This window comes from Argentina anserina, chromosome 2 (genome assembly GCF_933775445.1).
Source record: "Argentina anserina chromosome 2, drPotAnse1.1, whole genome shotgun sequence".
NCBI lineage: Eukaryota > Viridiplantae > Streptophyta > Magnoliopsida > Rosales > Rosaceae > Argentina > Argentina anserina.
The window spans coordinates 8551761-8612708 of NC_065873.1; the positions used below are offsets into that span (position 1 = coordinate 8551761).

The window sequence follows — 60948 nt, forward strand, 5'->3', positions numbered from 1 at the left end:
CTCTCCTTTCCAATCTCTATCGGAACTATGCTAGTACATTCCCTCTCTTCTAGCGACTCGGTAATACCAATATAGCTTTCGGTTCATCCCTTCTCTTCTGGTTCTCCCGGTTCATCCCCTCTCTTCCGGTTCTCCCGGTTCAATCCCTCTCTTCTGATACCCTCGGTTAATCCCCTCTCTTATGGTACTCCTAGTTCATCCCCTCTATTCTGGTACTCCCAGTTCAACCTCTCTCTTTTGGTACCCTCGATTCATCCCCTCTCTTATGGTACCCCCGGTTCATCCCCTCTCTTCCGGTACTCCCGGTTCAACCCCTCTCTTTTGGTACCCTTGGTTCACCCCCTCTCTTCTGGGACCCCCGGTTCATCCCCTCTCTTCTGGTACCCCTCGAGTCCCACTCGTAAATGCCAATGCTAATCAATCCGACTAACAGAGATAACCGAAACAATAACTCGAACGTATACCTAACACTCGGCGTTTAACCGCATACCTTTACCTGGCAAAAATCCCACGGTCCTAACCCAAATTCCGATAGAAGTAATTAACGTCATACAATCATCTAACAATATGATCATATCGCAACCATCTTTAAATAACAACAATTCTTAAAGCATCGGCACATCTAGCAACGCGAATCTATCCTAGAATATTTGTGGCTGCACCCAAACCTCGGTTTGGTTACCTACATACCCTACAACAAGGATCAAGCCATTCGTAGTTCATTTATTCACCACAACACGCAACCTCATAACCATTCATAGTTATATATGACACACATCATCACAACCGACACACATAATCATCATCATAACTATCATCCATCAAACATACAACAACATAATCGTTATCAATCAACACAATCAACAGTGCCACAAACGGACTTTTTTGAATTTTTTTTCATTTTCTGATTTTCACCCCTATTTATACTAATTTCCAAAAATGCCTAACACACTTCTTGATTCATAACTTTTTCATACGAACTCCGATTTAAGCGTGCCACGTGTCCACAAATTCGTATCGACACGCCCTACAACTTTCATGAAGGAAGTTTTCCCGAAAATATTACGCATCAAAAAGTCAACTTTTATAGTCATCACACTTGGTAATACTCTCGTTATGAGAAAAAGAAAAATCTATAATCGCAGCGAATTGTAAAATATTCGGGTCGTATCAGTTACATTTTGGTTATATTTTGGGAGAGAGGTCGAGAGGTTGTTTTTGGTTAAATTGAAGGGTGGTTGTTGTGAGTGAGAAAGTTCAAGGTCAAGTCATCTTGATTAGTTGTTGTGGTCAAGGGGTGTTGGAAGTGGTTTAGAGTGAGAGAGAGAGAGAGAGAGAGAGAGAGAGAGAGAGAGAGAGAGAGAGAGAGAGAGAGAGAGAGAGAGAGAGAGAGAGTGAGTGAGAGCATCAAGCTCATGGTGGGTGTCCTTAGTATTTGTTTTTGGGTTGTCGTGGCCTTATTTACTAAGTGATATTTTCTTATCAGTTAGGTGCTTATTGTTGTGGAACCAAATGAGTGAATCTCACTTTACATGGCAAGTTACTAGCGGGAGAAAAAAGTGTGAGTAAACCTCACGTAACTAGCATATACCCTTGGCGGTAACTGGACACATTTAATTATAATGTCATCAATTATATTAATGTGAGATTTTTATATACTCATATATATATTTGGAGATTTAAATGTGCATATCTAAATGGTAATGTAAAATTTCCAAAATACACCCTGAACTTGGCTCAAATCGTCAATTTACACCTGAACTTGTAAATGCAAAAATTTGTCTTCTCAGCTTGGCAAAAACTGCCGGTTTGCACCTTCACCGTTAAATTTAACATTTTTCATCCAATTTGTGGTCACATGCCATTCACATGATGAACTTTTTTGTCATTTAATATTTATTTTATTTTTAATGATAAAAATGTAAAAGGAATTTAAGTTTTGTACAATTATATTTGTTCACTCATTCACTTCACGATATTTATCTTTCTTGATAATTTTTTTCTTCCAAAATAACGATACATAATTATGACCATAAGTGAAGAACTAAAACTAATTAATTATGTATATAGTCTCTAAAAATCGTCAAGTTTACTTCCAAAGTTTTGTTGTTTCAGAAGTTTGAGTTTTGTCTTATGTTCTCACTTAATTAGCTGATGATGAATGTTAAGTGTACTAGCGGGGAAAAAGATTAAGAAAAAAAACATGAAGTAAATGAGTGAACAAATATAATTGTACAAATATTAAGTTCCTTGTGTTTTTTGTTATTAAAATGAAATATATATTAAATAACAAAAATGCACATCATGTGCATACATGTGACCACAAATTGGATGAAAAATGTTAAATTTAACGGTGAGAGTGCAAATCGACAGTTTTTAATAAATTGAGGAGGCAAATTTTCGTATTTATAAGTTCGGGGTGTAAATTGACAATTTAAGCCAAGTTCAAGGTGTATTTTAGCAATTTTACCAAATGGTAATGGGATATGCACATATTTATAATGCTAGTATGTGATTAGAATATTTTTATATATATTGTTACATTTTAATTGTGAAAGATATTGTGTATAATTTCGTTGGTTTATAAACTGTGGAGGATGGGACCGAGGGGGAATAAAATGTACCTCTCGGTAAATTGGAGGTTGGATGAAATAACTGTATAGTTGAAGTGTATATATCTATTGTTTAGCCAGAAGAGAAGAAAATGTATATTCCGGCATTATTGTGATTATTGATGATTGTGTTGTGTGGCTGGAAGGAAAGAAAACGTACCTTCCGGTATAATTGTTTGGTGTGACTTGGTGTGGTGTTGTTTTGCCTTTGTGGCGGCCAGTTTGGCGTAGGCAAATGTCTGAACCACACATTAGCCGGATGTGGGAATGATTATCTAGAGCTCTAGTTTTTATTGTCAGTTTTCTTATGAGTGCGATTCGAGAGTCGCTTTAACCCAAAACTATCATGCATGTGTTGGGTTATTGTTATGAGTTGTGCTGTTCTGCAAGTGTTGCGTGGTTATGGTGGTTTATACTTTCGTTGCGAATTATTTTTATTATTTATTTTTTTGTTGCATTGATGTTGTTAGGTTGAGTATTTATATTAAGTTTACTCAGATTAGCTGTGAAGCTGACCAGATTTGTGTTTACAACCTTAGTGTACCATTATTGATGCAAGGGTAGTACAATAGGTACTATGCAAAAGCTGAGACGGAGGGATAGAGCAGCTGATAACATAGTGCTGTTTTTTCCTTCTATTCATATTTCCTTTTTTTAATAAGGCTTGTGAGAGATGAAAACAGTACATCTTTACATTTGTGTAATTATGTTTATGTTTACAGTTTGTAATTCAACTAGTTTGATAAACTAGGTAAAGATATTTAGCTGTTATAACATAATTTCATTTATTAAAGTTATATCAAAGTGTTAGCATCCTTAAAATTTGAAATTTTATTGTTCAAAATTTAGGGATGTTACATTGTCAAAATGTAAATTAGTTTAGATACCTCTCATAGTAGTGTGATTTATTAGTAAACTATACTAGAAATTTGTTTAAAAGACGACAATATATCCCTATATATATTAGACAAATTAATCTAATAACAAGATATGTACCTTATGATAAAAAAAAATACAAAATCACGTTCGTGGCATGTTTTGTCTTATTCAAAACATTTCCTCAAGTCCTCAACTATCACTCAGAAAAATGGCGAAAAGTACCATATACATAGTGAGTCTCATTATTTCTTTAAAACATATATCTCCGTCTTCATATCAAATCTCTGAATCTTACAATATTGGAAGGAATATACCTACTAAATAGATTAAGAACTACAAACGGTTGTTACAAATGAAATAGTTTTGTGATGAGTATGTATATATATATATATATGCTTAAGTCATACGCGCCCTCACTGTGGCAGCGCGTGGGGCCCACGCGCCGACACCAATTAAGGCGCGTATGACGCCACCGCCGCCTCAAATCTCTCCCTTTCCTTCCCCTCTCCTCCCTACGGCCTCACGCCGCCTCCTACTCCCTCCACGCGCCTACAGGCGCCGCCTAAGGCGGCGGTACCCTCTCCTTCCTCCTTCCTCCTCCCCCCCGATCTCCACCAAATCAAACCAAAACAATCAAAAATCCACAACCAATCCATCAATTACATCGATTCATACCTTAATCGAAGCTAAGAACTCCGATTTGGCGTGGAAGAGCTCGGATTGTCGGTGGAGCTTCGATTCCTCGGGGAGGACTTGAATCGCGTGATTTTTGCCCCTAAGTCGATAGCAGAGGGCTCCAAGGGCGAGGACCGGCGTCGTGATGCTCTCCTCCGTGCCCTCGTGTCGCCGATGGTGCTCGACGGTGGTGATGAAGCTTGCAGCCTCAGGTTGGAGCGTGGAGGCTCACGACGTCTCGAGGAGATGCGTCAACCTCGGGGTTTGTAGAGAAGTGCCGTGCGGTGCTCCTGTGCTAGGCGGTGAAGACCACGGCACCCTGGATGCCGAGATCGCCAGTGGAGACTTCGTTCGGAGGGAGAGAGCTCAAGGGAAGAGAGAGAGACGAGAGGGAGCGCGGTTTGGGGAGAGAGAAGAGAGAGTGAGGGGTTTCCAATTTTGGAAACCCTAAACTGATAAGTTTTCCTTTTATACCCCTTTCTAAATCGGAAACTATCTTCAATTGTTAATAACTTTTACGTACAACGTCCGATTAAAACGCATCACTTATCCACGAACTCGTATCGACGAGCCCTACAACTTTCGTGAAGGAAGTTTTCACAACCGATCGACGGAATAAAAGTCGATATATTCGTTCGGAAACGTAACGTTTTTTCTAATTAAACGTTCCGAGCACGTTTCGGTTTCCGTTTCGGAAAGTCGCAAACAATCAAATTCATTTTAATTGAATTTCACAACTTTATAGAATTCGAATCAAACCAAATATTATTTTGAAAAATAGGGTTATTACAATCTACCTCCCTTAAAGGAATTTCGTCCCGAAATTCAAGCTCACTCAACAAACAACTGTGGATATCTGGTTATCATGTCTGACTCTAGCTCCCAAGATGCATCACCTTCATCATGGTGACTCCACAATACCTTGACTAGCTCAACTTCTTTCCTCTGAAGCTTCTTTGTGGATCTATCCAAAATACGAACCGGCTCAACAACAAATGTGGCATTTTCCTTCACTTCAATGGTGCTATGATCGATCACATGTGACTCATCTGGTACATACTTCCTCAACATGGAAATGTGGAAGACGTTGTGAACGCCCGACATTCTAGTAGGCAAGGCTAGTCGATATGCTAGTTCGCCCACCTTCTCAAGTATCTCAAAGGGCCCAACGTACCTCGGAGCCAACTTTCCCTTCTTGCCAAATCTCACCACACCCCTCATAGGTGAAACTTTCAAGAACACATGATCGCCGATCTCAAATTCCACATGTCTCCTCTTCAAGTCCGCATAGCTCTTTTGTCTGCTCTGAGCGGTCCGGATTCTATCCCGAATAATCGAGATCTTCTCCGTGGTTTCCTGAACCACCTCTGGACCCATCAGTGCCTCATCACCAACTTCAGCCCAACAGATCGGTGATCGACATGGTCTACCATAAAGAGCCTCATAAGGTGCCATGCCAATGCTAGAATGGTAGCTGTTGTTGTAGGCAAACTCAATCAATCTCAAATGATCTTCCCAGCTACCCTTGAAATCCAGCACACATGCTCTCAGCATGTCTTCCATCACCTGATTCACCCTTTCCGTCTGTCCATCCGTCTGAGGGTGAAAAGCTGTTCTCATATCCAAGGTAGTGCCCATCGCCTTCTGCATGCAACCCCAGAACTTCGAAGTGAAACGTGGATCTCGATCGGAAACAATAGAAACTGGAGTGCCATGAAGTCTCACTACCTCATCCACATATAGTTTCCCTAGTACGTCCACTGAGTACTTCATCGAAATTGGAAGAAAATGGGCCGACTTCGTCAACCGATCGACAATCACCCATATAACATCGTGACCTTTCTTCGATCTAGGCAATCCAGTCACAAAATCCATAGATATCTGCTCCCACTTCTAAAGAGTAATAGTCAATGATTTCAACATGCCAGCTGGTCGTTGATGTTCTGCTTTCACTTGCTGACACGTAAGGCACTTCGATACAAACTCTACTACATCTTTCTTCATACCGTTCCACCAGAATTGCCTGCATAGGTCCTTGTACATCTTGGTGTTCCCTGGATGAACGGTATAACGTGATCGATGTGCCATACGAAGGACCTCCTCCTTGAGCTCATCACAATCTGGGACACACAATCTTGCCCCAAACCTCAACCCTCCATCGGGTCCAACTCTCCCCTCGGAAGGGCACTCATCAAGCGTATCCACTACAATATCTGCCAACTTAGCTTGTGAGAATCTATCTCGCGCCTGACCCTGTATGATCCTCGTGATCAATGTGGGTTGCACTGTGACGCTACCAAGAAAGACTCTTGGTTCTCCTCCCGATGGTACCAAATCAAACTCTGATGCAGTTTCGAGCATGAACCATTCTTGGACCATAAGTGAAGCCACCACACCTCTCGGTTTCCTGCTCAATGCATCGGCCACCACATTTGCCTTCCCCGGGTGGTACTTCAATGTGAAGTCATAGTCCTTGAGGAGTTCCATCCATCTCCTCTGCCTCATATTCAACTCCTTCTGTAAGAACAAGTACTTCAAACTCTTATGATCTGAAAAGAGTTGAAATTTCTCACCATACAAGTAATGTCTCCAAATCTTCAGGGCAAACACTACTGCCGTAAGCTCAAGGTCATGTGTGGGGTAGTTCTTCTCATGAATCTTTAACTGTCTAGAGCCATATGCAACAACTCCTCCATGCTGCATCAACACACAACCCAAACCTTGAAGTGAAGCATCACTGTAAATGACAAAACCACCACCACTTGAATGAATTGTCAACACTGGAGCTGTGGTCAGACTGGTCTTTAGTTTGTTGAATGCTTCCTCACATGCATCTGTCCACATGAACGGAGTATCTTTCTTGGTCAACTTGGTCAATGAAGATGCAATACTAGAAAACCCCTCGATAAACCTCCTGTAGTAACCTGCCAAACCGAGGAAACTACGAATCTCTGTAGGGTTCTTTGGACGACTCCAATTCTTTACTGCCTCTACCTTTAACGGGTCCACCAGTACTCCATCTTTTGAGACAACATGACCAAGGAATTTGACCTCTTCTTTCCAGAACTCACACTTCTCTAGCTTGGCATACAATCTTGCCTCCTTCAAGGTCTGCAACAATGTTCTCAGATGCACCACATGTTCTTCTTGTGTTTTGGAGTGTATCAGAATGTCATCCACAAACACTAGCACAAACTCATCCAAGTACGGGCTAAATACTTGGTTCATAAAACTCATAAAGACAGCTGGTGCATTCGTTAGACCAAATGGCATGACAACAAACTCATAATGTCCATACCGGGTCCTGAAGGCTGTCTTCGATATATCTTCTTCCTTCACCCTGAGCTGATGATAACCGGATCTCAAATCAATCTTAGAGAACACCGTAGCACCTTTGAGCTGATCGAACAAGTCATCAATCCTAGGTAAGGGGTACCTATTCTTGATGGTCACCTTGTTCAGTTCCCTGTAGTCCACACACAACCGCAGAGAACCATCTTTCTTTTTCACGAACAAAACCGGTGCTCCCCAAGGTGAAACACTAAGTCGAATGAACCCTTGCTCCAATAGCTCATCAATCTGCACCTTCAACTCCTTAAGTTCGTTTTGCCCCATTCTATAGGGCGCCTTTGACACAGGTGCCGTACCAGGTACTACATCAATGCAGAAATCAACTACCATTCGAGGAGGTAGCCCTGGTATCTCTTGGAACACCTCACTAAACTCGGACACTACCACAATGTCTGCAGTAGTTACTTCCTGATCCAATGATTCCACATGTGCCAAAACTCCTGATCTCATGGCATTATCTGACTTGAGGCAACGATAACGAAACACTGGCTCCCCGGGTCTATGAAAAGACACCACCATGTCAAAACAATCAATCACCGCATGCTGCGGCCTCAGCCAATCAATCCCCAAGATCACATCATAAGTGTGGTCCGGAATTACAATCAATGAAGCAGAGAACTCTCTACTTCCAATCACAATCGGACAAGCTTTGCAGATTGTCTCTAACTCAAGTGACACTCCAAGGGGCGAAGTGACACATAAGGCGTTCCCAAGAGGTGTAGGAATCAATCCTAGCATCTCTAACCGATCTAGCAATAAATGAATGCGATGCTCCCGTATCAAACAGTACTCTAGCAAGGTAGTCAAAAAATGATAATGTACCTTCCACCCCTGTGTCTCGCTGACCCACTGCGAACACTCTAGCTTGGGCCGCTGGTAGCTGTCTCTGCGGCCATTCCTGTCTTCCCTGAAGAGGTTGGGTACAATCTCTAGCTATGTGTCCCACTTGCCAGCAACGGTGGCAGCCTGCTCTCTTCGGTTTCGGACATGCTGAGGCGTAATGTCCCATCTCATTGCAGCAATAACACCTCACTGATGCCAATGGTCTAACTGGTGCAGCTCTGATAGATAGGGGTGTTGCCCTTGTCGAAACCTGATAGTGGGGTCTTGGCCTCTTCCATGCCCTACCCGTCGGCCCTGAGTGCTCACTGCATGTGCAGATTGCCTTGCATTTTCCCTTCGCATCTCTACTTCCCACATCTCCTGCTCGAGTCTTATCTGCTTGCTCCAAGCTCATGGCACTCTTAAATATCAACTCCTTTGTAGTCAGGCAAAGGACTGATATCATGGTCTTGTACTCCTCTTTCAGTCCGCGTAGATACTTCTGAGCTAAAGAGGTCGCACCCATAGGCCTGACATACCGGTACAGCTGCGAAAATCGAGCATCATGCTCTCTAACTGTCATGTCTCCCTGTACCAGAGCCAGAAACTCAAGCTCTAAGTTCTCCTGTACTGAGGCTGGAAAATACTTCTCTCGGAAAAGGGTAGTGAAACTTCCCCATGTGAATGTAGACACATCCATTGTCTGTCTCATGCTCTTCCACCAGTCTAGAGCATCATCTTTTAGAAAGAATGTAGCTATTTTTCTCTTCTCAATCTCTGTGCACTCTATCATCTCAAACAATCAAATTCATTTTAATTAAATTTCACAACTTTATAGAATTCAAATCAAACCAAATATTGTTTTGAAAAATAGGGTTATTACAGTTTATAAATATATTAAATTTAATTAAAAATTAGCAAAAACGATAAATCTGATATAATCCGATATATCTCGATATATCCTCGTTATATCCTTATTTTACAAAACCGATACGATACCGATAACCGCTATTTAGACCATTGTCTACGGTTCATGGGTAAGTGAAATGTTATTTTAATAAATGATTTTGAAGAGTTTTTTGTGATTATGGACTATAGTGAATGTGAGCAAATCTCACTATGACGAGCCTACCCTTGGTGGTGACTCATGTTTACGTTTTCTTAAAAAGATCGAACTATGACATGTATATAATATAGTGGATTGTGTATGTGTACGAAAATGGTAAATACGAATCATATATATGGGTTGCTATATTATATAATGTTTCGGTTTTATTTCAAATGTGAGATTATAATGTTGTGACTATATTCATATTGTCGTATAAGAGTCACTTGGTTGTAGTACAATAAACTTGTGTTGATTGTTATATTGTATGTGGTTTTAAGATTGAGTCTTGTTAAAATGTAATCTGGTCTTCGGACATTGTTGGCAGTAATCGGACTTAAGCCTTGGTCGGGTGTCAGTTACGATCAGTTAGAGCTCTAGTCTGTCTGCCGGTGTACTGCATGAGGGGTAACATATGAGTGATATTGGGTAACAGATGAGCTACCCAGTGCTTGTCGGTGTACTACATGAGGCGTAACAGATGGGTTGCCCAGTGCTTATCGGTGTACTGCATGAGGGGTAACATATGGGTTTCCTGGGTCTCATGAGTACCCATGTTATTCAGTGATATTGGGTAACATATGAGTTGCCCAGTGTCTGTCGGTGTACTGCATGAGGGGTAACAGATGTGTACCTGGGTCTCACGAGTACCCATGTTTTAAATGATTTTGGGTAACCAGATAGGTTGCCCAGTGCCTGTCGTTGTACTACATGAGGGGTAACAGATAAGTTGCCTGGTTCTCATGAGTACCCATGTTTTTAAATGATTGTTGGTAACAGATGGGTTGCCCAGTGTCACATGAGTACGTTTGTCTTTAAATGTTATCTGTTATATTTCCTTTGTAAGCGATGTATGTTATACTGTTAGTTTATTCATACGGGTTGAAAAGCTTACCGGGTTTGTGTTTACAATCTTGTGCACCAATTCAATGGTGTGAGGGATAGTTTTGCAGGTGAGGATTAACAGAATCAGAGGGCTTACTCTGAAGATTTCTTTCTTCTGTTTGTGGTGTGGATTGAGTGAATTTTACATTACCATTGGTTATAATACTGAGTGGTTATGTATTATTCAAGTCGACTGAGTCGTGCTGTTGACTCAGTTTCGATACACTGTTGTTATAAGATGATTTCAATATAATTGAGATTGTTTTAGAGTTTTCATAGCTTCGAATTTGAATTTTTATCATTTGAATTTCGGGGCTGTGACATATATATATATAATACTTTCGGATTGTATGTATATTTTAGGATAGGTGATGACGTGAATGATTTTTGGTTGATATAAATTTTACGGGTTGTTAAATAAGGAGAAACTCCATTACTGTATATACTTGAACACGTACTCTTGAAATTATTATCGTTTTTCAAATACACTGGCCTTTGGAGAGTAGCGCCCTTCAATGGTGAATTGGTGACACAACAAGGAATGAAATTAGAATAAGGAATGTAATTGGAAATATGATAATCCTTATGTAATCTCCTCTTTTTTGTCCTTAACGTGATTACACAACATCCAAGTAAAATACTAATTTTGAGTATATTATACGATCTTTTGATCTACTTCTACTAAAATTCCTCTCATAATGAATCTAATTGGGTAATTAAAAGACGAGAAAGAACAGTGAGGAGGTTCTTCCAAACAGATGAGAAGAGAGGGCAAGATGTAGATGAGAAGAAATAAAATAAAAAAGCTTAAACATAATATAAATTGCCAGGTTATCGAATCTTGCTTAATTAACCTTCCTTAAATGATGCAGTGCACTATTAATATAAATACGTGTCCACAAAACTTCAAATGCGTAGTGCGCTAATATGACATGAAAGGAATAAAACATATATGATATGAAAGCAATAAAACATTCTTGTTTTACCGAAGCGCGTGGAGTGAATCGCAGTTTCCATATAAGTGCGAGATATGGAAAAAGTTAAAACGCCTCTCTCTCTCTCTGCCCAAATCGCCGGAGCTCGAAACCACCGGCCGGTTAGCATAGAGACACATCTCAATCGTTCTGTTGGTTTTCGATTAGGGTCTTCCTTTGCGTCTCTATCGTGTTTGTTTTCTCGGTGCTGCTCGCTCTCTCAAATATTAGGTGCGAATTTCAATGTCAATTTTTTTCTTTGGGATTCTCAATTCGAATTGGGTCTGAATTCAATTGATGCTCTAGTTGATTTTGTTTTATGAAATTCTGATTCTTGTAGCTGGTTTTCAGTTTGTACGTGACTGTTTCTATTTTTGGAAATTTTAAGTTAGTTTCAGTAATTGAAGTATATAGACGATAATGATTGAATTCCTACTTGGTAGAATCCATGAGTGGAGTAGGATTTGGTTCTGTTTGATGAAATAACATGTTTTGCAGGGACAGGTTATAATTTGTTTCAGTGCCACGTATTAGTTAGGTTTACATGGTAGAACATTGTTGAAACTCTCCTGAGTGCAAGATTCATAATTTCAAAATTATGGACTGTAAGAAATAACAAGTGTGCTTTCATATGGTCTACATGTCTGCTACAGTGAAAAGAAACGAAAATCTAATTAGGCTGCATCAGAAACACAAAGCTAGTACAAATACTTGCGAGATTTTGTATTGGTTAAGCTAGTTTATTATTGGCCTTGTTCATTACATGTTAATTTTAATTTTCTCTAAGCTATGCTTTCATGTCAGTTTGTGTACCGACTTGGATTAATCAATTCTGAAGTATTTGTATTTGAAGACCGCCTCCTGGATTGGATGAATTGAGGAACTCTTTTCTTTTTGGTTTAAAACTGCAAGTTTACTTGCCCTCTATGAATGTTTTGTGTTTTACAGTTGTTCTTGTAAATTAAAATAAAAGCATTCGTTACTACACCCTAGAATTCTTAGGCAGCCTAGTAGTATTCAGAATGATCCCGTCTGCTTTAGGGGACAGACATACTTAATTGATAAGAGTCATAAGTCTATAAACCTCCTAGATCTCATTGGTCTCTTCTACCATGCTCCTACATCAGTTGCTGGATTTCGCCTAACCTATTTTATTGCCTAAGTTTCCGTTTCATACTTGACAGGGTTTTGGGATGAAAGTGAGCAAAATAGAGGTGAACTTGAGGAGGCTGCTTGCAGCTGCTCCTCAGCAACAAAACCAGGCAAAACTTTCGCATTATGTTGCTACTTTACAAGAACAAGTAGAACAACTAGCTGAAGAGAGAACAGAGGAAGGCCTACCTAGAGTTTCAAAGGCTGTTTTGAGTGACTATTCAGAGAAGATCGAAGCCATTGCTTTGAAATTAGCTGCTCCGTCGCCTAATTTGCAAGAACCCCAGGAGTCCCTCGCAAGAATATCAGTCAAAGCAAAGTCACCAGAAATAGGAGACAATCAGAGTCCCCATTCTCCAGGTCTGAGAAGACGAATTGTGCCCAACTTAAACATCCAAGATGGAACTCGTGAGACATTTGCTGCAGATTCTTCGCCACCTGTTAAACTTGATACTGCAGCTCAAGCACAGATTGAAAAACATAGACGACTTCAGGAGGATTTGACTGATGAAATGGTTGGGTTGGCGAGGCAACTCAAAGAGACTAGTCTCGTGATGAGCCAGTCTGTGCAAAACACTGAAAAACTGCTCGACTCTACTGAGGAGGCTGTGGAAAGGAGCCTGGCAAGCACTGGTCATGCAACCGCACGGGCATCTGATATATACACAAAAACTTCAAAGACCTCGTGTTTCATATGGCTTTTAATGTTTCTAATGACATGTATATTCATCATGGTTGTACTTTTAATCCGTGTCACTTAGAGTGTGTATCGTTAGTAAGATTGCGTAGGATCCATGGTTCTCGAATACCCTTTCTTAATTTGTTTGCAAGAACTCCTGGAGACTTTTGTTGACGGAAGAAAGATCTGACCTTTAATCTGTTAACATGGGTAGGAACTTTTCTTTTTAAATAGATAGAAGTTCTTGAGATGGCGAAGAACTTTTTTGGCATGATCACCTGTGCTACCTACAAAGAACAAAAACAAACAGTATACCTCTTGCCAGTAAAGTTGTAACTCAGATACCACAAAGATCTTATCAATGCTAAGTGTGTCATCAACAAAAGTTGGCTTGGCATCAGGACCTGTTCAAGTACATATAGGTGGTAACGTGCTTCTTAATTAATGTACCAAAATCACACGAAAACACTACTGTTGTATACGGACTCTTAATTTCATCACTATATATATCGGTGAAAATCTGAATGTAATGACCCGATTTTTCGGGATCAATATATATTTGAAGTGGTAGAAATTAATAAACTTTGTACGATTAATAAACCACAATGTTGCACCTCGCGACATTGTAAATCGAAAACAGAATCGTTATCGGAAATTTTAATTAGGAAAACGTTACGTTTCCGAGACGCAAGAATCGACTTTTACTCCATCACTCATTTGTGAAAACTTCCTTCACGGAAGTTGTAGACTTCGTCGATATGAGTTCGTGGACACGTCACGCGTTCTAATCGGATGTCGTACGTGAAAGTTATTGACGATGGAAGTTAGTTTCCGCTTTTAGAAATTGGTATAAAATGGAATTAATTTGAGCTAGGGTTTCCATTTTCAAAAACCCTCACCCCGCCTCCCTTCTTCTATCTCTCTCTCCCCGACATCTCCCTCCCTCAGAAAAACCTCACCTCCGATCTCCCTACTCCGGGCGACGTGGCCCTCACCGCCGGCTCCTAGGTCCTCACCAGCTCGACTCCACCCACCTCCGAACAAGGCACGACCTCCCTCACCGCCGAGAAGCCACGCCGACTACCATAGATTCTTGCAGCAACTTGCCGCCGTCCAAGTTCTCCTCCGACAAAGCCAGGGCTCAAGGCAAGCGCTCCTCCACCGCTCTTCACCCTCGGTGCCACCTACAATCGGAGGGGGAAATCGAGATCACGCCGCTCCTCACCACGAATCGAGCACGGTCGGTCCAAGCTCTCTGACGAGCTCCGGTGCTTCCAAGGCGTGAATTAGGTGAGGATTCAATTAAATTGGTTGTTGTGATTCTTGTTTGTGAATTTGTGGTTGAATTGGAGTGATTTGGGGAAGATCGGAGGAGGAATGGATGGAGGAGGTACCGCCGCCTAGGGCGACGCGTGAGGGAAGGTGAGGAGTGCATTGGGCGGCCTTGGGCTGTGGAGGGAAAGAGGAGAGAAAATGGATGGGTTTGGGGGCGGCGGTGGCGAGCTACGCGTCGATTTTAGGAGTGGTGCGTGGTCCCCACGCGCTGCCACAGTAGATGGTGCGTGAACTCCACACGCCGCCACGTGCGGCGGCACGTGAACAGTGATTTTCAAACAGTAATTTTTGTAAAATTATTTTTACGTACGGTGAATGTAAAAAGTAATTTACGTACAGTAAATGTAAATTTATTTTACGTACGGTGAATGTAAAATTATTTTACGTACAATAATTGTAAAAATAATTTCTGAAGGGTAAATCGGTAATTATTATTTACTGAGACAATATTTACGATGCAATAGTACATGGATGTATAGGAATACGTAAATAGTATGTACATGTATAGAAATACGTAAATAGTATGTACTCATACAAGAATACGTTATTAATATGTATTTGTACAGTAATACGTGAATAGTAATTACGTGAACAGTAATTTCGTAAAAACCAAAACTTGCTGAACAGTAAAACATTATTACTGTTTCGGCATTTAAGGTTTTATGTAACGCTTCTAAATTCACTTCTTATCGACACAACAAGTAAAAGATTCACGTTCGGAATCGTGGAAATTACGCTCAGGATTATAAGGTGAGTAAAATCTCACAGTGACGAATCTACCCTTGCGGAGATTCATAATTATGCTTAATTTAAAAGAATGAACTATGATATGTATATGATATAGTAGATTGTGTATGTGTATGATCGGTAAAATAGGTACATATATATGGTTTGCTATATTATATACTGTCGTAAATTCCGTTTGCGAATGAGTTCATTTTGGTGTTGATATTTATTTATTTGAGCATGTCGATATATTTGTACAATATCATGCGATGATTGTTTGTACGTGGTTTTAACTTGAGTTATGTTAAAACGTTTTTGTGGTCTGTGGACCTGTCTTCGGACTTGTTGGCATGTCAGAACCTAGCCTTGGCCGGACGACAGTTACGATAAAGTTAGAGCTCTAGTCTGTCTGCCGGGTACTAACATGAGGGGTAACAGTGGTGTACCAGCGCTTATGTGTACCTATATTTTTTTGGATATTGGGTGGCGAGAGGTTGCCCAATGTCGGGCGGCGTACTAACATGAGGGGTAACAGAGGTGTACCAATGCTCATGAGTACCCGTATTATAAATGCATTTGGGTAAACAGAGGGGTTACCCGATTTCTCATGAGTATATATATTTTCAGTTAATATTGGACAACCAAATGGAACGTCCAATGACTTATGAGTGCATTTATGATTGATGTTTTATGTATTTTCGTATATATGTTCATGCGAGTTATATTGTTGTTTTACTCATACGATCTGCAAAGCTTATCGGGTTTGTGTTTACAATCCCGGTGCACCTATTCGATGGTGTAGGGGATAATTCCGTAAGTGTGGATTAGCGGAATTGACGAACAACACTAAAGACGTTGAAGTTGTTTTATTTTATCTCATGGTGAGGATTGAGATGATTTTTACATTTCCATTTGATATAATGCATGAATTATAAATTTAGTTTGTAATAATCAATTTAACTGAGTTGTACTATGAACTCAGTAATGATCAGCTGTGACTTTAATATGATTTCGATTTATTGAGATTGTTTTAGAGTTTTTCATGACTTCGAAATTTGAGTTTCATACTTGAAATTTTTGAGTCGTGACACTGAAAATGGTTTGTTTCTGAGAACGAGAATGTAACTTCTCTGTATAATATATACCTAATGTGACCTGCTCCTCCCTTATATTGGTTGTCGGTCTTTGAGCATAGAGTTGAATTGCTTCCTCTGCCGATAGCCCACTGCAGACCAGATACGCGCTAACCATGAAGGCTATTCGACATTTGCCTGCCTGAAGCCAAATTAAAGTGAAGAATACATATAATCATATATTGAGTACAATACTACTTAAGTACGTAGTTACTAGTTAGTAGTTTATTCAATTCTGTAATGTTATTGGGTCAAATGAAAAAGACATTGGAGATGAGGAAAAGATACAAGATAACCGGTACTTGAGTTGCCGACTTGCCGACATACTTATCAAGAGGAGGAGAAGCTTGATATTTCATTAAGAAGCAAGCAATCCATTACCAAAACAAGGGGAAACTCCCTGCGTGTGAACTTTTTTAATATGGTGTTATATGATTATTGATGAATTAAGGAATGGTGTTAGAACCAAATCAGTTAACCTATAATTATCGATGATTAATATCACAAACGGATTGATTCCTATTCAATCTAGGAGATGTAATGCTTGGACTATACTTAGACACCAATTCGGGTATGTATATCTATGTCGTTTTGGTTAAGGATTCATTTATTAGATTCTGGTGCAATCTGAATTTCTGATATTTAGTGATACATTAGGATTCTGTTTTGTGTTCTACACAACTAAGGAAACCTTTATGGGATGATTCTTGGTCGTTTTTGATAACTATATATACAGCATGTTGGTCCCTTCTCTATCTACAACAAGACATTCAGCCTTATCCCATAGACGGGAAGAGGAGAAGAACAACGTTGCAGCTCAGGGACTAAGGTCAACCAACCATTCAAGTTCAAGTGCTACTTTTGCAAGAAAGTTGGGCACATGAAGAAAGACTCTGCAGGTTTTAAAGCATGGCTTGTGAAAAAGAAGTTCCTATTGATTTTCTTTCTGTTATGAATCCCCTTTTTCACACGCCATGCTTTAAAACCTGCACAATCCTTCTTCATATGCCCAACTTTATTGCAAAAATAGCACTTAAACTTGAATGGTTCGGTGGCGTTAGTCCCCGAGCTGCTAGCACCACTACCTGCTCCAAATCACATTGTTGTCAATCTAATTACTCGTTTTATGATATTATCATCGTCTGACTCCAAAAAAAATCGTAAGAATAGATCAAGATTTTGAGTTTCGTCAGTTCTTTTTTGGTCTAATTTCTAGGATTGGTTCACAGTAAAATTGAATACATCATCTTTCAATTATTCAATATGCTTAGTGTCACGGGCCGACTTACTACGCAGCGGAATATGACCCGTGTGGCGCCAAAGTTACTCTTAACCAAGGCTAGCCTAACTCAACATCCATTCCTGATGTCAACTTTCTTTTCTTACTTGTGCGCCTCTCGTGTCATTCTGATCTTTCTCTCTTACATTTCTTTCTTGTGTGGTTCCACCAACGAAAGCTACTCACACATGAGTCTCACAACTCACGACCTATCGATCGCTTCCTTGTGTAATGGTACTCCCACGGCAATCGCCCAACCGATAGACTTCCATGCTATCCGCATACCGATCGCTTCCTCGTGTCATGGTACTCCCATGACACTCGCCAAACCGATAGGCTTTCATGCAATCCCAACTAGTGCCAACTCCTTACTGACAAGCGTTCACCTTGCACCTCGTAGTAGGCGGCATGACAGTATGTCGAGACCTTGATGGTCCTCGCTTCCTTTTATCTGACCGTCCCTTGGAAGCCTGCGCACGTTACTTGCCTCATGAGCATCCATCATCATGCTCACTCTGCATATAGGCATCCTTTGTCCACACTTCACCCTTGGGGAATAATCTCATGGGCAACTCGGCCCCAGGGTGTTAACTTGTTGGGCGAGGCTCGCCTCCACGGCTTGCCTCCCACATATCATCCCGACATCGCATCCGACTTGCCAACATACTCTTTCATAGGCCACTTGCCCGCATATGCCCACTATAGGCTTCCTTCCTTCTAGCATGGTGTCGCCCTTCCGTACTTGCTGGCAACTCTTTCTTTTGGGCAAGGTCGAACCCCTAACCTATGCCCACATCGCTTGACTTCGTGGCCATTGCGCACCACGGGGTTCCGACATGTATTCCTTCAGCCCACAAGTTTGCCCATGCCGCTGGCATAAGGATTGCCCACGTACGAACCTCGTCACCCGCATGGACCCGCAATATCGGCCTACTAGCCAATACTATCCATGAGACTTCTTGACTCATGGAAACGCATGCCGCCATTCTTTGGCGACATCCGCCCGGCTCCTAGGTTCCCCAAGGTCCCCCAGGAGTGACTCGCTTAGTGCCCCATAAGGCCGGCACCGAGAGTGGTGGAGAGTCAGACACCAGGTACCCCCCTATAGAGCATATTGGAGAAAACTAGACTTGGCAGGAGGAAACATTAAATATCCGAGGAGGGGCAACTTCCATAATTAATTCATACAAGCTCATAAAAATATGGCATCAAGTGCATTGAACTCTTTTCGACGTCTCGGACATTTTCCGTGTTCAGACTTTTCCCAAATTTCGAGTGTAAGTGCCTCGAACCTAAAAATTCGTCTTAATTATGAAATTGCCACCTGGACATGCGACTGACAGCCAATCCGCCTGCAAACAGCTCGCATGCTTGTCGCTCAACACCCTCTCTTCGGCATAGCGCCTAGGAAGTGTCACGATGGCACAACCACTTGTGCAGCTCGTGACACCCTCCCCCACTTACAATGTCAATGCCCTTCATTGACAGACGCTTACATTAACCTTCAGTGCAGCGCGTGACACTTAGCTTCGCTTGAGCGGGCACCGTTGGCCTTAAATTAACGTGGGTATTGTTTTTCTTTTTTCTTTCAATTTCAGTTAACATGGGTACGGTATTGTTAGCCTCACGTACTCTCGACTTGGATACTGTCAGGCTCAGTCGCTGGACATGTTAGGCTCACTAAACCTAGCCTAAGAATCATTACCCTTGCTTACATACATACATGGGCATGCACTTGGACTTGGGCACCTAGCTTTAGCTTCAGTTGCTATATATGCTGTCTTGTTGAATCCCTGAATTTAGGTCCCATGTGGCTTTGGTTCATATAATCGGATTCTTCGCAGTTCTCTGCTTCACTGGCTTCTCAGCTAAGTTGACTTCAGGAGGTTCATCAACAATCTCCAAATGGAAAGCGAGACATTTTTCCCTGTACCCTTCGTATCGACGTTGGCTTGGCATCCGGACCTGTTCAAGTACATATAGGTGGTAACATGCTTCTTAATTAATGTACCAAAATCGCACGAAAAAACTAGAGTAACTGTTGTATACGTAGAGACTCTTGAAGTTAATCACTACATATATATATAGATATCAGTGAAAATCTGAAACTAGTTTGTTTCTGAGAACGAGAATGCAACTTTTCACTGTATTATATATACCTAATGTGACTTACTCCTTCATTATTGGTGGTCCGTCTTTAAGCGTAGAGTTGAAGTGCTTACCATTAAGCCTATTCGACCTTTGCCTGCCTGAAGCCATTATAGTGAAGAACACATATACAGTATTGATTACAATACTACTTAAGTATAAATGTATTATAAGTACGTAGTTAGTAGTTTATTTAACAGAATAATGTTATTGGGTCAAATGACAAAAATATTGCAGGATAACCGGTACTTGAGTTCCCGACATATATACTTATCAGTTATCAAGAGGAGTAGAAGCCTGTTATTTCATTAAGAAGCAAGCAATCCATTACCAAAACAAGGGGAATTAAGCTCCCTGCATGTGAATTTTTTTGATATGGTGTGATATGAATCGATTATTGATGAATTGGAGAATGGAAATATGGAAATTAGATAATATGACCGTCCGCAATATCTGAAGTTAAATAATAGTTGCGGCTGTTGCCCATTTCGAAATGGGCAAGAACACTAAGGTCCCCTGTACTGCTGCATTTCTCTGCTACCTTATATATTATGATTAATGTGTGACTTCACTCTCACATGCAGCAGTATGTGGTTCCCTAGATCGATCATAACTGAAGATAATAGGCTAGGCCTTTGATCGACGAGTTCTTGGATTTGAAGCAATCACGGGCCACTCATAGAGCCAATGACCTCAACAACATGTGCCGCCATGCATTGCATTCATACATAATCAAGTCACAAAATCCAAACCCAGGTGGTTTTCTTTCTTCCTATCTCTGCAAAACCAGTGGGCGGTCCATCTGTCAGGTTCTGCATGGGGCCTTCCTTCCAAGTTGGTTTAGCGACTTAACGGGGTCTGATAATGGACTACTCACAAGCACAAGTTTCTACATTTCTTTAACTGAATTAAGTTACATGATTTACCTGGTTTTGAAAATGAAGTAACAAAGTTCCTTGTAAAGAGTAGTAAGTAATTAGCAGTTGTAGTTTAAGTATGTTTCTGATCTGGTAAGTTTATGTATAAAACTTTGATGTTTAACTCAACTTAAAACTTTGTTGCTTAAGTTCAAGTTAAAGTTTGTTATCTAAGCTGAATGTAATTTAAACTCCAAACTCTGAAGCACAGATATATTTTCAATAGAAGAATCTTCTACAATCATTTGAGCGCACTCATCTTTTAACCGAAGTTCCGCGTAAACTATTTGTGACATGAACTGCCAAAATTCAATAAATTCAATTATGTAGAGGACACAATACTAGTTGGAAACTCGTGCAACAAATTCCGTGCTACTCTTCCCTATATAAACACACTAGTTTCTTCGAAAAAAAATAAAAACACACACTAGTTAAACAAACCCACTAAACCAAGTGCATCAGGAAAGCTCCCAGTTTCCTCAAATTCTGCATCCAGTAGAAAAATGGGCATTCGTGTGACAGACATGGTCATTCATGCCAGGCAAATTCTCCGGAGACAGAAGGGCAGGTCTCATTCCATCTCATCTTATTCAGAACCAACATCAACAGCTGCATTGGATGTTCCGAAAGGCTGTTTTGCTGTTTATGTCGGAGAGGAAGACGAGGAGAAGAAGCGATTTGTGATTCCAATATCCTATCTAAGAAAGCCATCGTTCCAAGACTTGTTGAGGGAGGCTGGAGAAGAGTTTGGTTTTGATCCTCCAACGGGTAATGGCGGACTTAGAATACCTTGCAGCGAAAGCCACTTTCTTGATCTCACTTTCTGTTTAGCTAGGTAAAATTGTTGACGCTAGGGTTAATGTTGTGGTGGTCTAGTTGATATGTATGCATGATTGGAAATTCCTTACTTCCATTGACACATTTCAGATCAACCCACTTGACCCGATAGTAGTAGAGTTATTCAGTATTTCAGTTCATATACGAAAATAATGTATCGAGTTCAGTTTTGCAGTGCTACGAGTGCTTCGAGTCCATCAGTGCTTTAAGTAAATATGGAAACAGGGTTCCTAAATGTTAAAGATGATCTCCCATATCATTTGTAAGTAGGCTTCACAGGGTTTAACTATAAGGGATGCCCTCAAACAAGCCCTAGTCATAGATATACGTAAACCTAAAACTAGCAATGCCGTCCATCATAAGAAGTACGAACCACACTTGCGCAGCAAGCAATAACAAAGTCAATAGTTAGCGGTGCCAAGATTTGCAATGGATTATCCAGGGAACTAATTTAAGCATTATGAAAGCACATATCTTTTAAATCAAATGCGGTCAGCAAATGTAAGTGGGTCTGTGTGTATTTGAATATTTGATACATGTTCCACAGAAGCACAAAGATAGAAAATCTCATGCAACAATCACCTGGCAGCAGACTTGTGCTCATGCCATGCTCTCACGCTCAAGCCAAGCGGATTCACGACCAAGAGTAGCATGCCAATATTTAAACAAGTTTATGCCAAGCAAAAATCTACACTATACAAGCTAATACGTATAAAGCAAAAATATATACTTACACAAATTTATGGCAAGCAAAAAATATTTTCAAACATTAAGCATACAAGCACCAATCATACCAAGCTCTCTCTAAGGTCGTGTATCCAACAAAAACCTAACAAGCATATAAAGACAATTTCTTTCAATCCTTTTTTATGCAAGATTGTATATCATTGGCAAGTAAGTGAGAACTACGCCAAGCAAATTCTTATACGTTTATACATAGTAATGTAAATCTACTTCTAGTCGGCCATGAATGGCATATGAGGAAGTCAACAAGCTCAAATCATCACAATACATGGCATAAAAGCTAATATTGAAATCCAAACAAGCAAAGCATACATCAGGCAAGATTATTCCCTTACCAAGCCAATTTCCTTACGAGACAACCAATTTAATCAAAAGACATACATGCATGGAAGATCTGGCAAGAAAATTTGAAAAACTGGATTGGTAAACATTGTTGTGAAAACACTACGAGTTGTTGTCTTGTCGTATGATTGGTATCAAGGGTGTTTCCCTTAATATTATGTGACAACCAACTTTTGTTAAGCCAACGTGCTAGCCTAGTTTCGAGTTTATTCCTACCAAATTTTCTCTATACAGACCCACACCATGTTAGCCAGACCAAATTTTGTCTTCTCTTAAGAATTGAACCAAATTTCAATAACCAAATGCACCCCTCACCAAGTAGCAAATGGTTCAAACCATTTAAACAACCATCATTCCACATTAATACCTTAACATCTCATGCATAAAAATTACAATTAAGGGAACCGCGCCAAGCATATCACTTCGATCTCTCTTTGAAACTCATGCATGAATCCATGCCCAAGCAATCATGTCAAACCCAGGAAAAACAACCAAAGCCATCCTTTTTGGAATAATTATGTAGCTGCTAACTCATGCCTCAAAAACCTAATGCTTTAGAACAAGCCCAAACAAAGTCAAGTCAAGTCAAGATATTTCTTACAATATTAAAGAAAAAGCAAGACCAAGCCACATAAGAAAAAGCAACAAGCTAGGCAAGTTATTGATATGAGTGTCAGTAACATGTCAATTCAAGCGTAGTAAAGGAACTAAAATACCACGCCAATCTATAACACGCTATATCAATCCTTATCAAAGCCGAATTTAATTGGTTACAAGCAATCAAATTTCTCATTCATATTCATATACTATCAATCCATAGTTGTAATTATCGGGCAAAACTCAAATCCCAGCAGCAAGCATGGTATGCTTTACAACCAGAAGAAAAGACCAACTCAATGCTTCAATTTGTATTCAAGATCACACCATTAAAGAATCAAAAGAAAGAATTCTTCATGACAAGATTGTTGAATTGATACTGACCTGTAAATCATGATGTACCGGCAACTAATCAATGTTACAGAAATGATATCCAATCACAGCTATAAATTGAAGATGCCGAAAACCAAAATACACTGCAGCACAGCAGGGATGAACCAAGCTATTATCACTGCCAAATTAGAAGAAGATAGTGAGAAAGACAGAGATACAAACGAAAGAGATGCATGTACCGAGCAATAGAGGATTCTTGTGACCAAGCCTATACAATAATCTTCATCTTGTTCCTTTGCTTAGATGCAAAGACTAATCAGACAAGGCTATAGAGTTATTTTACAATAGGCTTCACGTAAATCATAGGAGCAAAAAGTCGAGCTATTCAAGGAAAGACTATTACCAGTGTCAAATAGATGAAGAAACAAGTCCGCTATATATGACCAAGTGATCACGCTTCGTGCTAGTATGCAACACTCATCTAAGTTTAGGCCTAAAATTTTGGTGTTGATTATTTGGCCCATTCTAGTACTTTCATTGCCCATATAATCAAGGGGACTAATGTTGATGCCTAAAAATTCAAATATCAGGCCTAATGCATTCTTCGAGCCCGATTCATATTTCAACATTAAAAATTTGATCATCATGCCATGCATGTGGACCCAAGCCACATTCATGCATTTGGGGCTTACAAGAATTGGTGTGGGGTAGAAGATAACGGACTCGCATAAGGCCCATTATTAGGTTTAGACTCGTCGGTAATTTTGAGTTTGGGATTAAAATTCATACTCGACGATTTAACTCTTAATACGGGTAAAGAAGAAGAGAAAAAGCCCAAAATCCCATCCCTAAACCCTTCATAACCGATCAAAAAGCAAAGCCCACATAAAATCCCTTAAATAAACATATTCCCAACAACACAACAGAAATCCTGCTTAGTTATCTCAATAACAGATTTTTTGCCATGAAATCTACAAAGATGTTTTACAACTTTTAGACAAAACTCTAATAGCCAAGATGCATTACAATATTTGATACATGTTTTTAACGAAGCTATGCCTTTACCCAACAGTCTAAGTATTTAACTAAGATTCATTTAGCTACTGGGACAATATATATACCTAACGATATTAACCAAAGGGAGCATAATAGGGGAAAGCAAGCTCTCTAGCACCTCATGATTCTTCTCCATGCTTCATCTCCTTAGTCCTTTAGAATCACATCCTCCCTAAATTACCTCAGTTCGAAAGGCCTTCTTTCACAAGCCAAAACCTCCCTAGCACCATTGTTGTGATCTCTTCTTCCAAAACTCATGCATTTTCAGCTCTCATGCCACACACTTCTTGTCAAACCCTTTATGAACAATATATAAGTCTTTTTAGTAACTACAATATAAACCATGCTAGGCCATTGCTGTGAACATGGTGTAGAGGAGCTGTCGGGACGGGCACAACAGCAAGCTTTCTAGGATACATTGTCTTTCGAGGCTTGCTGGGCCTAGTCTTCGCTTACTTAGACAAAGGGTGATCAATTTTAGACTCGGCCACGCTAATATCATTGTCGGACAATCCCGTCAAAAAAACCCTCTTACACTCCCTAAACGGTCATATGAATAGATGCAAGAAATATCCTCATAATATAGAAATAATGAAGGCTAAGGGCCGAAAGATTTTATGTTCTAAGAAAGAGACTAGAGAGTTGGATACCTCGGCTTTGAAAAAAGAAAAGCTCACTAGGTTATGTGTGGAAAATCCCTTGTCGAAAAACAGTAGCGAAAAAATGTGCTTCAGTTGTATATGTCGAAGAATGAGAAATTAAAGAATGAATTGAAGGGGACAAGAGTGTGTCTTACAACGGATACATGGACATCAATTCAAAACATTAAGTATATGGTAGTTACTGTGCATTTTATTGATGATGATTGGGTGTTACATGAAAGAGTCATTAACTTTTGCAAAATTTTGGATCATAAGGGAGAGCCATAGCTAAACTTCTTGAGGATTACTTGTTACAGTAGGGCACATAGAAGATTCTTATCATCACCGTTTATAATGCTTCGGCAAATTATGTTGCAATAAGAGAGCTAATCAAAAGGCTAGATGCATGGAATTGTCCTAATATGGTTTTAAATAGAGGAAAAATATGCATGTGCGGTGTGTAACTCATATCCTGAACTTGATGGTGAATAACGATATGAAACAAATGAATTCATGTATCGAAGCTATCATCAATTTGGTAAAATATGTTAGATCCTCTTCAAAAAGACTTGATATCTTTAAAAAATGTGTTAAGAGAGTGAAGATAGAAAGTAAAGGGCTTGTGGTGTTGGATGTCCCTACTAGGTGGAATTCTACATACTTGATGTTGAAATCGGCTTTGAAATTTTAAAAATCTTTTGAGAGATTGTTCTATGTAGATGATACATCTAATATTTATGCATATTCAATTTGGGTGAACCGAATGCAAAGGAAGAGCCACATGCGACAAATGATTGGAAGAATAGTGAAGAGTATATGGAGTTTTGAGACCATTTTATGAAGTTACATTAAGGGTGTGTTGTTCTAACATTCTTATCATTCATCACACTTTTTATAATTTGCTTCATTTATATGGTGTCTTGCAAGAAGAAGATAAGAAACCAAGTGTACCGATGATGAAGGAGATTGTACCTCCAATGATAGGAAAATATACTAAATATTGGGGTGATTATGATGAGTTGAACCAATATGTGTTTCTTATTCTTGTTCTTAATTCACGGCAAAAGTTTGAGAAACTTATTGATTATTTAGAGTTTGTTTTTGGGGATGATAATCAATACCATAGGGTGGAAAGTGTCACAAAGAGCGTGAATGCTCTTTATAAGACATTTATCATGTGTATGAACAGGAAGAAAAAGAGATTAGAGAGGTTGGAGAGTCCTTACCATCTAATGATATGGTTGACATTTCTTTCAAGGGTCTTACCGAGTTTGAGAGGAAGATGAAATAGAAAGACTTTAAGAGGAAGACAAAGAGAGCCGAGACTATTAATAATGATGTTGATAGATACAATTCGGATACTATGGAAGGAGATGATGAAAATTTCAACTTGTTGAATTGGTGGAGAGTAAATGGGGTTTCTAAATACCCCATATTGGCCCGCATTGTAAAGGACATCCTAACTATTCAAGTGTTTACCATATCTTCAGAATCTTCTTTGAGCACTAGTAGAAGGGTCATTAATCCATATCAAAGCTCTCTAAGTCCAAAAGTTGTGGAAGCCCTAATTTTTACACAAAGTTGGCTTAGAGGTGAAATTATTACTTTGCACCATGTGCCGACTAGTGAGGAGACGGAGATATATGAAGAAGCGGTACAAGATAATAGCTTTTTTTAATTCTTGAATAGATATGACTCATTTGAGTAAATTCTTCTTTAATTTATATTATATGCACATGATCCACATATAGTTTTCTTATCTAACTTAAATTTCTATTTTGTTTTTTGTACATGTAGAAGTTTTGGAGATGCCAAACTTGTCATGTAAGGAAGATGATAACAATGTTATGTTGCCTTCCAAAATGAAGCAAACATTATTGCGAGCATGAGATCATGAGATGTAGTTGTAACTCATCGCCACCCTCTTGTTGTCTCATATTTATTTTCAAGTATGTAGTTTGTAATGTCTAAATTTTAAACAATATACTCTCTTTGTAATTTGTGTTTGTGGACTCCTTAAGTTTGTAACTAATAAGTCTAATATGGGCTATGGACTATGGACTACAAGTTTCAAATTTTGTGTCATTGTCACATTTGTGTGAGTATGATTTATTTTATGGACATTAGTTTGAATCTTTTTTATTGCATACTTAAAACTTATTCAATTATTATTTGTTGGACTTTAGTTTGAGTCTTTTTGAAGATAATATGTGTAGATCACTAGTAGATTGTTCAGTGTTGGGTGTAGGTGATGCAGATAAAATTATGTAAAAGTGATGTAGAAAAAATGCAGAAAAATTAGATTTTTTTTTCTTACAAAAAAAACCGAGACTGGACCGAACCGATGGTTTGGTTCGGTTTCCAATTTGGTTTCCGATTTCGGCCAAAAACCAATCAGAATAGAATTGATCCCATCCCTACACATAATCATGAATTTGGTTTGGGTTAAACAAATTTGTTCTTCTCGCCTGTGATTTAAGAATCACATATAAATTCAAAATTAAGTCAAGTCCAATTTTGAGGAGAGAAATATGTAAATTTAATTTTTGTTCTTTCAATTTTTTAGATTTTGTTATCTTGCTTTTCATTCTCATAAGGTATATTTTCATTTTCAGGTATTGATAACTCTAACAAATTTTGACATATCTATGATGACATCATTGCCACCATGTGTGGAGGTGTTTCGGAAATAACAAGTGCTTGGAATGGAAAAGCAGTCGCTTGGTGATAGTACGGTTGGAACGGACCGAGAAAGGGTGAATCGTATTGGAGAGATTGGTCTAATTGTTGGTAACCAAGCCAAGGTAGGCTAAAAGTTGAGATTGAAATATGTCAGAATTTGTATATGAATATTGTTCTAAAAAATAAAAATAAAAGAAAGATTGAACTATGTCACTAATATTTTAATTTTTTATTTTGATTATTCTCTTATCGTATTCTTATATAATCTTTATCTTTTATGCAGGGAACCATATATTTTTATCTTCATGATTTTGTGAATAAGATTATGCGGACACGACACCTTGCATTGCACCAAATTACAATGTGTGCAACAATAGGTTCAAGAACAAAAAGGGCAAAGTCAGTACTTTACCAAGGCTGGAATGCTTATGGTGAAAAAAAAAACGAGTCATGAAACTAGAATATGCATTTTTAATTTATTATTTTTGTGGGCTGTCCTACACAATGAGTCTTCCCGCGGAAAATGTAATTGTAAGTTTCTCTCTTTAAACTATGAAATTGGCTATGATCAAGATTTGTTGTAGTGGTAGAGCTATTACATCATTGTTCTATCCCATATTCATATTTTGAATTGGGTTTTAATGTTTTAGAAATATCACACATAACGTAAATGCTTTCATTGAAATCGATATATGTTTTCTTTAGCAAAAAGTTGATACGTGATGTCTCAAATCTAAGAGGTCATATGATCTTTCATAAATTGCTACGTCTGAATTGAAAAAAAATTTGCATATTCAAAGCCTACATTGAAATGTGTGTACGATCATTTCTCATATATAAGATATTGTTCAATTTTGTCTAAAAAAAGGTTTAGTGCAAGTTTAAAGGAAAAAAGTAAGAGTCTATTAATTCTGATTCGATATGTTCATTATATATATTTCGCTCACAAATATTTTTTAAATGACATAATATAATATTTAAAAACTATATCTCAAACTTTGGACCAGTCATCAATCCTCAATGCAATTAATAAGGAAAGCTAAATCCCAATTAGAATTTGAGATGCTTAACTTCATTATATACTACTTAACTTCTCTGCAAGCTGTTCTATATCAAGGTTGCATCTGAATTATATAAGTGCTTGTACGAATGTGATAAAAGTTAAAAAAAAATCATATGTATTCGGTGATTATTGTTACGGAAGATGGTATTGAAATCGTCTTTACTAGCACAATACTAGAACTGTATATCCAGAACTATAATGAAGTGTTAGATTTTCTGAACCACAAAACAATTCCTTTTAAAGGATTAGAGAGATCTGCAATGTTCTTGTTCTACAAGGCTAATAATTGGGCAGTTTTCAGCTGTGAAAACTAAACTAAGGTATGCATACTCGTAATTCTCATAATTGAATAAAACTTTATTTTTTCCATTATTATTTTTAATTTCAAAGCTTCAACCTTATATGAGCTTATATATTTTTATTTAATTTGTAAGAATCGCAAAGATATTGTAATATTATTGAAGTTGTCCATCCGTTTACTAACTTAGTAAGCGAATGATACATATAAAGAGTAATTTTTGACACGAATGTAGACTGCGTCGGATTTATTGCGGCACACGCTTGTGTTTCTCCATCGAAGCACCTCTGTTTTACTACTTCTCTGAATAATTTCCGGTGGATGAAGATTAAGAACAAGATTGTTTTTATATCTCCACAGTCATTGGAAATTCAGACGTCTCTTAGGATCTCTCTAGATCTTAGGGTTTCCCACTCTCTAGAGTTTATGAGGTCGCTTAGAGAGAGATAGATAATGGTTTTCTAACTGCTAGGCAGTTTTATTGCATTCTACTATGTTCGTAAATAAAATTTTTCAATAGTTGATACATTTTCTTTGGTAAATTGAAGCATCTTGAAATGTTTGAGATGCCGATTCTAAGATATGAAATAGAGACAAACCATATCAAGATCTTGACTATTTTATTGAAGAAGAAGATTTTATTGAAGTTCGTGGTCAACGTTTCTAGAATCTATTTGTGGAGAGGCTTGTTGATAGCTAACTTCAATAATTATTATAACCAAAAGTACTGATCTTTTGTCATTTAATTTGGTGCACAATGATCCTATGATTTATTCTTGTTCAATCTTGTTTTTGGCCAAGCTACTATTGTGTTGAGTTTACTATTAATTAAGGTTTGATTTTTCTCTATTTGCTGCATTTGGGTTATATTATACATATATATAAATTTTATATTTGTATAAATTAAATGTACTTTCTTTTTATTATGTCTATATATGTTTAATTTTTTACGAATATTTTATGATGGTGCTTTTTAAATCAAAGAAATTGACACTTGAGTTTACTTATTTGAAGGGGATAATCATAGTATAATGATATATCCCCTAGCTTGGCTGGTGGAAGAATGAAGGAGCTGTTTATAAAACCCTGTTGCAACTGCAAATTACAAGATTTAGCTTTAAAAGAAAGTTTATATGTGTGTGAATATGCATATGTGTGAGATAGAATGTACTTGAAGCAAATTTAGTACTATACTGGGGTAGGAAAGTCTTTATTGTAGTATGTCTAGCTTAGCTTAATTTATTTGCATTGTTTATTATGTCTTCAACTAGATTTTTAACTAAACACTCATCTTTTTTGTAATATATATGAGATATTTACATTGAATCAGTTGTTAATATATATAATATATATTTATATATTGACAAACAGAGTCAATTGAATGTACTCTTCAATAGGGTGGTGGGTCGCGAAATGTTCCACTAATGTATCATACTATTTATATGACGTTAGGTATAACATTGTAACACATATACATCAATCAATACCATCTAATGCGATAAGTAAGTATGATGATACATCTACCAATTTCGTCCAAATTTTAATCCGGTTGGACCATCTGATCGTCGTAAAAACCTAAACCAAAACATCATTATAATAACAAGTATAGGTATAACAAACGTTATATTAGTACTTATACATCTGTTAGGATATCAGACCGGTCAGCCATGCAATTAGTTTGGACCATAACTCCCCCAAATGGGAGAGGGGGACCCAAATGTTAACTAAAATGTCCCGAAATGGTAATATACAAGGTCAAAAGTGTAGGCACCTTCTTTGGCTTCTTCATCAAAAATCCAGCACTGGTTAAGATACTACCTTAATCTCTCAGCCGCTACCTTATCCAACAAAAAGTACATGATCGTGAATTAGTCACATTGATGTCAATTAGTCATTCTTCCTTGTGCTGGTATATATCGTGCACAATACAAGGAATATGCGGTACTCCATTTTGGAGCTTATGGAAATCATGGTTTTTTAGTTTTGTTTATCACTACAATTTATGATCTCAAGACCGTATAATCTAGATTCATCCCCCAAATTCTATAGAGAAACTCAATTTTGATGGCTCAGTCAACTCTTCTTATGCTGTTGTTGGGTTCATTATTCGCAACTTTGATGGTTATGTTATTCTGCCTTCAACAAAAACCTTGGTCTTCGATGTTCTTTGTGCTTGAACTTCTACTCTTCGAGTCGATCTTTCTACTGCTTTAATACATTGTCACCTCAAAATCCAGGTTGAAGACAATTGCAAAACTCTTACGGTAAAGGAATGGAAAGTGAGATAATGATTACGGGTTTAGAGAATTTCAACATTTATTTACACATGATGGAATTGTAATAGGTGTGGATATCCTCATCAGAAATTGAATCTTTAACAACCTGGATTTACAAATACAGGGTGTAATAACCCGAAAAATTCATATCTAATTTTCAATGAGTTCACGGATATTATTAAGTTGGTCATTTTCTAATTTTATTAGCTGAGAATGAAAATGAAATGGTTCGAAATATTAATTGTTCGGAAACGTTCAATTTGACGAGTCTAAGAGTTGACTTTTGACTCATTAGGATTCTTAGGAAACTTCTTACATGAAAGTCGTAGAGCTCGTCGATACGAATTAGTGGACACGTGGCACGCCTAAATCGGAGTTAGTATGAAGAAGTTACGAATCAAAAGATATTTGGACAATTTTGGAAAATAGTATAAATAGGGGAATTAAAGAGAAAAAGGGAAGAAAAATCAGAAATTCGGATCAGTACTAATCACGGATACTGTTCACCCCGAAAAAAATACAAAAATTTCTCTCCCGAGCAGCCGACTTTGGGCCGCCGGATCTCCGCCGTCCGGCCACCATAGAGCGGCGCACCGGTCAAGTTTGAAAGGTTGCTGCATCCCCTGTCGATTGGTGGTAGCGTCACCCGCCATCTCACCGCCGTTTAGGAGCGGTGAAGCCCGGAAGTTCTCCCGAAAAAGCATATTTCGCCGAACTTCAACTCGTCGGATCTCCCTCCTCCGGCAACCAATCGGTACGATTCTTGTTTCATTTTGAAGGTCTCCTTCCATACTACAAACCCTCCAAAATATTTAACCCCAATCATTGTGTACTAGGAGAATCGAAGAAAAGAAATTCTAGGTTTTTAAATTGGGGCTTTTCGGTTCTTGTTAAATTGAAGTGTTTAGGCTCAGAATTAGACTTTGTGGTGAACTAGGAAGTTGTTAGGAATGTCATTTAGATAGTGGTGGTGAAATTTGGTGGCGTTCGATGAACAGTGATGCCGCATGAATAGTACTGTGAACAACGTTTTATGAACAGTGTTTCGGTGAGAAACAGTTCTGTGAATAGTGACATAGTAAAAACGGTAACTGTGACCTGTGTTTAAATAAAAACAGTACATTGAAACAGTGATTAGTAAACATTTTACGTATCATTTTCTAAGCGTTTATCATGCTATTAGGTGACTGACGAAACGAGTGAGGAAATTACTTTCAGTGTCGTGGAAGTTGCACGGATGAAAGAAGGTGAGTAAAAATCTCACATAGTTACGAATCTACCCTTTTGGAGATTCAAGATTGTGCAAAATTTTAAAGAATGAAATATGACATGTATATGATATAGTGAAATATATATATATTTGTATAAATAGTAAATAGGTACATATATATAGTTTGCTATATTATATACTGTTATGATTTCGTTGTGAATATGTCATTTTGATGATGAGATTTATATATCGAGCATGTGATTTGTTTTGTACAATATGACATGATTATTGTACGTGGTTTTACCATGGAGATTGTTAAAACGTTTTTGTCTTCGGACGTGATTTTGTCTACGGACGTGTGATGTCTTCGGACGAGTTTTGTCTTTGGATGTGATTGATGTCTTCAGACGAGTTTTTGTCTTCGGACCAGTCTACGGACGTGTGATGTCTTCGGACGTGTTTTGTCTTTGGACGTGATTTTGTCTACGGACGTGTGATGTATTCGGACGAGTTTTGTCTTCGGACGTGATTTATGTCTTCGGACGAGTTTTGTCTTCGGACGTGATTTATGTCTTCGGACGAGTTTTGTCTTCGGACGTGATTGATGTCTTCGGACGAGTTTTTGTCTTCGGACCAGTCTTCGGACGTGTTTGGCATGTCGGAACCTAGCCTTTGGCCGGGCGAAAGTTACGATACAGTTAGAGCTCTAGTCTGTCTGTCGGAGTACTGCATGTGAGGTAATAGATGGGTTATCGGCTCATGAGTACTCATATTTTGGATGTTGGGTAGCAGGAGGTTGCCCAATGTCGGCGGTGTACTACATGAGGGGTAATAGAGGTGTACCAGCGCTCATGAGTACCCGTGTTATAAATGCATTTGGGTAAACAGAGGGGTTGCCCAATTTCTCATGAGCACTTTTATTTTCATATTTTTGGACAACCAGATGGGCCGTCCATTGACTCATGAGTGCATTTATAATTGATGTTTTGTGATTTTCCTATATATTGATATGCGGGTGGTATTTGTTATTTTACTCATACGAGCTGCAAAGCTTACCAGGTTTGTATTATAATTCGATAGTGAAGGGGATTAGGGGGAATTGACGGACCGCTCAGAAGACTTGGAGTTATTTATTTACATCCTGTGGTGAGGATTTTGTGTGGATTTCTTTATGAGGATTATACATTTCCATTTGTTATAATGTCGAATTATAAATTTGGTTTGTAATAATCGGTTGACTGAGTTGTATTTTGAACTCAGAGATGATCCGCTGTGGCATTTAAAATTGTTTCGATTCATTGAGATTGTTTTAGTGTTTTTCATGACTTCGAAATTTGAGTTTTTATGCTCGAAATTTTGGGGTCGTGACACAGGGGAAAGGTGGATTTGGGATTGAAACGTTAAGAATAACTTTTTATGCGTAAAATATCCTTACATAATTTCAATAACTAAAAATTACCCAACCATATATTAGTTTTTTATGCCCAAAATACTAGATAATTTAATTTAAATGGTATACATCACAATGTATATCTTTAGTTATATTTTTCTCCATATAAATAGTATTTCATCAGAAAAGAAACATACATATTCTTAAATTCAAAGATATAATCCAATAATTTACTTGAAAGTATAGATCGTTATACTCAAAGTAAAATGATCAAGGATTTTTTAGTAATCGAAATAGTTTTTATTCTAATATTCCTTATGGTAAGTAAACAACATCAATCGTAACTAAAAATGTCACAATAGAATTGAAATCTCCACACACAATTCCATTCCGTCTTCTATTATGGATAAATTTCATTCCAAGTAAGTAAAGTTGCCCTTATTGATTGCATCAACAAAATTATCCATTTTCCTTAAAGAATCCAATCGTCCACACCATGACAAGCTATTTTAAGGAAATACATTTTAACCATGTTCATTGTGAAGCCAATTTTGCCACTAATGCTGTTGCTTAGATAGGGCATCATGCTCCCATTGCTCGTTGGGGCAACACCTTCCCTGTTACTGTTTCTTGTGCTATTTAGTTTGATAATTTTAGTGTTGGTTATATAAGAGGTCATAAATTTTAGTTTTTACTTTTATCCATTAGAAAAACAAATATTGCTCGACTGTTTTCTAATTATCACTGTCCAAATTAATTTTTGAATAAAATACTGGTCACTTCTCTAATTTTTAGTAATTTGACAATTTTAATCATTCATGTTTCAATTTCAACTGATCACTCCTTATATTTTCAAATTTTTAACAATTTGGTTGTTCCGTTAAGTCTCCATCTAATTGCACCGTTAAGTTGCTGACTTGACAAACATAATATAAGAGGAAAAAAACTACTTAATTGTGTAATTGGACGAAGACTTAATGAAATGACTAAATTGGTTAAAATTTAAAAATATAAAAAGTGATAAGTTGAAATTAAAACATGAATTACTAAATTATTGAGTTACTAAAAATTGAATGAGTTATTACTTATTAGTATGTTATCCTTTTTAACCGTAAGGTCCTTCTACTGCCAAAAAAAAAACGTAAAGGTCGGTCGTCATTAGCTTAGGTATCCGAAATCTTGACCACCATTGTGCCTTCCTCTCTGCTTTCATTGAATCTCACTATCTGAATTTCAAATTTCAAAACCTCCCTCGTGTTCGTATCCTCCTCCTCCAAAAGCTCCGTCCAGTCCCTCCTCCGCCGACTGCGTCGTGTAATTCTCCCCTCCGCCGGGTAAATCCTCTATCTCTTATCCAATTTCACTCTTCAATTTTGGAGTCAATTTCTCTGACTATCATGATGATGATGATTCCCTTTCTCTATGGCAATTGACGTTAATGGAAGCTCAGAGATCTTCTGAAATTGCTCACGTTTGTCTACTGGATTTAGAGGTATATATTTCCATTGCTCAGGCCACCGTTTTCTGAATTCGAGCTGATTCCTATTAGTTCTGTGAACTCAATATACTTACTGGTTTGAATTTGATCTTCTGGTCTAGAACTTACTGTACATTTATCGGAATATAATGATTATATGGTGCTGTTTCAGTTAGTGTTGGTTGCTGTTTAGTTGATACACATGTGAAATGTGAAACTGTTAGTATGATTCAACATTACCGGCAGTTATGTGGAATATGTGATGTATAAACATATGGGCATGGAACAATTGTAGCTGATTATAGAATCATCATATCTTCTAATTATCATAAGGCCTTAAGTTTTCTTCACTTGTCTGCTTCGCTTACCAACTAAACTTGCAAAACTTAGTCGTCTTGATACTTTCTTTCTTACTGAAATCTGTATTTGTTTCGTGTGATGGTATCACTGAAGTAGTATTTGTTTCCAAAAAGTTAGAAAATTATCTAGTTTTTTTTTTGTCAAGAGTCACAGACTTAGTGTAAAAAGATTACCAAACTAAAAATGCTAAAGTTGAAAGAGATATACAACAACGAATGATGGGACTCACTTTTCAATCCCTTGTGGTGCATCCACATCAGAGGTTAAGTAGGAAGTAGAAGAATTTGGAGTTGGAATTAATAAACTATTTACTTAATTGAAATATATTATCTCTCAGTAAGTGGTTCACTGTAGCTAGGCTGTTGCCGTGGAAAAGATGGTTGTGCCTTCCTTTTAATTAGTGTATACGCCAGTTGGAGCTATAGAGGTCTTCAGGTCAGCTCCATTTTCTGCTTTATTTGTTGCTCTGTTCTCTCTCTGTCAATATTTAAGGTTTGCTGGATTTTATTTTTCAATTTCGAAACAATTATTGAAACAGCAGTGTGGTTTTCTGTTCTTCTACTTGCTTTCCTCTCAGAATCTCTTTTACTTTTTATTCCTATTTTTATTTACAGCTCTTGTATTTATCATCTTTCTAACTTTCTTCCCTATTATTTAAAATGCTCTTTTCCTTATTACCCTATGTTTATTTGCAGTTAAAAGTGGAAAATTTTATGATTGCCTGCATTATGATGTCAATTCATCAAGATTTAGCAGATTAGGAGATATGGAAACTGATTGCTTTGTGAACTTATTCATTTCACCTTTTCAGTTATGCTCTAATATATATATCTTTTAATGTTGCAGTTCATTTTGTTTTTTCCACTAACAATTAGCAGAACAATTCGACAACACTGTTACCCAGGTATGCTACTGTTGGTCTCTTTTATGGTTTAATGTTGTTTTTAAATGTGTAGTTATCATATTGTAGATCTCTAACTAAAAAAGAATAATATACAGATGCATGTATCAATATATACAACCAGAAATATGGATTAATGACCTTAGTGTTTACCAAAGCTTACTGGAATACCAATTTTTTGGTTAAATTTATTTCACTTGAATGACTTGATTCTGTTTTTGACAATGATGAGGAAATATACTGACAGACAGTCTAGGAGGGAAAGTTTTATTTATTTATTTTTCCAGCGGCCTATAATTCTAAACTTTATTTTATATTTCTATGTTCATCCTTTGCTGATCAGATGTTGGTTTTCTGATTTTATCTCTTACTCTGGTGTTTAGGCTCTGTTACTGTAAACCTAATATATGGTTATAAATATTACCACAGGCTGAAAGATTGATTGCCAAAGCAGACCAGATCTGCAAGAGAGCCAAGAGTAGAGGTTCTGTAGTGGAAAAGAGGAAGTGTTGAGTTTCTTTTTTGTTTTTTCCACAAAATTGTTAGCCTCCACCTGCCATGGCTGCCATAGCATTTACACCCCAGGTTCAAAGACCTCCCCTGCCCTTCTTTTCCACACCCAAATCCCCAAAACCCAAAACCAGAGTCTCCCTCCAATCTCCTCTTTCAACTTCACAGCTTGTCTATGACCCCTTCGTTCACCAACTTGCTGAGTCCCTCGACGACTCACTCCCCTCTTCCTCTTCTTCTTCATCACCTCTCCAAAACCTCAGAGACTCTTCTGTTCAGACCGTCCTCTCAACCCCATGGCCTACGCGCAAAGATGAGCCCTTTCGCTTCACAGACACCTCCTTCATCAAAAGATCTCAAATCACGCCCATCTCTCGACCACCCAGCTTTGATAATAGGCAGGAAGATACCCAGTTCCCCAATTTGGATATTGTTGATGGTTTCCTTATAAATTCGACATATATAAGCGAATTGCCGGACGGGGTTTATGTGGGTAGCTTGCTGGAGCTTTCTGATGAGACTATTATAAAAAGGGTGTCCGAGTTTCTGTCCAGTAGTGCTCAGGGGGACTTGTTTTGGTCCATTAATGGTATTGGAGCGCCAGATTTGACTATTGTTTATGTTCCAGCTGGGTGCAGGTTAGATAATCCTATATGCTTGCGCTACTTTGCCAATGAAGGTGGTGACATTGGGTCACATAATCTGCCCTTATCGAATCCGAGGGTGCTTGTGTTGGTGGAAGAGGGAGGGGAGGTTGGTGTGGTGGAGGAGTTTGTGGGTGGGAATGGGGACAAGTCTTATTGGGTGAACTCTGTTTTAGAAGTTGGTGTTGGAGTAGGAGGGAAAGTCAAGCATTCTTATGTTCAGAACCAGTCTCTAAATGCTGCCCACATCAAGTGGACTTCGGTTCGCCAGGTAATCTATGCTCTATCTTTTCATTCTTTTTGATACTTGAGTGAATTTGTTGTTAAGTTTGAGATTAAAGTTTTTTCATCAAATTTGAGACAGGCTCTTATAGAATTCATATGCTTTCTGTACATTAGTCATTCTTAGCAAGGTCTATATATACCATTTATTTTAGTGCAATGATTTTTTTATCTTTGTCTCGATGAGGAGTTCTGATTTACACGCATTACTCATTGTTTATCTTCTATTTAACTTTTAAACAGGAATCAGCCAGTACATATGAGCTTGTTGAAGTAAGCACTGGTGGAAAATTAAGCAGACACAATCTCCATGTTCAGCAACTGGGACCTGATACAGTCACCGAGTTATCCACCCTGCACTTGTCTGCCGGTGATCAAACACAAGACCTACACAGTAGCATAGTCCTTGACCATCCACGAGGTTATTCCAGGCAACTTCATAAGTGCATCGTGTCACATTCAGATGGTAAAGCCGTCTTTGATGGGAACGTAAAGGTCAACAGGTAGTTCTCTGTCATTTAATTTCAAGATTTATGTTGGCTAAGCTTTGCCTCACATGAGTCACATCACTTTTGTCTTCTTGAAAATTCTCAGTTTACATTGTATGCATTTTTGCACTAATGGAGCTAAATGCATGTAGTAATTTTTTGCAACTAAAGGTCTTGTTATTTCATTTTCAGAAAAGAAAAGAAAAAATCTTTCTTGTTTGATGGGTTTCCTCTTAAATAAGTTTTGCCACCTAGATAATAGCTACATTTCACTTTCTGTGGCATCCTCATGTATCAGTGTACTGATTGTTCACATGTGTTGCTCACTAGTTAGGCCTTGTGTGCGTCTCCTATAGTTTTTCACTTTCATATATATATATTTTTTTTTTTCAGATCTGCACAGCAAACAGATGGCGGGCAACTAACAAGAAGTCTTCTTCTTGCACCTCGTGCAACTGTGAATGTTAAACCAAATCTGCAGATCATTGCTGATGATGTCAAGTGTTCCCATGGAGCTGCAATTAGTGACCTAGAAGAAACACAGCTCTTCTATTTCCTGGCACGCGGGATCAGTTTAGAGGCAGCAAGGAAGGCTCTTGTCTATTCCTTTGGTGCTGAGGTGATAGAAGGATTACCTTATCCTTGGATAAAGTCGAAGGTAGAAAGTCAAATTAAAGAAAAGTTGAAAGAATCCTCATAATTGAGACATATTAGATCATTCGTTATAACAAATGTAATTGTTACTCAAATTCAATCAAATTTTGATGTTGTATGAAATTCTGGGAGGCTTGAATGCTCCAATTGTATCCCAAGCAATGTTTACCAAACCCGCTTTCTTATGCAACATGGAATTTTCCACTTATGCTGGGTTTCTTTCATTGCTATTACTCGGGCTATGTTTTGCTCCACAGTTGTGGAAAATATATCATAAAATTTTCCTTCTCCTCTTCCCTCGACTGCTTACTTTTTTTTATGGAAATGTTGAGTGCTTGTTATTTTGTATCTGTTCCGAGTGTTCTCACAGTCCCAAAAGTGTGAATGAAGGGCAAATGATCAGCACCTACAATATTGCAACCAAATTACAACCATTAAATACTAATGATTTCTTCTCGTCTCTTCCTCTAGATGCTTATAATTGGTAAATCTAGTCTCAGACTACCACACGTCCATAGTGTCTAAAATCAAGGGATGGCTTTGAATTTCATGCTACTGATGCTTTTCAGGGGATCCAGAAGGTTTCCAGCTTGAATAGAAGAGGCAATGTCTTGTCCTTGATATCAAATTCTAAATCCAGATTATAACGCATGGACAGTCATGGTTCAATAGAACAATTGCTTACTATCCTTGATAAAAATCGACCTAAATATACTATTTATAGTGAAATAGATTTTGTTAAAACTCCCACATCGAATAAGTAGAGAGAATGTGCATCTTTATATATGCTGTACAAGACACGAGATTTTGTTCGTGAAAAGGAGAGATGGTTGGCTCCCCTGACAGGGACGGGAGTAGTCTTGGGACTTACCTGTTACACATCCGGTTAAGGCTACCCACCCTTGTGGTGGATCTTATGCCCGATTTTTTTTTCCTTCACTATACACACCCTTTTTCTTTTTGTTTAAATATAATTTCCAATTTACATAGCCTACAAAACTGAAGTACATTCCATTATATTCACAAATTTCTCAAAACAGCTATCATAATAGATGTTTCAGAAAGAAGCCAAAAACATATAAGATACATTGAAGCTCAAGAACTTGTGCAGCAGCCGAGTGAACGACTTGCAGGAAGAGCTGGTCTGCCGCAATACCCTCCAGCCTGGTGAAAAGATGTGCAGTAGACTTATTTTGGTATGTCGCCTGTCTGGTCGGATTTAGACTCCTCCTTTTTCTCCACAACCTGCTGAATGCCTTCTTGGTACCCATGGATGAAGCTTTTAAGAGCATCCCTATATGCAGAAGCCCTTGTCATGTAGATCCGTTGCAGAGCAGGCCTTAACGTCTCCATCCCTCCTCTAGCAGCCACAGCTGTTGATTTGATTACAGATAAACAACAAAAAATAGGCAGATGTCAAACTATTTGACTAAACAAAGTTCAAAGATTACAAGCAAATAACTGAAGGGAAAGGCAAGTAAAAATGCAGGATCATACACATTAAAGTATATGATGAAAACAGAAAAGCCAATAATATTATTTTTCAGCACATAACCCCAAAATATGACTTCTCACACTAGTTTACTTCATCCATTTTTTATTTTTATCTCTTGCTTAATCAGGGTGATGCAAACATAAACAGAAATCAATGTTGCTTTGATATACAATCCACTTTGACTACTCAAAGTATCAAACAGTACATTTGTAATCTATTGTGCTTGAGTCCTGGAAGCGGAAGCGGCAAAAGTTAATATTTGACAGGCTAGATTGATGAAGAAGTAGGATATTATTAGTGCTAACTTTAGTCAATAGAATGCATGAAAATCATCTGGCTCAAATCAATAACAGAAAAGGCAAATTAGATGTCTCAACATCACCAATTACATGAATGCAGGCATGATACAAAACGAGTGGATCAGAGAAAAATAAAACGAGGAAGCAAATAAAGGTTTTTACAAATAAGGTAATATCTGAAGCTTGTAATTGCAATCAACTGTATTATAATGACATTGTTTGAAACAGCACCATATGTGGACAGTGGACACTACTTACCAAGATCCTCTAGTGTTGAGGGTTCTTTGTCTTTAATAGTCGTCTTTGATCCGCTAGGTTCATCCTCACTATCTTCATGCTTCTTATAATCATTAGGTCTCAGATCAGGACCAATGTCCCGCACCCAGCTGGCCGAATAAAGCCTAGACGCCTCCTTCAACACCTGAAACCCAACACAAGAAGGTATATAACCACACCTCAGGCCAACACCCCACACCATGCGTACATAAGTATTATGATACTAAAACAATGCCACAACTAAACCCTGGAGATAGAAAAACAAGTCATTGCAAACATTTCAACAAAACGCATGTTTAGCTCCAAAAATCCACTTAACCCCACTGAAGCTTAAATTTGACATTAAAAAATCGACAAATATTGAGTGACAACATAAATGCAGAAACTAAAAGCATGTTTGTTCAATAGTGTCCTTTGAATCAACACATACATAATTAAAGCACTCGATTACTCGAAAGCATTACGTATATGGTTTGATTAATACCAATAATGGGTATGAATAAATAGAGAGAAAGGGGACTACCAGGAAGCGCTCATGCCAGGTGAGCTTGCGGCGCTTCATGATATGAGGAGGGTCCGGCAACGATGACGGAAATGCTATCTCTTTCAGATCATACCTTATGTAATCCCTCACTTTCCTACACACCACTCTCACCTTCATTTCTTTTCCTTCAATTTGAGGAACTATTCAACTTCAATCATCAATAACCAATTCAAACAGAACAAAAAAAACAACAACACTCAGTTGATTTTGACAAGAAGAACAAAGACAAAGTAAAAAACACATACCCGCCAAAAACGGAGACTTGCTACTTCAGTTCCTCTCAACACCCGCCCCAAACCAATCGCCTCGCTCTTCTTCTTCTTCCCGCCGGTTTGTTCGGATTCTCAGAAAATGGACAGGGAGATGAAAAAGAGAGGAGTGAGGCGGGCCGGTTCGGGGCGGGGCGGGTTGAGAATGCCCACCCGGCCCACCATGGCTTTTTTCTTTTTTGTTTTGTGGTGTCCCAATACATACCCTGAAGAGTCACTGACCCAAATAGGATAAGACAAGCCAATGAGACGATCCCACGTGGCATTTGCTTCTGGAGCCTCCTACAATTCCGAATCACACACTCGCAGTCCTCTCACACCACTCTCTCTCTCTCTCTCTCTCTCTCTCCTCTGTTTCTCTCTCTAAACTTCGGAAGAAGAAGAAGGAAGGAGGCGATGGCGACGGCGAGAGTGCTGACGGTGTCGGACAGCTCGTGCCTGCTGACGAAGACGACGTCGTTCTTGGCGAAGCAGAGGCCGTGCAGGAACAACAATCTCTGCTTTACGAAAAGAGGAGCGGCGCTGCCGTCATTGTCGAGGCGGTCCCTGACTTGCAGAGCTATCTACAACCCCGAGGTCCAGATGAAGGAGGAAGGCCGCCCCGAAACCCTAGACTACCGCGTCTTCTTCGTCGACCGCTCCGGCCAAAAGGTACTACTCTCTCCTTTCGTCTGTTGAACGATCGCAATGTCACTTGTTTGGAAATTGATTATCATTTGCGTGTTGAGTGTTTTGAATGTATTAAGTTGCAGAGGGGAAATTAAATTAAGTTGATTATAGGCTTATGGCATTGCTGATGGCTTGGTTTTTAGGTTTCACCTTGGCATGATATACCACTGCGCACGGCCGATGGTGCATTTAACTTTGTGGTTGAAATACCCAAAGAATCAAGTGCCAAGATGGAGGTTGCTACTGATGAGTCCAACACTCCCATCAAACAGGATACTAAGAAAGGGAAACTTCGTTACTACCCGTACGAAATCTTCTCTAACTTTCCTTCATTTTTCCCTTGTTGAAACCCCACTGTCCATTTTTGATGCAATGTTGTTTGTTTCCTTTCTATTCTTTTCATTTGTTTTTGTAAAAACTTTGTCACTATCTTATCTTTACCATAAACACTTGTCATCTGTTCGTATTTTGATCAACCAGATGTGATCCTCGGTTTTAAAAAGCGGCTTCTGGCGTAGGTTATTGTCGATTGTTTTCACGTATTACTCACTTCCCTTACTAACATACGCATTACCGACTTTTCTTCTATAGTGGCTATCACATATATATCTTTCTTAGTGTTGCATTTTGTATTGATAGTGTTGTGAAATCTTTCTTAGGTACAATATAAATTGGAATTATGGATTGCTTCCACAAACATGGGAAGACCCATCTCTTGCCAACCCTGAAGTGGATGGAGCATTTGGCGATAACGATCCAGGCATGCTTACCTCTCTATTCTCTTTTGTCTGTGTGTCATCATAGGAAAGGTAATTAAAGCCTTTCACTTTTGCTACAACTTTGTAGTTGATGTTGTTGAGATTGGAGAAACTCGGAGGAAGGTTGGCGAGGTTCTCAAAGTAAAACCCTTGGCTGCTTTAGCAATGATTGATGAAGGGGAACTTGACTGGAAAATAGTTGCCATTTCATTGGATGATCCAAAAGCTTCTCTGGTCAATGACATTGATGATGTTGAGAAGCATTTCCCGGTATGTCTGTATATATTATTGAGATGTTTTTAGTTATCCATAAATATTATATCTCTGCTTTGGCTGCTTTTGTAACCGATTGCTATCATAATTCCCTAATTTCACAAACACAACTAAGTAAAGATATATTAATTGATATGCACAACTGCATACTTCTTATGGTGTTTGAGATTATAATATCTTTATTCAATAAATTATGTCCACCCTGTTTTTTGAGCAAATGTTTATGATCAGGAATTCAATTACTTTGGGGTTTTAATTTCTGTCATTCCATCATATGGTAAATGTATGTGAGTTGGATATCATAGGCATTACTGTTCATTCACTATTACCTTCTTTCTTTCAGAAAGTAGATATACTACGCGGTCAATGTTAATCATGGGCATTACTATTTACTCACTTTAACCTTCTTTCATAAAGGAGATATACTAGGTAAAAAGATTAGTAATAGATTTGGCAAGTGGCAGTTAAGAAAAATTTATGTGAAAAACTGAAAATGAATCAAATTTCTTGTAGCACTCTGACAACTAAAGGTTTTTTGTGCATGAGACTTCATTCTTCGGTAGCAAAACCCTTCATATATGATAGATACTTTAAGGCCTGACTGCGATGTTTTCCAGGGTACTCTCACTGCAATAAGGGACTGGTTTAGAGACTACAAAATCCCTGATGGAAAGCCTGCTAACAAATTTGGTCTTGGAAACAAGCCAGCCAACAAGGTAAATTTAATAAACTACTCATGTTGTGCATCTCATTTAATATATGTATGCTGCATAGTAGTGGTGGTTAGAAGGATTGGGCCAAGTTAGAGGTTTGAATTATCTGGAGGAAAAGGGTTATGGTATGCAACTATTAAGTTCGTTGTGCTGCTCATGCAGATATAAAAGCATGTCACTTTGCTATTTCCTTTTTTTTTTTTTTTTTATATTTAACAAAGGTAATCAATGTGTCGGGTGCGGTGAGGGAGAGTATTAGGGGAAGCAGAGCTACTCATATTTGTGCACTCATCTGTAGTGATAAGGAGGTTTCCCTATAATCGTACCGCAAAGACAATTACATTAAGGCAGTTGAAACTGGATACATCATTTTAATAGTTAAATGCCCTGATAACTCCATTAGAGAGGAGTGACTGGCTAAAAGTAAACCCTTCAGCTTTTGGTAAAGGGGATAAGGCCAAATCCTTTGGGGTTGTGGGGTGCTAGCAGTAGTGTGGGTGGTATGGATGAAAATAAATAAAGATTGTTGTTTATATCCTATGGTGGGGTGGAGAAGGAAGACCCGTGGGAGAGAGTTGAGTTATGGGCATCACTTTGGGCTTCTACTTCGAATGATTTTAGGGATTATGGTCATCTTTCTGTCATTCTTAATTGGCAAGCAGTTGTAGTTTAAGCCCTAAAAGCCTAATACTTGAGCTAGCATTACAGATGAGCTGCTAAGCCAATGTTCTATGCTGTCTCTTATATTTTCAAAAGTGGATTCCTTGTCCGCTTCCTTCTTGCAATCTTGTATATTGCCTTTTGTTTCAAAAAATACTTGTTCTTTCCAGAAAAAAGAAAAAGGAAAAAGAGTTAAATAGCCTGAAGCATTCTCTGATTAGAAGCTCTGTTTTCATTTCTTCTGTTGTTATGTTCTGTTTTAATTGAAAAGGACGCTTTCCATTCCTTGCCCATAGTATGCAACTATGTATTGTGCATGAACCACCAGGTTCTACCAGATCAGCCTCTATGTTATCCTTCTGTACTGGGTTTCCTTAACATAATGTAAATTTGATAAGGCCACTACTGCAAGTAGTAGATTGGCATATAGTTTTGTGTAGGTGACTAGGTGGGTGTCTAAATGCTATCCAACAATAACGCATTTCTTTTATGGACAGGATTATGCACTAAAGGTCATAACAGAAACCAATGAGTCATGGGCTAATCTTGTGAAGAGATCCATTCCTGCTGGAGAACTGTCCCTTGTCTAGATTCAGGTGTTATTGGCTAAACTCTTTGATCCATTAGAGATTTTAATTTGTGAAGAGCACTCTGAGCAGTCGTGTAATTTATGTGAATGTTACATCAATGCCAATTTTTTCTGCTATTGAGCTGGAATAATTACCTGGCGTCTGCAGTATTTAGGTAATTTGGTTGTTATTAAATAAATAATTTTGTTTCAGTTATGAACTAATGCATGAATCACTGTGTTGCACTTACTGGTAAGCACTCCTCTATTGTATCTTGGGTTTGAATGTTTGAATTCAAATCTATTGGTTGGGAACTTGGGATCAAAAACCTTAAAATGGAACTGTGATCTCTTCGTTTTGTCACTCCCTTGAGAATAACAGATTTGTAATATTTGTTTTGGCAAAAAAGGATTAAAGGTTTAGTTCTATTTTAGACTGTTCAACTACCTCGAAAAAGAAGTGGATTTGTTTCCGGTGATAAAATAAAAGAGTTGATTATCAACATTCAGATCTGAAGGTTGCAGGTTTGGAAATGAATGATCATTTGGATAAAACTATGAAATCCTTTGATTAGTAAAGTTATATGTACCTGAATGATCCCAATCAGATACGAAAGCAAAATGGATCGGAGTAGAAGCAAAATGTGTACTCCTTTTCACAGGTCCAGTTGAAATTTGCAGAAAGAATCTCATGTGATTTTTATTAGGCTAATTACAGTTCCATTGTTTAGGCAAGAGTGATTTAGTGCAAATGAATATCTGAAAATTTTCCAGCCCTTCGCAGTGGCCATTTTTTCTCGAAACCTAATTCTTAGCAACCAAAACTCCAAAAGCACACAATTATGTGTACTTGTGGAAAAGCATTACATACTATAGAAACTTTTTCCTTCTCTACAGAGAAAAATGTTCGAAAATGTTGATTATGATTTCATACAAACCTCTGCTATAAAATAGATATTAAGAAAGCCCTCGGAAAACAAGAGAGAATTGTAATAGGGGGACCATATTTACATGAATTAAATGACCTACTACACAGCAGATTCAGTTGTTTCAGTCTTCTTCTCTTCAAGCGATGGCATTTCAGTTGTTATCTCATCATCGCTTTCTTCATCATCACTTTCTTCTTCGCATTTATCCACACTGTCCATGAAAATTCCTGCAATATGGTAAATACAGAGACTTCAAAGGTGATATCAACATGGAAAGGTCCAAAAAATAGTCAACTTTATTGAACTCCGAGAAGCTGATCATCATAGTCCTCTTGTGGACTCAGAAAGAAAGCAATATAACAGTTTAACTGAAAAAAAAAAAGTTACCTGCAAACCATATGCCTGCTGCTGGAACTAAAATGGATGTTAGAATAAGAGCAGTTGACCTCCAATTCTTTAAGTGATCCTGCATAGTCCAAACCATATCTAAGCAACTAAAAACACACCTTAATAGAATGTAAAAGTCATGATTGCATTCATTGTACATTTCTTTGCAAGGCAGGTGAATTTTCTTACACAAATTTTACCATTCATCGTCAGGGGTGTTGGGGCAGTGAAGAATACATTTTAGATATTACTGTTGCCCCCTCAAAAAAAAAAAAAGACATCTCATTTGACTTCAGGGACAAAAGTCAATGTAGAACACTTTGAAGTATAGTGACTCATAGAAATACACTCATAGAAAGTATAGTGACTCATGATGGAGCATTTATAACACACTTCTCTTATGTCAACTGGAATTTGAACTAAATACCAGCTTCGCCAATTGTAAGGCATGGACAACAACAATTTATATTCAATTTTTTAATGAATACCAGCTTCACCAATTGTAAGGCATGAACGGCAATAAATTATAGGGTAAATTCCTCCTATGGTACTTGATGTTTGGCTACTTGGACAATTTGGTACCTGATGTATGAAAGCGGACAATTTGGTACCTAAAGTTATCAATTTTAGGCCATTTTGGTACCTCTATCAATTTTGACCATATTTTCAGGGTTATTTCCGTCATTCTAGTCCTAAATTCATCAAATTCACATTTTTCTTCCTATAATTGCCTCTCTTTAGAGATAATTAAATTGATATATCTACTACACTTAGCATATACTTCGCATATATCGAAAATAAATTTTTTTTCTTAATATACTTATTGTATCCTAATTATTTTCTGCAAAGGAAATAAATTGCCTTTATGCAATTGTAATTTTTATCAAAATATTTTTTTAATTACTTATAATTAAAATTAATTTAGATTGATAGCTACATTATGAAAACTTATATGCGTAAATCATCACAGATACTAAGTGGATGAGTTATCAAATTTTTAGTGATAACTTAGAGGCAATTTGGAGGTATTATAAAAAAATGAAGTAAAGTTGAGATAAGATGACGAAAATAACCCTGAAAATATGGTCAAAATTGACATAAGTACCAAAATGACCTAAATTTGAGAACTTTAGGTACCAAATTGTCCGCTTTCATACATCAGGTACCAAATTGTCCAAGTAGCCAAACATCAGGTACCATAGAAGGAATTTACCCTAAATTATATTCAAATTTGTAAAAGCTTGATAATGAAAATAGTAATGCAAACCTGGACAACTCCAACAACAGGTGAGGAAGGCACATCCCCAAATATGTGGATTGCAACAGTAGATATGGCCATAGATAGTGGCCTCAAACTAGGTTTAACACAATGGAGAATAATATAATTTACAGGACCCTGCGAACAGAAATATGGAAATTGCAAGTAAGTATTCCATAGATGCCTTTTCCAGCTAAGGAGAGTATTAATGGCAACTAGCTATTTTGTGTTTAAACTGTAAATAATAATAATAATAATAATAATAATAATAATAATAATAATCTGAAATGCATGCACTAGCAAGATAGGTGAATCAACAAAGCCCACCAAATAGTGGACAATTATATGATTAGATTTGTACCTGAGTTGCAAAGAGAAGTAGTTGCCCAGCTGCAAAAAGAGCTAGGAAACCATACATGTTCTTGAAGCAAAAGGCACCAAGGCATAATATTGCCCCAAGTAGAGTTGCTGTTGAAAGAAGCTGCAATAAGGTAGAAATATAGTATTTAGAGAGGCAAAAGGTGAACCGAAAAAATTATACAGCAAATAGAGTGAAGTTAATGACTAAAAGAAAATAATGCTCGACAGTGTCTACAGTCTACTAGATTGACATGAGAGAAAAGCTTCAAAATCTAAGATCCACATCCCAACTTCCTGATTAAAGCCCCACTGCTAATCTTTTTTAAGAAGTGGTTAACAGGAAAGGCACCAAAGATCATTTTACCTGCTAAAATGCAATCGCATGTCAACTTCACTTAATGATATCCTAGTGCAAAATCTGTGAAACTCTAAGGCTTCTGATGAGTTATTAAAAATATGGAGTTTATTTTCACTCCTCAAGATTGTATCGCATCTCTAAACGGAATTTCCAGAAGGGCTATGAATGTTTATAGACTATTAGATGACATCAAACATAAGCAAAAAGAATGCCAATTAACAAAATCCAAACGTGAAAGATGAAGTAGCTCATTATTGCGCAAAGAGGAAAAGAAATAATGCCTAGAGCTTGGATAACATTTCTAGATCCTTCCTAATAAAAGTACAAGAATATCTACCTTGAAAGCATTGGTGATAGTATTAGACATGAAATCCAGAAGAACACCGCCTGCTAGTGTTCCTACTATTCCGCACACAATTGTCATACCTCCAAAAATCATATCTGCATTAGTCTGCCGAACACCATGAAAAATAAACCATGATTATAAAAACAGGGAAGTTTTACAGTGAAAAAGTTATTGTATGAAATGCAATTTCTTACCATATGATATATATTATAACCAGCCTTAGGCCCCCAATATGAGTATGAACCAATTACAAAGGTGTATGCTACGTAACCTAAGAATCGATAGTTCAGGAGAAAATTATTAGCAGCAAAGATCACTAAATTATTATCATATATTCTCAAATAAAAATAAAAAAAGGAAGAAAGCTAGTTTACAGAGAGACCACAATGAACCACAGCACATACAAAAGATGATCGGTAGAGCAAAAGGTGGAGAAAGAAAAGTTACTGTACCAAGAACATCAATTATATAAACCCTGTCGACCAAAAGCTCCTTCATGTCTTTCATAAACCTTGAAAGATGATTTTTTATCCTTGTAGAAAGTTTTGGCCTGCCATAAATTAATAAGCTCATCAATTGCATCTATGGTAGGTACCAAAAAACTTTCCAAGATGCTGTCATGTTAGCACTAAAAACAATAAGTAAATAAATATTTATGATTGCAGTAACTACCAGAGAATTAGAAAGGGAACTAATCAAAACAAAGTGCAACATGGAGGAAGAACGATATCATGGAATGAGGTTGTAAGACAACAACAGTTTTGCCTGTTTTGTAACTTTTGTTTGTATTGTGAAGAGATAGGAGTCTCATGGTTTTTCTCTAGAGTCTTAGTTCTGTCTTTTGGTTATGAGTTATTTAAACATAAAGGTAAGGAAAAAATAAAATAAGAACTTTCTTATCACGAAGACTAAAGGCGTCTCCTAAACAGATACAAACCACGATACAGTGACAGAGGCATCACCATCGGAAACAAAAGCCTATATCCTTTTCCAACCGTCTTGCATGCAATTAGGCGTCACAAACAAGTTATTAAATCAGTTTATTCCGGCTCCTTCGGAAAAATTGCTTCTATAACATTTGGGTCCTGCACTCATGTTTGCCCACTCATTTTACATACTTTGCTTCTACTTTCTTTAAAATTTTCTGCATATAAAAAAGCTTAAGGATGGATAACTCACTTTGGATGTTTCTGTATGGTAGAATTTGTTACATCTTCCTTCATCGAAACTGCCCTATCCTTGGGGTTCAAAGCACCTGAATTCATAGATTGGGTTTCAAAACAAAATTAGCAACAGCCTAAGTCTTATTAATCTAAATAAATCTAACCAACAGATCAGAAAGATTCACTGTCCTGCTAAGAATAGGAGCTACAAAAAGGTAGTCAACAGTTTTTGGTGAACGAATCAAACATAAAATTAAAAAAAAAAAAACATGTTTTCCACCCTTCCAGTCAGACAAGTTTATCTGCTAAATAATTTTGTTGTTCTAATAGCACTGTCCAAGAACTTGAGAATAGCATATTTCATTGCTTTCCATATCATAGTACTAGAGTTTAGTCCGCCAAAACCTTAGGAATGTGAAAAATTTTGATTATCAAGAAATATTCTTCCATAAAAAAACATAATGATAGCATTGAGCTCTATCATGGAGAACTTTTACCAATTCAAAATCATAAAGTGTCAAGAATGAATGAAATATGTCATAAAAATAAAACATCTCAATTGCTTCATATATAACAAAGTTTCTTGGAGAAATTCTTATCAATTTTAAGCTCTTCAGTTACGCTAAATTGTGTTATGTGCAGACAAATCACCAGTGTTAGTACCTTGAACTTCTGAGACAGCCGTCTCCTGCACAATCAATGCTTCAGTAAATTCATCATTCTTAAAACCTGTAAGAAAAAATTGGTTAGTTATGCCGGCCAAAAAGTTGCTAATTACAATGAATCAATGCATAGAAGTACACCTTTCATCCGCAGAGGCTTCATAACAAATCCTAGAATAGCAAATGGTAGCATCAGAATTGCCTCTCCCCAAAATGCAACACGCCAACCGATATAAGATCCCACCTAATTAAGATAACAGACAATCATAAACTAATCAGAGTCCAAAAAAAGTGATATAGTTAGAAACAATGCAGAAACTTTATACATAGCAAGTACAATTGTACAGGAATATTTTCAAATATGCATGATTTCCTGATCTAACAATTATTCGTTCATAAATCATGAAGCAATACGGTATATAAACTTACCAAGCCTCCATATACATAACCAAGAGCATATCCAGATGGTATGCACATGTAAAAAGTTGAAAGCCATATAGTTCTCTGAGATAAAAAGACATGATCAGTTGACAAAAAAATGCAGTAAGAATAATGAAGACAGAAACAAAAAGGCAATTACGTTATCAATATTTTTAAGAGAACATACATGATAAGAGGAGAGGCATGGCAGGTCGTAAAGAAAAGCTACACCTATTATCATATCCAAACGCTAATAATAATTCAGAAAAAGCATACAATTGATCAACTGAACCCAAGATGACTGCAACAATTAGCAATACAACATCTAATCTAATCCAAATATGTGCTACTATATACTTCTAATGGAATTAAGCATCATCGCATATGCCAATAAGATACTATAAGACCATCAAGTTGAGAATATATATATAGGAGGATTTTCAGGTGCGGACGTCTGTACCTTACGTAAGGTACGGATTCGTCGATTCTGGCGATGGCATGCCGCAACAGCGGGGCGGACCACGACAGCTGCACTCCCCACCTCCCGGCAGTCCCGTCTATGCCGGTCGGAGATCCATCGGCAACCCACGGCGGCCGAAATCGCGAAATGGCAGGAATCTGCCCAAAAACTTGATTTTTGCAGATTTCAGCCGTCGTGGGTCGCCGATGGATCTCCGACCGGTACATACGGGACCGCCGGGAGGTGGGGAGTGCAGCTGTCGTGGTCCGCCCCACCATTGTGGCCTGCTGTCACCGGAATCGGCGAATACGTAAATCCTATTATATATATATATATATATATATATATATATATATATATATATATATACAGGGAGGTTACAGAGTGGACGTCCGCACACTCCCTTAAAGTGCGGACGTTTCCGACTCCGGCGACGGCGAGGCGCGGCGAAGGGGCACAGCTGCAATACCCACTACGGGGCGACTCCGTCTGTGCCGGTCGGAGCTCCATCGGAAACCCATGGCGGCCGAAAATCAATTTCTGGGTTTATTCTGGCGACTATGCGATTCCGGCCGCCGTGGTGAGTCCAGCTGAGCTGCTCCACCCCGCTGCTGAGCCTCGCCGTCGCCAGAAAAGGGACGTTGGTATATAAACCATGCACAAGCAGCCGATTATATCCAAAAGCGAATAATAGTTCAGAAAAAGCCACGGTCGTATTAACCCAAAATGATTGCAACCATTAGCACTACAACTACTAATGAATTTAGATATCTTTCACAATAAACTTATAACGGAATCAAGAGTCATTGTGTATGCCATAGTAACCCAAATAAATAGAAGTTGAGAACTTGCTCAAAAATTGTGTGAGATCTTAACAAGATTGTAAATTTCTAGCTAGTGATGAACATATTCTCTTTCCAGAGATGAAACCGATGCACCTGTTTTATTTTTCCAGACAAAGGTTATTCCTGCTTCAATGGGAAAACAAAATGATTACTGGTGCATAACAATACATGGAACTGAATAAGCTAAAAGTCAATCATAAACCCTCCATATTTATAGGCTGAAAGGGCAACTGAGGTTGAAGAATCTTACAGATTGCTATTTTAAATAGCTCACCTATACTCCATCAGTCCATCCGCACCTCATTTAAAACAACTAATAATTACAGTACCAACTGAAAGAATGGAAACCGCCCGTTACCCTCTGTCTAAGATGTATATGTAACCCTGTCTCCAAAGCCCCTCCACTATTCAGAAGCAATGAGGAGCTCAACGCTAAGGAGAAACCAGTCAAACTACTAGTAGACGAAAAGCCCAACAAGAAAAAAAAAAACACCATCACAAGAGACTACAAACACAACAGGTTCTCAGCTTAGCAAAATGGTATTAGAAAAATTCACGTGAAAATGACAAGGTCAAGCATTGTCTGATTTATTGGTGCTGATTTGAAACTTATAACTGAGATTGTTCTGTTCAGAATATCTGTAGCATATTACTGATGGGATCCTATATTAGTTTTCATAATATCTTTTCCCACCACCTTTGTTACTGAATGAGAACCTAATATGCTGCAGAATTTTAAGGCCCATGTATCGCGTTCTAAAAACAAAAGATATAAAGTTTAGCAAATCAAGCCAATCCCAACAAAATTGACAAAACGTGTTATGATCAGAGAGGTATCTTGGCAACAAAATTGAGAAGTTCTTAATCTTAAAGCATATACTCACTGCCTTAGTATCATCGTCTTTTCAACAGAAATGATGGCCAAAATATTACACTGTAATCACCTCAGGTTATAAAAAAAATGCAAAACCATGGGTATTTACAGAAACAGAAGATCCAATACCTGAGCTGCTGGAGCATTATCATCAATGAACGGAGCTGCAAGACTGATAAATGAAGCCTCACCAACACCAACTAGCCTTTAAAGAACAGAACTTGGATCAATTCATGCAGCACCAACCAATATAGCATACATATACCCAACATCAACAAAATACAGCTAGGCCAGGGGTATATTAAGAACACATGAAGAATCAAGTCACTTACATGCGGCAGATGAAGAGAGACAAGAAGCTGAATGAAAAACCACAACCAGTTACAGCAAAAGTCCAAACTGACAATCCAACTCCAATGAGCCTAAATGGATTTACGCTGAAAAATTTGATAATACATACATGAGAATTCAAAATATAAATATGGCTTCTCTAGTTGGTGACACACATTGATATGGATCTAGTAAGCTCCCAATCTTTGGAAAAAATAATTTCATGCATGTTTTCAGATGAATTAGTAATACTCTAATACTTCTATGCAATAATTGAGATCTTAATTCAATATTATGCACCATCATGGCAGTTCAATGCAACAGGTCACGGTTACCTCTTTGCCAGTCCTGCAAAGACTGGAGATGCCACCAAAAGTCCAACCATAAAAGCTGACGATAGACATCCAACTGCAAAATTACTCAGTTCAAAATGCCCCCTACAATGAACAGAAATTAAGAAGAAAAATAAGCTCTCTGATGAAAATCCTTTACAGCAAGTAGACTGGTTAAAAATGGCAAAAGGAATCGTATTTAGCATGTGTAAGAAGCATACAAGAAACACCAGAAGCATGAAGATCAAAAAAGCTAGGGCATAGAATATAAAAGGACACACACTTTCCTCTATTTCTTTTTCCTTCAAACAACTCTCTAAACTAACTTAAGCAGTACCACACGCAGAATCAAACTACAAGTCTATAACTATGTCTGCAATGTGCAAAACTTTAACAAATCCTATTTATCAGAGAACAATTCCAGTTACTACTTCAGTCAGGTGCTACTAGAAAGTAGATGATCTTTATCATATGGAGACAAGATTGGTTTTTTTTTTAATTTCTCGGTTAAAAAACATTTGTTTCTTAGCTCTCAAGGAACTTCCGGTATGTTTCAAAAATGACGGCATTTAAAAGACATTGTGGCAACCAACAGGAAAATTCAGCACAATTAAACAAACGTCAAGACACCCAGGATGTGAAAAGCCAAGGAAGGAAGGGAAGCAGGAAGTGACTCTTACTGTATGCCGGTAGCAGGTTTGCATATACCGTCCTTACATACTTCAAGGTTTCCATTCACACCGTTGCTTGATATTGCTCCTCGGTCCACATAATTTATCAAGTTAATCACACAGAATATGGAAAGTAACCTGCAATGACAAGGTGGGCAACACACATTCATTACAAACCCAAGACATCAAGATATTAATGGCTCCAAAAGTCACTCACAATCATTGGATAACCTTCACATGATACTCAACTCACCCCAATCTCAAAACTTTAATGGATTAACTAAACTTACTACCCAAAACTCCATAGCACCTTGCCTAATTACTAATGCACCATCCCATAAAAGTGTCTTAAAGGTATAAAAACAATACATTGATTCATCATTTCAAATTTTCAATTGTGCAGAAAGTCCCCTCCTTTCTGAAACCCATCAAACTAAAACAAACAAGCAAAGAAAACCCAGAAACAAAATTGAAAACTTGGTACAAAAATGAATACAGAAAGATGACCTTCTGGGGGTGAACCAGGAAGGACGCTTTGGTTTCCTTCTCCTCAATGAGGTTGAGCCAATGGAGACGACTGACCTTGATCTTTCATGTTGAGGATTGGCCATAGACATATACCTGGAGGCCAATGTCTAATTTTCCAATGAAGAATCAAAATCCCTTTATATATATTTTATCCCCAAGTCACTGTGACTTGGGTCTAAAATTTGGACACCCAAAATCTCTGTCTCTCTCTGTGTGTTCTTGGAATGTGATGATTTAAGGGTCTGCGTCCTCGTTTGTTTTCTTTTTCAACTTTTATAAGACCAAACAGGAACAGAACAAGAACAAGTGCTGACCATCGAAATAAAGACAGAACAAGTGTCGTCCTAAGTTTTCGGCAAAAATAAGGAGTGGGGAAGGATGGATCCAGCTTTGGATTCAGCTTTAACTAAAATAACAAATATTGGTTCGGTATCAATCATTCGAGTTTGATTCAGCTTTTGGGGCTTGTGCTTCTCTGTGTGTTGGTGCATTGATTAATCTGTGAATCTCCTTTGTTTCGTTATGACCCGTGACTGCTTATGAAATGGGGCTCGTCTTCGGACCCGAAAATAAACTTGTTTTTATTTTTTTGGTTTTGGTTTTGAATCTTTGATGATGACGAATGGAACCGTCTATTATGAGCCCACTCTCCGAGCGCCTAGCCGTTAGTTCTCAGATGTTATCTGAGAGCGCAGGAACAATGATTTGCGTTAAATAATTTACGGTTTGTGATGTAATTGAGTCTCTCACGTGCAGGCCTTCTTTTAGTATTCGAAACCCTAAGACTTTTCATTCGCCTCCTTCCATAAATGAAAAACCAACTTGTTCCCAATTAGAAAGATGGGTTATGATAGGAAGGCAAAGAAATCTGTAGGCATCATTGTGGGAAGGAATCTCTGCTGCAGCCATACGCAAAACTCTCGAGCAACCCATTGGAGGTGATTCGTTGAATTGTTTTTTTCACCGTGAAGAGAGATATGGAGGAAGAAACGTGATTCCGATATTTTCCGTCCAAATAAAGAAGGAAAGAGATGCAGTTCTGAAACCTCATACAAAAGTGAGGGGGGATCGGGCAGCACCAAGTAAATGATTGTTTTGAAAATCAGCTTCGGCCTTAGTCGAGATTTGTTGTTGAGTTGTCCTTAATCTTATTTATGCTTCTGTCATTACAAGTGTTAATCAGGGTTGTGTAACAATTGAAAATATATTATGGAAAATGAGTTGTAGCAGGCAAATTATTGTAAATGCTTCCTCCTCTTCTCAACCATTAGAATTGTTACATATAGACTTCATGAGACCATCTGCTACTGTAAGTATGGCAGGTAAGGAATATATCTTTGTTATAGTTGATGATTATTCTCGTTTACTTAGGTTGATTTTCTATAGGATAAGAGTGATATTTTTGATTCTTTCGGAAAAAAAATGAGTAAACAACTTGTAGTGGAAAAACAACAAGATAATTTACAAATTACTAGAATTAGATTTGACAATGGAACTGAATTTAAAAATTTCAAAGTTTCTAAATTGTCGAGATTACAGTGTGTTTCATAAGTTTTTAGCACCCATAACCCCTCAGCAGAATGTAATAGCTTAACATAAAAACAAATCCTTATTGGACATGGCAAGGGTAATGTTACATTCATCTGGTTTAAGTGAGAATTTATGGGCTGAAGCAGTAAATATTGTATGCTATGTTGGAAATAGAGTTCTTCTTCATTCAGGTACAAAGAATACTCCATATGAACTATGGAAAGGTAAGCAACGCGATGTAAGTTATTTTCATGTTTTTGGAAATCCTTGCTATATATTAAAAGATCGTGAACATCTTGCTAAATTTGCTCCAAGATCAGATGTAGGTATTTTCTTGGTTATTCTCTTGACAGTCGTGCCTATAGAGTGTATAATAAAGAAACTAGAACTGTCATGGATTCCATAACTGTTTTTGTTGATGATAATTTTGATGAGTCTAATTTATCTGATGCAAATTTAACTAGCTCAAAAGATAAGAATGTACAATCATAGGAAGAAGCCACGAAAGTAGACAAAAATCTACAACCAGCAACAAAATATCGAACTGGATTCAAGCTGGTTAGGAAAGATCATTCATCCACTGATATTATTGGTGATACTGGAGAAGGCATGCACACAAGAGAGAGAATTATTGAGATTATATCATCCAAAGAAGATGACTCTGGATTCTCCAACACAGAGATTGTGGAAATAAACAAAGCTCTAGTAAGTTTTATTAAAGAAAAAGTTAAAGAAATTAACAAACTAAAATGTTTTGGTTTTGTTTCTTTGATTGAACCTAAAAATATCAACGAGGCTCTTCTAGATGATGATTGGATCAATGCAATACAAGAAGAACTCAACCAATTTGAAAAGAATTTGGTATGGATTCTTGTTCCTCGTCCTAAAAATACTAATATTGTTGGTACTAAGTGGATTTTCAGGAATAAAATGGATGAACATGGCACAATTACGAGGAATAAAGCTAGACTAGTTGCTCAAGGATATTCTCAGGTTGAATGCTTGGATTTTGATGAAATCTTTGCTCTTGTAACCCGACTTGAATCCATCAGGCTTTTGCTAGCCATTGCGTGTCACCGTAAGTTTAAGCTACTTCAAATGGATGTAAAAACTGCTTTTTTAAATGGTGAAGTACATGAGGAAGTGTTTGTTGAACAACCTCCAGGATTCAAAGATATTCACCATCTTGATTATGTTTGGAAACTTAAAAAGATTTTTTATGGTCTAAAACAAGCTCCTCATTCCTAGTATGATAAACTATCTACTTATCTTATATCACAAGGATATTTTTGTTGTACTGTAGACAAAACCCTGTTTGTTAAACATGTTGGAAGTCATCTCATGGTTGCACAAATATATGTTGATGATATTGTTTTTGGGTCTACTTCTGATGCTCTAGTAAAAGAATTCACTAAAGTTATGACTAATGAGTTTGAAATGAGCATGTGTGGTGAACTCACTTACTTTCTTGGCTTGTAAATTAAACAGAATCAAAATGGTATTTTTCTATCCCAATCTAAATAAGCTGAAAATCTTATTAAGAAATATGATATGACTGGGAAGAAATTTGTTAGTACACCTATGAGTACCACTACAAAGTTATGTCATGATCTTGATGGTAAGTATCTTGACCAAACTAAATATCGTAGTATGATTGGTAGTTTTTTTACCTTACTGCTAGTCGCCCTGACATATCTTATAGTGTGAGTGTTTGTGTCAGATTTCAGGCTAACCCAAAAGAATTATTCGTTATATTTCTGGAAATATAACATGTGGGGTATTTTATACGTATGAAACTAATGTTGAAATTGCAGGTTATTCTTATGCGGATTGGGGAGGTAATCTGCAAGATCGAAAAAGTACTAGTGGTGGTTGTTTCTTCGTGGGTAAGAATTTAGTTGCATGGCATAATAAGAAATAAAATTGCACTTCATTGTCCACAACAGAAGCTGAATATGTTTTTGTAGGTAGTTGTTGTACTCAAATGCTTTGGATGAAAAATATGCTTAAGTATTATTGTATTCTGCAAGGAAAACTTGTGATATTCTGTGATAATACAAGTGCTATTAATATTTCCAAGAATCTTGTTCAGCATACTATAGCTAAACACATTGATATACGGTACTATTTCATTCGTGAACTTGTTGACAAGAATATTCTAGCATTAGAATTTGTTTCTACAAATTATCAATGGGCAGACTTGTTTATCAAACCACTAAATACATAACGTTTTCTGACATTACGTAATGCCATTGGCAGTTGCTCTCAATATTGACAAATAACATACTTTGTGGGTACATTTGTCAAGGTAACTTTCCTTTGTCCTCGATCTTATCTTACTATGGATGAGTTATTGTAATTGACCTATTTGTTCTTTGGTTCTTTTGATATTGTTGCTTTGGACCACACATCATGTGTTCTCAATGCCATTCATTGTTATCAGCCATTATGTTTAGTTCTCACATACACATACTTCGTAGTGGTGGAAAAATCTGAGTTGAGTAACCTAATCAGGAGCCGGTGTAGTTGAATAAATGTTATAGATATTGACTGCATGCAACACAAAAAGAAAAATTATATTGTGCATGCAATGCTAGGCCAGGCTAGTTCTACATCTCCAGGAGTTGACTAACTACTCGAAGCCTAGAGGAATGGACTGGTTTGGTATCCCCGAAGGATCAAATATTTTTAGGCCAGGCTAGTTCTTATCTCCAGGGATTGAGTAACTACTCGATACATGTTGGAATGGACTGGATTGGTCTCCGTGGTTGAAAATTGTCTCAGCAATGTACTGAGCTTATACTATCAAAATAAAAAAAAATAAAAAATCAGAATTATGGTGTTATAAGGAGATTTTTTTGGAGAGATAGGGGGAGTGTCGTTTATTTTGGCTTGCATATTTAATCACTCCTCTTATGCATTCCCATTATGAAGTACACTCACTTGCACATCACAACTTACTTTTGGCTAATGATCTTGCATATTGCTCGAGAACACCTGTTTTCGTGGTTGATAAAGTGTATTGTCTTGCTCAAAAGAATGTTCAAGTAATTGTCTTAATTTTTGCTATAGTTGTATGTTATGCTTGGACTTCGGTTTCCATGACATCGTTAACTCTGTCATTCTTTTAAATGTCTTCTTGAGAGCTTAGTGTGTGTAAGGTCAGTTTGTTATATATCCTTAGTGTAGTATGCAACTTTGTTATTTGTGGATTCCAATATCATTCGATTTTAAGTTGGTATGCTCATGGTTCCTTCCTTACCACGATCATTCTCTACATGCTTGTTTTTATGGAAGGTAAGTGAGTGACTGCATGGATTTGTTTTCTTCATCTTACTTGCATAGATCGACAAACGTAACTGATTCAATACCTTGAGGAACGTTCTTTTGGCTTTCCTGCCTCACATGCAAGATTAACATGTGCATATGTTTTTTTCCTTCTCATTGTTATTATGATTCCCGCATTTTGGTGATCTCAACTTTTGGAAAGTTCTCTAGGTTACGTGATTTTGTT

The 60948-nt window shown here is 37.7% G+C and overlaps 6 protein-coding genes and 1 non-coding gene across 11 annotated transcripts; 5 read left to right on the forward strand and 2 right to left on the reverse strand.

Annotated features, from left to right (window-relative positions):
* Positions 1-11326: 11326 nt before the first annotated feature.
* Positions 11327-13334, forward strand: LOC126782977 (uncharacterized). The gene is made up of 2 exons (XM_050508349.1): positions 11327-11534; positions 12488-13334. Exon 2 carries the CDS (start codon positions 12497-12499, stop codon positions 13214-13216), a length of 720 nt encoding a protein of 239 aa, XP_050364306.1. The 5' UTR covers positions 11327-11534; positions 12488-12496; the 3' UTR covers positions 13217-13334.
* A 7841-nt stretch (positions 13335-21175) lies between these two features.
* Positions 21176-21511, forward strand: LOC126783924 (auxin-induced protein 15A-like). The gene has a single exon (XM_050509456.1). The coding sequence runs from the start codon at positions 21176-21178 to the stop codon at positions 21509-21511; it is 336 nt and encodes a 111-aa protein (XP_050365413.1).
* A 13827-nt stretch (positions 21512-35338) lies between these two features.
* LOC126782975 (protein ABCI7, chloroplastic) lies at positions 35339-39751 on the forward strand. 4 transcript variants are annotated; one of them, XM_050508346.1, is made up of 7 exons: positions 35339-35475; positions 35592-35633; positions 36316-36413; positions 36825-36882; positions 37309-38304; positions 38559-38818; positions 39197-39751. In XM_050508346.1, the coding sequence occupies exons 5-7, from the start codon at positions 37438-37440 to the stop codon at positions 39501-39503; spliced, it is 1434 nt and encodes a 477-aa protein (XP_050364303.1). In that variant the 5' UTR covers positions 35339-35475; positions 35592-35633; positions 36316-36413; positions 36825-36882; positions 37309-37437; the 3' UTR covers positions 39504-39751. The 4 variants fall into 4 exon arrangements, with proteins under 4 accessions (XP_050364303.1, XP_050364301.1, XP_050364300.1 ...); XM_050508344.1 differs by lacking the exon at positions 36316-36413; XM_050508343.1 differs by lacking the exons at positions 35339-35475; positions 35592-35633 and having other exon boundaries at positions 36182-36882.
* A 513-nt stretch (positions 39752-40264) lies between these two features.
* On the forward strand, positions 40265-40388 carry LOC126785584 (U6atac minor spliceosomal RNA). The gene has a single exon (XR_007671113.1). It is a non-coding gene; the product is annotated as a U6atac minor spliceosomal RNA (small nuclear RNA).
* A 134-nt stretch (positions 40389-40522) lies between these two features.
* LOC126784564 (uncharacterized) lies at positions 40523-42479 on the reverse strand. Of its 2 annotated transcripts, none has more exons than XM_050510028.1 (4): positions 42317-42479; positions 42051-42196; positions 41510-41672; positions 40523-40830 (listed from the first exon to the last, which is right to left on the reverse strand). In XM_050510028.1, the coding sequence occupies exons 2-4, from the start codon at positions 42186-42188 to the stop codon at positions 40646-40648; spliced, it is 486 nt and encodes a 161-aa protein (XP_050365985.1). In that variant the 5' UTR covers positions 42189-42196; positions 42317-42479; the 3' UTR covers positions 40523-40645. The 2 variants fall into 2 exon arrangements, with proteins under 2 accessions (XP_050365985.1, XP_050365983.1); XM_050510026.1 differs by having other exon boundaries at positions 42051-42211.
* Positions 42480-42676: 197 nt separating this feature from the next.
* Positions 42677-46227, forward strand: LOC126783265 (soluble inorganic pyrophosphatase 6, chloroplastic). Its single transcript, XM_050508707.1, has 6 exons — positions 42677-42991; positions 43153-43313; positions 43669-43769; positions 43856-44037; positions 44658-44756; positions 45911-46227. The coding sequence occupies exons 1-6, from the start codon at positions 42737-42739 to the stop codon at positions 46001-46003; spliced, it is 891 nt and encodes a 296-aa protein (XP_050364664.1). The 5' UTR covers positions 42677-42736; the 3' UTR covers positions 46004-46227.
* A 558-nt stretch (positions 46228-46785) lies between these two features.
* LOC126783186 (probable sphingolipid transporter spinster homolog 2) lies at positions 46786-56312 on the reverse strand. Its single transcript, XM_050508606.1, has 16 exons — positions 55884-56312; positions 55386-55514; positions 54709-54810; positions 54376-54480; positions 54173-54248; positions 51874-51948; positions 51586-51688; positions 51446-51511; positions 50799-50874; positions 50072-50169; positions 49814-49890; positions 49611-49724; positions 48917-49036; positions 48565-48693; positions 47298-47376; positions 46786-47137 (listed from the first exon to the last, which is right to left on the reverse strand). Exons 1-16 carry the CDS (start codon positions 55991-55993, stop codon positions 47010-47012), a joined length of 1587 nt encoding a protein of 528 aa, XP_050364563.1. The 5' UTR covers positions 55994-56312; the 3' UTR covers positions 46786-47009.
* Positions 56313-60948: the final 4636 nt, after the last annotated feature.

Excerpts from the sequence above, each read along its gene's own strand:
- LOC126784564 (XM_050510028.1), bottom strand. The coding sequence starts at position 42,188 with ATGAAGGTGAGAGTGGTGTGTAGGAAAGTGAGGGATTACATAAGGTAT. Across the intron at positions 41,673-42,050 it reads CCTGGCATGAGCGCTTCCTG|GTGTTGAAGGAGGCGTCTAG; the intron begins GTAGTCCCCTTT and ends GTTGGGTTTCAG. Across the intron at positions 40,831-41,509 it reads CTCAACACTAGAGGATCTTG|CTGTGGCTGCTAGAGGAGGG; the intron begins GTAAGTAGTGTC and ends TCAAATCAACAG.
- LOC126783265 (XM_050508707.1), top strand. The coding sequence starts at position 42,737 with ATGGCGACGGCGAGAGTGCTGACGGTGTCGGACAGCTCGTGCCTGCTG. Across the intron at positions 42,992-43,152 it reads TCGACCGCTCCGGCCAAAAG|GTTTCACCTTGGCATGATAT; the intron begins GTACTACTCTCT and ends CTTGGTTTTTAG. Across the intron at positions 43,314-43,668 it reads GGGAAACTTCGTTACTACCC|GTACAATATAAATTGGAATT; the intron begins GTACGAAATCTT and ends AATCTTTCTTAG.
- LOC126783924 (XM_050509456.1), top strand. The coding sequence starts at position 21,176 with ATGGGCATTCGTGTGACAGACATGGTCATTCATGCCAGGCAAATTCTC.
- LOC126782975 (XM_050508346.1), top strand. The coding sequence starts at position 37,438 with ATGGCTGCCATAGCATTTACACCCCAGGTTCAAAGACCTCCCCTGCCC. Across the intron at positions 38,305-38,558 it reads AGTGGACTTCGGTTCGCCAG|GAATCAGCCAGTACATATGA; the intron begins GTAATCTATGCT and ends ACTTTTAAACAG. Across the intron at positions 38,819-39,196 it reads GGGAACGTAAAGGTCAACAG|ATCTGCACAGCAAACAGATG; the intron begins GTAGTTCTCTGT and ends TTTTTTTTTCAG.
- LOC126783186 (XM_050508606.1), bottom strand. The coding sequence starts at position 55,993 with ATGTCTATGGCCAATCCTCAACATGAAAGATCAAGGTCAGTCGTCTCC. Across the intron at positions 51,689-51,873 it reads GTTATGTATATGGAGGCTTG|GTGGGATCTTATATCGGTTG; the intron begins GTAAGTTTATAT and ends TATCTTAATTAG. Across the intron at positions 47,377-48,564 it reads CTGTTGTTGGAGTTGTCCAG|GATCACTTAAAGAATTGGAG; the intron begins GTTTGCATTACT and ends TGGACTATGCAG.
- LOC126782977 (XM_050508349.1), top strand. The coding sequence starts at position 12,497 with ATGAAAGTGAGCAAAATAGAGGTGAACTTGAGGAGGCTGCTTGCAGCT.